The following is a 72,089-nucleotide window of genomic DNA, read 5'->3' as shown; positions in this document are numbered from 1 at the left end:
ATCAATCCCCAATCACCTTGCATGGTCGATGGAAAGTGCTCTAAACGATATCCACGGAAATTAACGGCGGAGACTGTCACTGGCAATGATGGTTATCCGCTGTATCGGCGTCGATCACCAGATGACAACGGTCGAACTGTCACAACGAAAGTGAAAAGAATGGATTTCGTTGTCGACAACAGTTCCATATTCGCCACTTATTTCTAAATCGTTCAAGACACATTGCAACGTTGAATACTGCAATTCAGTTAAGTCCATAAAATATATTTGCAAATATGTCACGAAAGGCAGTGATATGGCGGTTTTTGGATTGCAATCCTCGAATACCAACGATGAAATTTCACGCTATCAAGTTGGTCGTTATGTGAACTGTAATGAAGCGATTTGGCGTATATTCGCATTTCCCATTCACGAACGTCATCCTACTGTTACGCATTTGGCGGTGCATCTGGAGAATGGTCAACGAGTATATTTTACGGCTTCGAATGCTACGCAACGTGCTGAAACACCTCCAGCAACTACATTGACCAGTTTTTTTTCAATCTGCCAAAGCGATCAGTTTGCACGAACTTTGCTTTACTCGAAGATGCCACGTTATTATACTTGGAATGCTTCATCGAAGAATTTTCAAAGATGGAAGCAAGGCGATGCGGTTCCTGGGTATCCAGATGTGCGTTCTACTGATGCTCTTGGTCGTATGTATACAGTTCATCCAAAGAATAATGAATGTTTCTATTTGCGGTTGTTGCTGGTAAATGTGCGTGGGCCAACGTCATTTGAGTCACTACGAACTGTTAATGGTGTAATATTCCCAACATATCGTGCTGCATGTGAAGAATTGAAGTTATTAGAAAACGATAGTCATTGGGATACGACAATCGCTGAAGCCATTATCTCTGCATCTCTAAGTCAGATACGCACATTATTCGCCATCATAATTTCGACATGTTTTCCATCAAACCCATGTAACCTGTGGCATAAATACAAGGATAATATGTCAGAAGATATTTTACATCAAATTCGTGTCAGTTCCAGAAATCACGATATTGAGATGAATGAGGAGATACATAATCGTGCTTTACTCTTGATCGAAGATATGTGTTACCTCATGTGCGGTAATTTATTAATCAGGTTAGGAATGCCAGCACCATATCGTGAAATGAATGACGCATTTAATCGAGAATTGGAAAGGGAACGTGAATATGATCACCAGGAATTAGATTTAGTAGTTCAAATGAATGTACCCCTGTTGAATTACCAACAAAAGGAAGTTTATGATACTTTAATGAAGGCAATCGATGATGAAAATTGTGGTTTATATTTCCTAGATGCCCCTGGTGGAACTGGCAAGACATTCCTCATGTCATTAGTTTTAGCAACTGTTCGGGCGAGATTTAACATAGCGGTTGCAGTTGCTTCTTCTGGAATAGCAGCCACATTGTTAGAAGGATGCCGTACGGCTCATTCAGCATTCAAATTACCGTTAAATCTTCAAACTATTGAAGAACCAACGTGTAATATTGCAAAACACTCAGCAATGGCCAAAGTTTTAGCGGTATCGAAAATCATCATCTGGTACGAATGCACAATGGCGCATAAACGTGCATTAGAAGCACTTAACCGAACATTAAAAGATTTACGCAATGACTCGAGATGTTTTGGAGGAGCAATGATTTTACTTTCTGGCGATTTCCGCCAAATACTGCCAGTAATTCCAAGATCTACGGCTGCCGACGAAATAAACGCTTGCCTCAAATCGTCAAATCTATGGCGCCATGTGAAGAAACTGCAACTGACAACAAACATGAGAGTTACATTGCTTAATGATACATCTGCTGAAGATTTCTCGGAGCAATTGCTGACTATCGGTAATGGTCAAGTACCTGTCGATGAATCGAGCGGATTAATATCATTTCCAAATAATTTCTGTAATTTTGTCTCATCAAAAGACGAACTTATCAACAATGTATTTCCAGAAATTATTTCTAAATACAAAAATTATGAATGGATGAGTGAGCGAGCAATTTTAGCGGCTAAGAATAAATATGTAGATGACCTAAACTACATAATTCAAAATAAGATCATTGGAACAATGCATTCATTCAAATCTATGGACTGCGTCACAAATGAAGATGAAGCCACCAACTATCCAATTGAATTTTTAAACTCTTTGGACGTGCCTGGCTTACCACCGCACAATTTACGCCTAAAGGTTGGCTCCGTAGTAGTCATGCTTCGAAACATAAACCAACCAAAACTGTGCAACGGTACGCGTTTGGTGGTTAGAAAATTGATGAACAATGTAATTTACGCTACGATAATGATAGGAAAATTCAAAGGTGAGGAAGTTCTCATTCCGAGGATACCGATGATCCCAACCGATATGCCGTTTGAATTTAAAAGACTTCAATTTCCGATACGTCTTGCATTTGCCATGACCATCAACAAATCACAAGGCCAATCCTTAAAAGTTTGTGGTTTAAATCTAGAACATTCATGGTTTTCCCATGGTCAATTATACGTGGCATGTTCACGGGTCGGAAGACCATCTGCGTTGTTTGTTTTTGCGCCTGATAATAAAACAAAAAATGTCGTGTATCACAAGGTACTTAAATGAAGAGCAACCTATGTACTAAAATACAGAAATAATTATGAATGATTGATGTAGAAATTTAATTTTTTTTGTATTTTTTCCAATAAAAAAAAAATCTGCTTATTTATTGACATTAAGGCGGAACAAAGTCCGCCGGAACAGCTATATATATATAAAAAGGAATTGCTGTTCCTTAGTCTCGCTAAAGCTCTAGAACGGCTGGACCGATTTGAATAATTTTGGTTTTGAATTATTTGTGGAAGTTCAGAGTAGGTTTAAAAGGTAGATAAATATGAAAATGCTCGAAATTCAATAAAAATAGAAATTTTGTTTTTCCTTTCATTTGTCCCCCGTCGGACGGATTCCTTTTGTTTGTTTTAAGTTTATTTTATACAAAAGTTTAGGTCTTTTATTTATCGATTAAGGCACAACGAAGTCTGCCGGGTCAGCTAGTTATTTATATCTACAAGTATTTAAAAATATTTTCTTTATGGTCGCACTACAAAAATAATCAAGGAATTAAGAAGAAGAATTTGAATTTATGACTTTAAATTAGCCACTCTACCCATTTCGACAATTACTTCAATGTACCTCTATTTTTCCAACAGGTAACTACATTTGTTTTATCATCAGCACTGAATGAGCACAAAGGTAAATTTGACATGGTTCACATCCAGAACTCCACCCTGGCTGGTGGAGTGGCTGTGGGCTCCGTGTGTAACATGCAGATCGGAGCTGGTGGAGCAGTGGCTATTGGAATCGGCGCGGGGATCTTGAGCGTTCTAGGATATCGTTACCTGACAGTACGTTTAGCGTCCTTTTAATATGTTAAGGATTTTTTATTGCATAGATATGTGAACGGGGCTATGGCACACGAGGCGTTAATTAGTTGACGAAACTCATAAACATCACTATATCAACCACCATAATCCAACCTTATTCATAAGGTCGAATTTTATTTCCTTAACAATAGTTACAGTACAATAGTAACAGTAGTTTACTGATGGTAGGACCTCTTGTGAGTCCGCACGGGTAGGTACCACCACCGCGTCTATTTCTGCCGTGAAGCTGTAATGCGTTTCGGCTTGAAGGGTGGGGCAACCGTTGTAACTATACTGAGACCTTAGAACTTATATCTCAAGGTGGGTGGCGTATTTACGTTGTAGATGTCTATGAGCTCCATTAACCACTTAACATCAGGTCGGCTGTGAGCTCGTCCTACCATCTAAGCAATAAAATATCTCCCTGCAGTATTTAAGCGCAGCCTTAGTCGTATCGTTGAGTATAAGTACTTCAGCGTCTTATCCTACAATGACACAAAAGATTTGTCAAATTGTAATATTTTTAGCATAGTTTTTAGCGTGTGACTGAAGTGGAGTAGCTTTCAAAGTCATAGTATTACGAGTATAATGAATTAATAAAAAGTACCAAAGTAAAGATATGTATTTATAATGAAATTAACACGAGAGCTTATTACCATCGAACAAAGACTTACTTAAGAGATATACCTATTATATTAAAATCCATTAAAAAGTGAACGTTTTTGACCGATTTTATGTGAAAATGATTAGTTTTAACTTCTCAATATATGTGTAACCAACAGCCCAAACTCACAAAGATTGGCATCCTGGACACTTGCGGTGTGAACAACCTTCACGGTATGCCTGGAATCTACTCCGGTGTTCTCTCCGTCCTGTTCGCCGGTCTAGCCACCAGCGACGCTTATGGCGCTGAACTTGGCACTGTTTTTAGTGGCATTGGCCAGGTATATTAATTGTGACATTTTAACTCTATTCATTATCTAACTAGGTGGCGTCAGTATGTGTGTTTTATTATTCGTTAGCTTACGGTATCATACCAGCCACGTGTGTGAATTCCTCCTTCTATAAAGAATAACTAACTTGGCATTGTCGCATAGGGATAGGAATTTCGGGAATATTTAGTTATTATATATAAAACTAAGGTACATGTTATTACTACGGATGAATAGGGAATTGGTAATATACTAGTACCTTCTAATGAGGTATAACCTAGCCATTTGTCTCTGTAAGAAAATAATTTTATAAGATATTATTACTTACTCAGTATTCAGTTAACTTTCGTCTCCTCAACTTTTAAGCTTTTAAGTTGTATGTACCATATCTGCCGTAATTGAACAATAACGTACTTTGTTAAAAATTATGTCCAGTTGCTCTTTACTGATAGACACGCTCATATCTGATTCGGTTCAGACCAGCTATTGGGCGTATAAGCACAGTAACGTTTTAAGTTGAAATTATGATTCCATGGAATTAGCTACCTTCTATTTCAAATCCATAATTTATTTTAAGTTCATCCATACTACCTGGAGCCACTGCGGTCATCCACAGTGCGTTTCCAGAGGTATTTTTTGCCACGTACCATCCGGCTATGGAATGAGCTCCCCTCCACGGTGTTTCCCGAGCGCTATGACATGTCCTTCTTCAAACGAGGCTTGTGGAGAGTATTAAACGGTAGGCAGCGGCTTGGCTCTACCCCTGGCATTGCTAAAGTCCATGGACGACGGTAACCATTCACCATCAGGAGGGCGGTATGCTCAAGTCTGCCGACAAGGGCAATAAAAAAATAAAATAAAAAAAATATAATAAAATATAGAGGTGTATTAGATTAAAAACACGTTACACTATTCTTGTATTATAGAATGGCAGAACTATTGGACAACAAGCTTTGAACCAGTTCCTAGCTCTTGTGGTGACTCTGTTATTATCACTGGTATCTGGATTTCTAACAGGTAAGAAACAATTCGTATCAACGAGCGAGGTGCCAAAGAGGTTGTGAGGTAAATTGCTTCCTATTTTGAGTTAACGCCAGATGAGCTTAAGTGAAAGAAAAGTGAGACCTTACAACTCATGTCTCAAGCTAGGTGGCGGGACTTACGCTGTAAATGTCTATGGGCTCCTTAACACCAGGTGGACCGTGAGCTCGTCCATCCATCTTAGCAATAAATAAAAATAAAAAAGCTGTAATTCCATCTACCTAAAGATCTAAAGCTCTTTTTAAAACAGCGACCTCAGTTCTAATCTTCTGGCTAAATAGCTCATCTAACACATTCATTCTTTTCTTCGAACATTTTATTGTAAATATTAAATATATTCCAAAAAAGCTGTATTCAATATACCTTAAACGCAATTATCAAAAACATATCCAACCAAAAGCAGAGAACAAACAGACGCAGAACAAACCAACAATATGAAAATTGAAATAATAAAATGAGAGGAGCATTTAACGAAAAAAAAATCTCTTCTACTAACTCGCGAATTGAGTATGTTATGCAGTAAAGATCCAGTGAACAATTTTTCATTACTGTTGGTTTGGTAGTGATTAGAAATTGAAACTTATGACGGAATAACAATACCAAATGAAATCTATAGGCCAGTACTACATAGTTTTAGTATGTGGTGGTAGCGCGTATTGTAAGCCCGCACAGGTAGGCACTGCCCTACTTATTCTACCGCGATGTGCCTTTTGGATTTGAAAGATTGGGACATCTGATATATATAACTCATTTATCAAGGGTGGTTTCCCGGCATCTACATATCTGGACATTTCTTATATTCATGGATATTCTATGGTTCCGGTAACAAGTAACCAGCAACAACACACGAGCTCTCCCTCTCTCGTTCCATCAAGGAGACCCTTGAAGGCCGACCTGGAGTGGGATGCTCGACTTCTGCGAGTTCATCATCTCGCGAAAGTCTTCTATCTCCACCGTAGCCACAACGATCGGAAGCGATATATCCGATTCTATAAAGACACGGCGCTGCCCGAGCTACATGGGGCAGTTCCCAAGCATGTGCTTAGCCATGTCCTCGTCGCAGCCACAGTGGTGGAACTCAATCGTTGGTTCCCTTCGAGCGATGATAGCGTCGCATAGCAGGTACCCACCGAACGCTCATGGCCAGTGAGCACATGGGTCAACCGGGAGGTAACACGGTCGCGGCTAACCCAGTCTGTGAGAATAGGACGCACCGCCTCGACGCGACAACGGTCCGAAGACCAGCCGACGGATTCGTCAGACGGCGAGACCACGCCTCCTGCACGGACCGCCGAGATTAGAACCTAAAGACGCCTGACTAATGGAGTCGTCGGCGAAAATAATTGTACGTCGGTCGTTACCGTAAATGTTGAAGTCGTCGTGGCCTAAAGGATAAGACGTCCGGTGCATTCGTATCGAGCGATGCACCGGTGTTCGAATCCCGCTGGCGGGTACCAATTTGTCTAATGAAATACGTACTCAACAAATGTTCACGATTGACTTCCACGGTGAAGGAATAACATCGTGCAATAAAAATCAAACCCGCAAAATTATAATTTGCGTAATTACTGTTGGTAGGACCTCTTGTGAGTCCGCACGGGTAGGTACCACCGCCCCGCCTATTTCTGCCGTGAAGCAGTAATGCGTTTCGGTTTGAAGGGTGGGGCAGCCGTTGCGACTATACTGAGACCTTAGAGCTATATCTCAAGATGTGTGGCGCATTTACGTTGTAGATGTCTATGGGCTCCAGTAACCACTTAACATCAGGTGGGCTGTGAGCTCGTCCACACATCTAAGCAATAAAAAAAAAATGTTGACAAATATGACCTTGTCGAATATGGTTCTGTGGTTTAATGAATATGCAACGTCTATGTCATTCGAATGCAACTCAATGCAAAAAAGAATTTGGTTGCATATTTCTAGGAGCGCCATTGTATCTATAAGTACATTTACTAGATAAACAATGTTGATTGTCCAATCAAAAAGTACTTATGCACAATACATCTAGTTTCATCAAGGTGTGCTTTTATATTTTTATAGATCTTGGGTCTTTTTTGCATAAAACACTTGAATTAAATATAACTTCGCAGCCTACGAAGTGGCATTTAATTATTAAAAAGCCGTACTGTTGCGTCTGTTGGAAATTTCCTTTATAAAATGTGGAAATTCGGTTGTTTTTAAAGATTGGTCTAGTTTAGTGGTCTACAGCGGGTTCGCGATTATTTTGCAGTCGTTAAAGACGTTTGAATTTAGAGCCGCCTAATGAGCATCGAAAATGCTAAGGGCAAAGTCACCGCCTATATGTGAATTATACTTCTACCACTATTTCCAGGTTGTGGGGCGCTTTTGTATTATATTGTCATCGTTAGATAACAACTTCCTGCTTGTTACTATCGCAAACAGCAGTCTGTTCCCATTTCAAAGTTGGTGCGGTCGTTACGATACCTAAACAATGTGCTGGAACAACATAGTTAAAGTTTAGGGCTAACAGTAAACATATCGCATTATATAGAAATGCATTATGTAAAGTATTGTTACGCGGGTAAGAGTAACACCATCTATCGCCGAATAGTCGAACAAATATCGAAGGATCTAGTAGCATCTAGAACGCTCGAGAAGTATAACGCCATCTATTGTCGGATAGCGGAAAACAATACTAGAGATGTGTGGAATATTCTCGATAATTCTAAGGATGTGGTATCGGCTATAAAAGCGTTGTAGGGATGGCACGCAGTCAGTCAGTAATCGGAACTACTCGAAGCGAAACAGCGAACGGATCACCTGAAGCGAAGCGGAACAAGCGAATTGAGAATTTTAAAGTGTTTAAGTGCTAATACAGTGTTAGCTTGTAATTCGGTAGAATTTTTATTTATCCCGAACCCCAGCGCGTAACAGTATAAATAGTTCCAGTGATAATGGTCGAATAACAAAAACGGGGAAATTCCATTGAATGAATAAATCTCGTTATTATGAAATCCTCAATGAAAGGTAACCAGGCGACTGGAGATAATTGAAAAAGGCAACATAAAACGGGAAAACGTAACATTTTCATGTAAATTATCAATACATTACAGAGTGGATGTACTTAACAGACGGTCCGTTAATGAAATAGAACGCCAGGAAAACGTTTATTTATTAAAGGATATTTTTGATCTCATTCACTTTTATTTTTATCTAATTAAGTCATACATTTGTTTTTTTTAAATATTATTTCACCATACACATAAAGATATATAAATCAATACGCATCGATAAATTACTATAGTCCCGTTAACCAGTCAAAGTAATTTTGATTAGCGTAGATGAAAAAAACATCTTTTATTTAGTGCCGTATAAATATGTATTATTGCTTAGATGCGTGGAAGAACTCACAGCCCACCCGGTGGTAAGTGGTTACTGGAGCCCATAGACATCCACAACGTAGATGCGCCACCCACCTTGAGATATAAGTTCTAAGGTCTCAAGTATAATTACAACGGCTGCCTCACCCTTCAAACCGAAACGCATTACTGCTTCACGGCAGAAATAGGCAGGGTGGTGGTACCCACCCGCGCGGACTCACAAGAGGTCCTACCACCAGTAATTACGAAAATTATAATTTTGCGGGTTTCATTTTTATTACACGATGTTATTCCTTCACCGTGGAAATCAATCGTAAACATTTGTTGAGTACGTATTTCATTAGAAAAATTGGTACCCGCCTGAGATTCGAACACTGGTGCATCGCTCAACACGAATGCACCGGACGTCTTATCCGTTAGGCCACGACGACTTCAAATGATTGTTCCTCAAATGACTTCAAATTGGTACCTAAGCTAGGCTCTTCAAGAATTAAATTCTTCCTCAACAGCTGTAGTATTTCATGCTGACATCAAAATCTTATCATTTCTGATACAATCGAGTTTTTTTTTTTTTTAATTTCAATTCAACTGTTTCCAGGTCTCCTCTCAAAGATTCCAGCACTGGAGCCCCTGAAGCAGAAACAATGGTACAACGACGAAATCAACTGGGAATTACCTTAATCGACCCTTTGTTTAGCGACCCCGTTGTGCTTACAAAAGATTTTTATCCTCTCCGTTGTGGATTCACAACGAAAATGTAGGTTTTACAAGGAAAACAATAATTCCCAAAAGCTTGTAGATCGACACGAGCTGTATTATTTTATTCGGATAAAAAGTATTGACTTATTAATGAGCTGAGTGAATCTGACATCAGTGGATAGATGAGCGTACTGACCTCACGCTTTTAACGAATTACGGCCTATTGAAAACGTGAATGTAGCCACCTAATTTACGTTATCATAATAGAACCTCTTGTGAGTTTACTGGTGGTAGGACCTCTTGTGAGTCCACACGGGTAGGTACCACCACCACGCCTATTTCTGCCGTGAAGCAGTAATGCGTTTCGGTTTGAAGGGCGGGGCAGCCGTTGTAACTATAATGAGACTTTAGAACTCATATCTCAAGGCGGGTGGCGGCATTTATGTTGTAGATGTCTATGGGCTCTAGTAATCACTTAACACCAGGTGGGCTGTGAGCTCGTCCACCGGAACTATGCAATAAAAATAAACTTAAAAAATCATCAGTGAGGTACGCATCATTGGGTCTCGACAGAAGTAAGACCATGTTTCCAAAGCTTACAGGAACAAGCCTTGGGTAGTTAAATGATTTTGTATCCTTAGCATTGATTCTGAGTATAACAGCTAAATATTTAATGCTGAGGTTATCAGCAAATACATAATTGCTTTAAAGGGACCAAACTCCGCGAAGCTGAATTTACTTTTTTTTTAATTCTTTTGTATTTTTCACTTTATTTTTTCTTAGTATCAAGTTATTTTAAATGTATAATTTATTATCAAAAACATTAAAACCTTTTTAGATATATGTAATTAGGAATATATCTGTTGAATTTACGTTTTATTATTGAAAATTGTTTAGAAAAGTATTTTGGTTAAGTAAATAGTTATATAATATTATTATCAATAAGTTTTGTTTTATGTAGCTCTCTGATTAAGATACTAATAAAGATGACATTTTAATTAACATGAATACTCGTATCTTTTGAACTAACACATACAAGCTTTTTCAGTTAGAAAGGGATTTTAAAAATTATTGCAAGTTTTTTTTCAACATTTCGCTCGCTTCGCAGACTTAGTGATTAGTGACTGAGTAACACACTACCGAGCTTAATGCCCGGTTAGAGCCAATATGAATATATCAAAGTATTACGTAACCATCTACCATGTATTTCCATTTATATATTGAATCTATATACCTATAGTATTCAAAAGATTAACAAGTTTTCAGCTGATGAGCTACAATACAATAATTCGTTATGAAGAGTAGATTGTACAGATTGTAAGCCTTTGAAATATTCATAGCGTAGACAATTTTAAAATAAACAAGACCAATGCCTTAATATGTTAGTTTTTAATCAATTCGTAGCGTCTGAATCCGGACTGCCCTTCGCATCAATGTGTCAATACTAAAGGAGCTTAATGTCAAAACTAGACTCTCCACAATATACATACGTAGAGTATAGGAGTTCTCCGGACACATTGCTTGAAAAGAGGGTCACAATCTTGATCAGCTGAGGGTGACATGCAAGACAGAGGGCAAACGTCCCAGAGGACGCAGTCCCACAAGATGGTGGAACCAAATTCGGTCTTGTCTGGACATCATGCTCCACGATGCCCTCCACAAGGCCAGGGTTTGTAGCAGATGGAGAACAATCGTACAAGAGAGATTGATGCAGCGAAGGAGTCACGACCCTTAGTAATGAGGAGAAGCTTCTGAATGAACATCTACCCGAAGCCTCAACCAAGAAGGCATACAAAAGCGAAACATTATTTTTCGAAATTCGAAACCGAATTATTGATGTAATTCAAAAATATCCTTCCAAAAGGTCCGAACACGAAGGGAACACGGCTTACATTGCAAAACTTGTCTTAAATGCTAATAAAAGATCGCGAGCCGCTCGCTACACCCCGCGATGAATATTTCATGATGAGCATACTGATAACCAATCCCGCTGACCTTCCTCGCCTCCTTGGACACCACTAAAATGCATTAAAACCTAAGTCATAGTACGTCCATCGAGAGGTCAGATAAGATGGCGAAGCTCCAAGGGTATCGGCACAGATGCGGTGCGTTTATTTTCTCATTAATTTTTCATCTCGCTTCGGTTCGAGCCCTGATGTTTATTTGGAGTTTATTGTACGGCAGTTTACACTTCGGTGTTTTTTAAATCGTTCGTACAAATTTTAGGAAAACGGATGAATAAAGAGGGATTCTGTTCAAGTATAAGTTTCTTGAGTCTCTATATCGGGCAAGGATTAATAAGACACGTGTTCAGTTAAGTGAGTAAAGTATATTGAGATTACAACCTAACGTGTTATCGACAGCCCGACAATCCCGAGCATCACTGCAATATAATTATCGCTAACACATACATATATTTGCTATGGGGACATTTGTGGTCCCTACAAGTTTATTTCGGAAAGCTTTACAAAAATTGTCTTCTTTCTGTCAAAAAAATTTAAAACTATCAATAGGTAGTCGTCATCGTCCGCCATCTTCGTCGGTCTACCACATCACCGAGATGGAGAAGTCACAGAAGGAGGCGAAGAACGAGAGAGGGAGACCCGTTGAGGATAACTACGATCTACAATAAATCTGTATTTGTTTTCTTTCTATTCATTTTATTATTCCCAAACATTTTTAGACTTCCGTTTACATTTAGTGACCGCGAAGTTTTGTCTCGCTAATCTCATGATGTCATGTACATTCTGTTTGTGGATACATCACTGACACTCGTCTGATCTGGTCCTCCTGGGCTTATTTTATTGGAACGAAGTTCCTTATGGGACGATTCGGAGGGGTACCCTAACCGGAAAAAAAACGTCCGTAACGTAAGATTTTTATTAGTAATGCACACAGTGTACGACTTAACTTTGTAATAACGTACAAATTAGTAATGAACACAGTTTATCATTCTATGACCACGATCTCAGAGCGTTCGTTCTTTTTTATTCTTTTATTGCTTAGATGGGTGGACGAGCTCACAGCCCACCTGATGTTAAGTGGTTACTGGAGCCCATAGACATCTAGAACGAAAATGCACCACCCACCTTGAGATATAAGTTCTAAGGTCTCAGTATAGTTACAACGGCTGCCCCAACCTTCAAACCGAAACGCATTACTGCTTCACGGCAGAAATAGGCAAGGCGGTGGTACCTACCGGTCCGGACTCACAAGAGGTTCTACCACCAGTATAAATATCGTTTGCACAATACACTAACTCCAATGCAAACAACCGTGAATGAAGTGTACCACTATAAGTTCGCACGTTACCGAATGACCGTGGGTTGTTGCGAAATCTCCAGTTTTATTTTCTTTATACCTCGAATAGAACTTAAAATTCATATTTTTATAATAAGGAACTTCGTTCCTATCCGGTGTCCCACGAAACCACACATTTTTGTGTTATTTTTTGATCGTTTGTTTTCGCGAACAAATATATGTATAAATAATGTACATTTATTTAAGAAAAACATCTTGTCTGTATATAAAGTACAAAAATAAATATAATATATATGTGGTTGTTGGACACAAGAAATAGTAAAGTATTAATGACGCTGTTCCGTTGGCACAAGTCGATTCAAAATTCACTCTAACGAGACTGCATATTTTGATAGCGAGTTGAATGTAAATTAGGCGGGGGCTTCGAAATGGAACATTGATAATTATTATTCCGGGTACACCTTGCCACGCTCTAGTCCGTTTTGTGGATAAATAATAGATACTTTGATAACGAGCGCGGTTTTGTGGGATCATCAGGAACTCTTGGGCAATGTACTCTTCAATTATTCCACTTTTATAATTTAACTTCATTTCAACCATACATAGCTTAGTATTTTAAAATATAACCTTTCTATCATTTTTTTTTATATGTTTTATTGCATGAATGGGTGGACGAGCTTACAGCCCACCTGGTGTTAAGTGGTTACCGAAGCCCATAGACATCTACAACCTAAATGCCGCCACCCACCTTGAAATATAGGTTCCAAGGTCTCAGTATAGTTAGAACGGCTGCCCCACCCTTCAAACCGAAAAGCATTACTGTTTGACGGCAGAAATAGGCAGAGTCGTGGTAGCTACCCGTGCGGACTTACGAAGGCTGCACTAAAAGTAACGGGAATGGAATATTTCCACTGTTCCTGTCATATTAAAATCTTTTTAATTGAAAACTCCTTGGTTTTAAAAATCGAATACCATTTATTTATTTAAAAAAATATTCTCGGTCTTGTCACGAGGTTTTGTCAAACTTGTTTAGTCGTTGAGAAAATGGAATTGACTCGAGAAAATTCAAGAGCGATGATTTATTATGACTTTCGAAGTGGTTTAACACAAAAACAGTGTGTTGACCGGATGATTTCTGGATTTGGTGATGAAGCCCCATCCAAAACCACAATTTATCGCTGGTTTTCTGAGTTTCAACGTGGACGTGTCAAGCTCAGTGATGATCCCCGTCAAGGTCGTCCAAAAACTGCAGTCACCCAAGAAAACGTTGATGCTGTGCGTAAGCTGATTGAGGAAGATCGACATGAGACATACCGCGAAATTCAGGCAACTTTAGACATTAGCATGAGTCAAATACAAATAATCTTGCATGAACAATTAGGTGTAAAAAAGTTGTTTTCCCGTAGGATACCGCATTCGCTCTGTAAAGAGCAAAAAGCGGCTCGCGTTACTTGGTGCGTCAGAACTCTCGAAAGATTCCACGCAGGATCCTCAAATGCTGTATACAACATTATATCAGGTGACGAATCCTGGAAATACGCGTACGAACTCGAAACAAAAAACCAGTGACGAGTTTGGGTGTTCGAAAATGAGTTAAAGCCAACAAAAATTGTTCGTTCACGGAGTGTTGCAAAAAAAATGGTGGCCACGTTTGTCTCCAAAACCGGCCATGTTACGACTATTCCTCTTGAGGGACAAAGGACGGTTAATGCAGAATGGTATGCTAGCATTTGTTTGCCACAGGTCGTTTCTGAACTCCGTAAAGAGAACTGCAACCGCCGCATCATCCTCCATCACGACAATGCGAGTTCTCACACCGCGCACAGAACAAAAGAGTTTTTAGAGCAAGAAAACATAAAATTATTAGACCATCCGCCGTACAGCCCCGACCTAAGCCCTAATGATTTCTATACTTTCCCTAAAATAAAGAATAAATTGCGTGGACAGAGATTTTCATCACCTGAAGAAGCTGTGGACGCCTACAAAACGGCCATTTTGGAGACCCCAACTTCCGAATGGAATGGTTGCTTCAATGATTGGTTCCATCGTATGGAAAAATGTGTCAAATTTCGCGGAGAATACTTCGAAAAGCAATAAATCCATTTTTAAATAGTAATGTTGTGTCACTTCGTTAATTCCCGATATTTTCAGTGCCGCTTAGTACAAGAGGTCCTACCACTAGTAATCTTACCAATAAAATTAAAGTACATAAATAAAATGGATTGATAGGGTTCTTTTTTTATTCCTCTAGAATCTACATAGCTGGACTACAGAAGTGGACGATAAGGTGGTACCTGCCCTTGCAGGTTTATAATACGACTTACCACCATACAAAAGTAACGGTTGTAGTTACTGTACGCGTTAATTCAATTCTGCTGTGAAGCAATGATGTGCTCCGGTCTTAATAATGAGACAGTCGTTATAAAATTGAATGGGAAGGGCTGGTGGATTCCACACGTGATGTCTATGGTGCCGCTTAATCATTAACCCATGCACCAAGTAAAATAATAACAATAAAAAAAAAGCGTGTGGCACTCGGGGGCTGTCGCGATAAAGCTATTGAATAGCATTTTTTATCAACTGATGCAATTATAATTAGACAATAATAATTTAACATTCAAACAATAATATAATAAGACCACGCTATATTTATAAACATTAACAAAAGCAAAACATTAACGGTCCCTTCACACTCATAAGCTAGAGCGCGCGAGAGAAAGATGGGCAGACTTTTCATGATGCACATGCGTGTGACGTCACGCCGCGCGCTTATTCACAAACACTACACAAGCGCAACGTGTGAATGTGTTGGACACGAACTACATGGTAGGCGGAGTGAGTGGTGTTAGGTTTTATGTTCGTTACGGAATTTCTTGATTCGGTCGCCGCGCTCAAAGCCCGCGATAAAAGCTATGCAATAGCTTAAAAACGAAATGTAAAACTTTATAACTCTAACAGCTTATAACTATTACAAATGTTTATTACGCGACGCTATTCCTACATAGTGGAAATAGTTCGTGAACACGTGCTACGTACGTTTTTATCGGCGTGCTCTCCGACAGGCTCTTCGCTCGAGCACTTTGAACGTCTCATGCATTAAGCGACGAACATTCTAAACTTCTCAACTGTAAGACAACTAATCATGAGCACGACACGACGAAATTTTAACGATAATCAACCAATATTAAATTATGTCCTACCGCGAATAGCCCATAATAAAGAAATCGTTGGCTTTGTTATTGGTTCGAACACTTTTACCGAAGCCGTTCCAAATGGGATATCGGATGACGAAACAAACAGGGTCCCGTCAATTAAAGTGTTGGTGTATACGACGCTCTAAAGGCCTTTCCCGCTGAGTTTCTCGCTGGATTTTCTCAGTCTGTCGCGATTCCGATCTGTCAGTAGATTTGCTAACGAAGCAACTGCACTTGAGCTGTTAGGTCTCCTTTGGAGGCGCCCGGGCAGTTGTTAGCAAATCCCACCCCTCCCGGCTGAACCTCTGCTCGCTCACCTGTACTGGTGAAACCGGAAAAGCTCCGGGCCAATTCCAAATTCATAAAAAAAAGTTATATATGTATATAGGTATTTTTTTGGAATGAAGGGTTACTGGCAGCGAGCAAAGGCTCAGCCATTATGGAAAGGATTTGCTAACAGCTGCCCGAGCGCCTCCAGAGCAGATCTAGCAATCTAAAGGCAGCTGCTTTGCGAATGAACCTACTACCGAATCTACTGTATAGACCTTCGTGTATTAGTGTCTTTTGTAGAATAAGGAAATAGAACCATGTGGTTGAAGCTTTCTAATACTGATATTACAGTAAGGTTTTACATTTTAATAGACGAAATAATCTGATCACAAACTATTCACTTAAAGCTGTTTTGATTGGATGATGACAATGTCATTGAAAACATTTAGTACATAGGAATGCCGAAATAAGTTTCCCGAATTTTCCTATAATCCTTTCCATAAACCACGCAACAAGGAAAACAAACTTGTAATTCAATCGTAACGGGGGGTTGGTTCGTTAAATCCCTTTCGTTGGGCGCATCTATAAAGATCATTGCCTCTTTGTACCTGGCCGGTCGTCCGTTATTTGAGCAAATGTCTTCCTTATGATGTCTGGAGCTATGAAACCAACGTTTTTAATTATTTATTTACTCAATTTGTGAAAACCTCTCTCCCAGAAAACCGTCATATGGATAGCAATTACACCAATGGCAAGGTGACTTGTCATCCCGCAAGGGTTATTCCCCCCGCTCTGTTTATTTCTTCCACAAAGCATCTTCATCCATCTTCATAATAATATACAAAAAACAAAAATGGTGCACATCCAAAATGGTGCACGTGAAAGAAGTCAAACTTCTTTTGCAGTGCGTAGTATTGTGGTTTTCTTCATTTTTCATCCTTAAATAAAATTTATTTTATGATGTGCTTAAGTGAAACGACCTAGCTAGCTTTGTCCTTTCCCGCACTTCGCGGTCGAGTGGTTCGCGAGACGCTCTGTCTATTTTCTCACTCTCATTCTTCCTAAATTGTATATTTTCCATCTATAGCCTTAACGAATTTGTCACGTGTTAAATTTCACTGTCAACGCACCTAAAGAAGTTTCACTTCAAAAAAGAAAATTATAGATCACCGTGTTTTTAGTGGCCAAAACATAGTCAACTGAAGCTTTATGACGGGCGATGTAATCCGTATAGTTCACTATAACTGCACGGTCCCTTACTGCTTTACACCTAACTACGGTACACTTCATTAATTGGCTGATGAATGACGTGTGCGTGAGAGGTTGCGTGACGTCGAATTACTTTAATTACAATATGATGCTCCTAAAAAGACCGTGTGTTAAGGATATGTGGCTGTAGTGCCTTCAAACACGGACTAAGACGCACCAAGAACAATCCATACGGGTGATAAGATAGTACTTTGAGAAACACGGGTAGGTATTACCACCACAAGTCTGCCGAGAACCAGCTATGCGTTCCACTGTAAAGAGGTGAATAGCCGTGATAAAAAAACATGTGTGCAATCCCCACGTGGTAGAAGTGAAACCTTCAAAAATTTTGGCTTCAAGATAGATGCGACGAATGTAAAATTTCGGGAAGAGGATAATTGTAGGTTTTAATAATGATAATAGTGATACAAAGTTTGATAATTATTTTACATTTTATTCGTATATATGCAAAATGTATTAGGTAAGAAACAGAGCACAAAGAGAACCACGAATATAAAAAACACTGTATAATACTACCTATCTCATTTTCTCCCACGTTAAACCTAGTGATTTATGTGTCTGTCTCTTTTTACTGTCGCTTTTTGGTTTCAACGACTTTCGAATCACAGCGATGCTAAAGAAGTTTTCGCTTAAAAAAAAATTGAGACTTCGAACTCGTATCTCCAGATGAGTGGCAAGATTCATTTTGCAATGTCTATGGCCTATGGTATCCACTTAACACCACTGAGCCGTGAACCTATCCACAGAGCTATTTGCCGACATTAAGGAAACTAAGGAAGGCTTTATATTTCCTACAAGAGTTGTAGTCAGGTGCAGCACTGGTCACCGTCCTCGTCGAACCCGTCACTTGCGACGAAGGGCTCGACGAGCGAACTAACCCATAGACACAGCCCACTGAGTTTCTCGCCGGATCTTCTCAGTGAATCGCGTTTCCGATCCGGTGGTAGATTCTGCGAAGCACTGCTCTTGCTAGGGTCAGTGTTAGCAACTCTCCGGTTTGAGCCCCGTGAGCTCACCTACAAACGTTAGGGCGAAGCTGAAATAGCCTCTCAAGGCCATCAGCATAGGTAGGGAAAAAAAAAAAAAAAATTGCTGATGAAAAAATTAGTATTGCAGCGTGGACTATACATACGGCTTGTCTTCTGATCAGACGTTGTTGTAACTTAAACCTCATGTGTCATTGTGTTTACTGTGATATCTCTTTCTATGATATTCTAGCAATGCACTCTAAAGCATCCTGAGCTATCGATTTTATATAATAACAAAACAAATAAATCAGTTATAAAGAATAAAAAGTCAAAAATGTCAGATAACACTCACAAGTTATTATTACATTTGGAGGATTAAGCTAAAGCCGTTCTTAGATACAAACATAATTTGAAACTCGAAAAACTTTCTTTAATAAAATGCTCTTATGAACTCTTACTTTGGATACTTATGTTTCTTGATGCAGAAATAATACAAGAAAGTAAGTTAAAAAGTATAATTGAAATATTTCTTTAACGAAGTTGGTAAAGAAACAAAAGTTTTCAAATCTTTTTGCCTTTTTTCGTTGAGTTAAAATACTTTACGAATGATTCCGTACATTTTGCGACTGTGAAATGAGATTATTCATCGAATTACATTTTAAAATATTTTAGAAGCGATTCAATGATTTGAATGAAACAGCAATTTGATTGATAAAGTTTGCAAGTTTTTATGTTGATAAATTTGATTGTCGCGGTCCTTAATTCCGGGGGGCATGTGGCCTGGTGCACTAATATCGAGCTGTGGAGGCTCAGACAGATATGTTCAGAAGAATATCTGCCACTATACAGGCCAGTATGCAGCCTCCATTTAACTACTAAATATTTACTAAACCGGGATGGTTATTTTTTTCTGGTGGTAGAACCTCTTATGAGTCCGCGCGGGTAGGTACCACCACCCTGCCTATTTCTGCCGTGAAGCAGTAATGCGTTTCGGTTTGAAGGGCGGGGTAGCCGTTATAACTATACTGAGACCTTAGAACTGATATCTCGAGATGGGTGGCGCATTTACATCGTAGATGTCTATGGGCTCCAGTAACCACTTAACACCAGGTGGGCTGTCAGCTCGTCCACCAATAAAAGCAATAAAAAAAAAGACATAAACAAAACCGTTTACGGAAATGAACAACATTCTCCCGAAAAATTCTAAAGTTCAGAAATCCATTTTTAGTTATATTAGAAAAGTTCCACGTTCGGGTCACGTCCGAAAGTTTTCGGTTGAGTTCGACGAATAACTGATATGTTTCTGGATATTTTAAGCAAGATTCATACCCTATAAGCAGTGGACATAGGACTTTACATACGTGGGCTCTACAAAACTTTCTATGGTCAGTACGAGTTTTTTAACGTTCTCGATAGCGTAAAAGTTAACTCCAATTAGTATGCAGTTGGAACAGCGCCCCTAGCGGCAAACGTTAAAAAACTCGCACTAAACACACTGTATTATGTACAACTAGGCATTACCGTTCTGCCTGTTTGGTATTTGAAACAATGTGAATGTGTCGTACCTATAACGAACTGGCAAGGTCGTCACCTGAGTTAGATATTTATACTTGTAGGTTGGTTACGTTTAGAAAAATGTTCAAGGGCATCCTCCACGTTATTAATAGGTAGGTTAATGTAATTGTTTAATGTATTATATTGTGAATAATTTTTTTCCCTTACATTATTCGTTAGATTAGTTTTTGTTATTGTGTTGTTTTGTCATAATTGTAAGGAACATTGTTATACAAATTCAGCACTATATGTCTTGTTTTGTCGTGCGCACATAACTTATGTTGCAAGCCAGATTTTGTTTCTTTTTATTTGTGTTTTTTATGTATCTTTAGCTTGTGATGTGTATTGTGAGCCTAATAAAATAAATAAAATAAAATAAAAATGCATTCCGGTTTGAAGGGTGAGACAGTCCTTGCAACACAATCGAAGCATTGACCTCCTATCTGAAGCTATAAGGCAGATTTAATGACGCACATTTGCACCTAGCCAATACTTCTTCTTCTCCATCGCTCCCTCATTACTGAGGATCGTGACTCCGTTTCAGCTTGTCGACTGCCAGCCTCCATCGGTTCCGGTCAGTTGCTTAGTGTAGTGCAGCGTTAAGTGGTCCGCTGGTTTTCTCGGAGATCTGGTCGGACCAACGTTTGGGGCTCCGGCCTCTACGACGTTTTCCTTCGAGTTTTCCAGTGACCATCAGACGTTCCAAGTTATCTACACCTCTGCGGGCAACGTGGCCAAAGTAGTGCATTATGCGTTAGAGACAGGTGGTAAACAGGCATTGAGCGTTCTCCATTTTAAGCTGTTATAGGACCGAAATGTTACTAGCCAATACTGAACAATGAAAAAAAAAAGCCCCAACGGTCCGGCGTCCCGAGGGGGAGGGTGATGGGAGAGATGTGCTCCGCACTAAACGCTTCACTTTCCCCCCTTTGCCTCTTCATGAGTTCTGTCTCATGCGAGGTTTGGACGTTGGTTGTTGAGCGACAGGAGGTTTTAGTCAGTTCGACTCTGACATGCTCCGCCCTCTATCCCCAGTGGAGGGCGGAAGTCCGGCAATTTCCTCCTGACCAAAAAAAAAAAAAACAGACACTATGAATTTTAATAGACGTCCGCATTCGAAATCGCGCGATTCGCCTGAACCGCCTCGCCACCCGTAAACAAAATTCACACCTGAAAAATCCCTCGGAAAAATGTAATTTAACATCTTCAGCGGCTCCGGGCCTCGAGGGGCGTATTAAAAAAACTTCGCGCTCGACCCCGGGACATTAATTAAACCAAACGAGCCTAATTTCGGGTTACGCCTTTCATGCTAATTGAAATAAATGAAAAGTTTAAATCAGTTTACTGCAGAGGACGAATGTCTTTGGTCTGCTATTTAAAACCGTAAAACGCACAAGTGTTTTCTTGGATTTTCTCGAGACGCAGACGTGATGAAACTTCTCTTTTAAATTTAATTACGCATTTGTTCTTCTATTTACGTTTAAATACGTCTCGATGGTTGAGTTGGTGACTACTCTTCCACGCGCCGAGTTTCATTCTCCGCCAGAGTCAATACTTGTATATTGATGAAAAATATACGGTTTTTGTAACGAAGTTCCCTATGGGACGATGCGGAGGGGTACCCTAACCGGAAAAAAACGTCCGTAACGTAAGATTTTTATTAGTAATGCACACAGTGTACGACTTAACTTTGTAATAACGTACAAAAATAATATTTTTATTATTATATATTTCTTATAAATCATTGTAAATAAAATAAAGTTTATAACTTTGTAAAGTAGTTTTTTATTTTATTTTTATCAATAAAAAAATCTGCGAGTCTAGTTGTAGTGTTGACCGCAGGAACCCTCCTCGGGCTCGGACTCCGCGCAGAGATCAGACGTCGGGTGAGAAAGTGCAAGGGGCGTTGTTTAGTGAGTAGGAACCTAAAAACATCCTTGGGACCGCGATCTCCTCCCAACATCTGCGAACCGTAAAGTCCAACATACCCCGCGCGCCCCCTAGGTTATTTCATATGAGGTTCGCCCCCCTGCCCGAAAAGAAACAGTAGGTAAATGTACCGCGTGTCTCTTATTCAGGTGGTCCACAGACTTAAGATAGAATAGATTTTTATTTAATTGAGACTTTGATCTTAAATCTAAACGTAGGAGATGGAATTCACTTTTGTAGTGTCGCTGTGGTCCGATAACCTAATAAGTATATAACTTTGTTCTTTAAGAATGCAGCAGAAACTTCAAATCTAAAACTAAAAGAAAACTAAAAGTATCGGCGCGTGTTCAATCTCGAACCTGAGACATCCTAAGATAAAAGCCACAAAAAAATACTGAGCCACAGACGCAATTATACCCAGAATGTTCCAGACACTTAATCAAGTTAACAGTGTTTAGTGCTTCAAGTTATCGTAAGTATTTAATTAACATTCTATGGAGACATTAATGAACGCCCTAGACATTCTAGAAGTTTCCATTGTATCTGTAACGTTTAGCGGACGTATAGTGAAGCTTATTCTTTATCAAAATACCAAGATTCCTAGATAGCTTGATAAAGTTTGTCATGCGCTTGAAACTATTTTCATTTAAAACTTTAGAAGCACCGTTAGAAGTGTTAATTGTTGTTATAGGTTCTGTTTCTGATCTCAATCGTAGATCAACAAAAGTGCTGAGAGTCAAAATGGTAATTCGTGTCACATATCGTATGGCTTTAAGCATAATTCTAGTAGATGCTTATCTAAAAGGAAAATTTCAAACCTAGTCTTTATCGTTCTGTACATTTGCATGCATTATCATCTAATTCGTATCAAATAATAGTTTAAAAAAACTAATAAAATACGCTTTTATAGAAACTCCAACTAAAAATGCATTGTATCTTGGGTGCACGCTGGGTGTATCAGTAATCTATACTAATCTATACTAATATTATAAAGAGGAAAGATTTGTTTGTTTGTTTGTTTCGAATAGGCTCCGAAACTACTGGACCGATTTGAAAAATTCTTTTTCCATTAGAAGCTGACATTGTCCCTGATGAACATAGGCTACTTTTTTTTAAATTTTTTTTATTTTTTTTTTTGGTTTCATGTGTGTTTTAATGTTTCCGAAGCGAAGCGAGGGCGGGTCGCTAGTTATAAATATTTTATGAACAGATATGAGTAGAAGGGTTATTATATTCATATTATCCTGAAAAGCACCCCACGCTTTTTTACAATAAAATCATTTTTTCTTACACTATTTTTAATTAAAAGCTATTAAAATTTATTTTCTATTTTTTAGTTGAATTTTCTAAAAAAGCGATTTTGGTAAGCGTTTTTTTAATCTATTATTTATTTTTAATTTTTTAGTTGAATTTCTATTTTTTCAACATTTTTTCAATATTGAATTGTCATCGGTCCTTAATAAGTATACCAAATTTCGAGTTAATCCGACGTTTTGAAGGGGGTCAAAATCATGTTCAAAGATTCCGTTACAAACATACATACATACGTCTGAAGCTAATAAAATCGTATTAATGAATATCATAATGACACTTGTGTAAGAATGTGAGTTACTATGTAAGTGTAGTAAAGTGGGTGCGACTTCACTACGCCCGCAACTTGAAATCGACAGTCAAACGATTCAGCGGACATTGCCTCTTTATGGCACATTAGCGACAAAAGAAGGACTATTATGCCGCCTGGATCCGCTTAACGACTGCCATAGTTCACGCGGAATCTTTGGATTAGGCCGCTATTTGTAACAGTCAAGAACTGTCGCTCTTACCCTATTTACCAGGGCGGACTAAAGAATCGGCATGTTAACATTTTCATTCATATTCATTAAGTTTGTTCAACTGTGTTCATTACGAGGAAACAAAGCTTTACCCTAATACCAAATGCAAGACATCCTTATGCGATGACGGGAATAGAAAAGAAGGTGAATTTAGAACTGCATGAAGTACGTATTTTGTACATTGGATTAAATGAGTTGTAAATATAAATCCACCTGCTGTTTAGCGATTACTGTAGCCCATAGACATCAACAAAAAATCTTGGAACACACCATGAGAAATTAAATGGAAGTCCCTATAGTAATAGCAGAAAACGAATATTAAGATCAATGTTTCTTGATAAATAACCGGACCCGGAATTATCCTATGGGCTGAAAATAGTGGGAATATGAATAATAGATATAGTTTTGAATAGCCGTACATTTTGCTAAGAGGCTACCTGTATATTAAGGTGACATCTGCTCAGGTGATGTGATGTGTACGGACCAATCTAAACTTCCCAAAAAAGTAATTTAATTTTAAGCGTTAATATTAATGTAATTTAAATCTTTATTTTAAATAATATATTAAGCAATACTATACAGTTTTATAAATTCCAATTTACATCGTTACACCCCAATTTACCTCACACGGGTGCAACTAAAAATTCACGTAAGTGGTTTTCAATGTAGCTATTTTCGTCTTAAGATAGAATCCCGATATTTCCGACCGCATGCTCACCTCAAACGTTCTCGAGAGACGTGGTCGAGCATTACTAGTTAAAACCAATCAATAGATTGCCCAATTCATTCAATTTGCCTAATTATTACTCGTAAGACGTATAGTAAATGAGCAGATGCATCATTCTGTTTATTTCCACCGCGATGCAGTCTTCCGTGCTTAAAGATTCTATTAAAATTAAAATGAAAAAATATTTATTGCTTCAACTTATAAATTAAACATACAGGGTTTGGAATCTCCAAATCTCCTATCTCCTATTTATTATACATTACAAATCACACTTCGATTTCATGTCTTAGAATTAATTGATTTCAACGGTCGTGTTGTGTAGTCTATGGGCTCCACTAACTGCTAAACATCAATTGAGCATCTCTGCCCGTATAGTGCAATAAAGAGTCACATTTTAACGGTAGGACCAGCTTGGCCGTGCCCCTGACGTTGCTAGCGTTTATGAGCGACGGTGACCATCCACCATCAGATAGGCCGTACGCTCGTCTACAATATCATCATTCTGTAGTAATGTCTCAAATATAATATAATATCTTCAAAGCTTTTAGAGTAAAACTTTATTGATGTGATTACCATACTGCTAGACGATGTTACTGGAATATATATATTAGGTGGGTAATTCTTTAAAAAATTACTTAAAAAAATTACTTAGTATCTTTGCCTAGATTATTTTTTTATCTCATTATCAGCATAGTTGATTATTATTGATGGGGCATATTACAATCCCTCACGTGTGAGTTGTAGCATGATTACTTCATTTTTCTTCATTTACTTCATTTTTTGACACAAAATAATGGCAAACATGTGAATTTTGAAACACATACATATGTATTTTTTTTATTGCTTAGATGGGTCAATTAGCTCACAGCCCACCTGATGTTAAGTGGTTACCGGAGCCCATATACATCTACAACGTAAATGCCGCCACCCACCTTGAGCCATGAGTTCTAAGGTCTCAGTATAGTTACAACGTCTGCCCCACCCTTCAAACCGAAACGCATTACTGTTTCACGGCAGAAATAGGCAGGGTGGTGGTACCTACCCTTGCAGACTCCCAAGACGTCCTGCCACCAGTAAATCTATAACGTATTTATGTTATGTTTAATCAATACCATTACGACGCCAAGTAAACTACATACAATGTAATCTACTCGCACGTTTCACTTCAACTATAAACTTGAATTGAAATAGCTAGCATAGAAGTATGTGTTAGAACTCAGTGCTCTGTTCAAAATTCTATTTAATTTATGAGGTAACACGATCAGCCTCGCTCAATGAACGAGCATGTTTGACCCACGTCAAATGCAGGCAGTTACGGAACAGTTATTGTACCCAACAAACATTTTCATTCGATATGCTTAGTTATTTAATCTATGCAATCATGAATAAGTGATCTAAAAGTGTTACTAGACGTATGACACATTGCGAGACTAAGGGATATGCAATTTGCATTCGCAAAGAAAATCAGTGATTCAAAATTTTCTATACTACTTGCAAGCTTTAAAAAAGAGTGGTAAATAAAATAAGCTGTTAGTGTTAATGTGTTAACCGCGAAATAATTACATTAATAAAATAATAGCCAGCGGGTCTATGATACATTCATCCTTTATACCTTAGAGCTGGTAGCATTTATGTTCTTTGTAAACACTTTGTAAACAACTTCTTTTTTTCTGGGCTGAACCTCCTACGAGGACCCCCACGATTAGGGTGCGTGTGGGACTGAACGGTCCACAACTGTTGGAAGCGGACCGTGGGCCCAAGGTATGAAAGGGCGAAGATCGGACGTCAAGGAGTCGTTTGGTGGGTAGAGCCCTAAAAATATATTTGGGCCCGCATTCTGGTCCCTACAGACCGTTAAGTCCCACATACCCGAGCATCTTCTAGACGCAAATACCTTGTAGGGACCACAAATGTTCACATAGCAACTAATAAAATGATATGCATGTGTTAGTGGTATTTTTTTTGCAATGATGCTACGCCAGTCTCGTGATTGTCGGGCTGTCGATAGCACGCTAGGTTGTAATCCCAATATACGTTAGTCACTTAACTGAACACGTGTCTTATTAATCCTTGTCCGATATAGAGACTCAACAACCTTGAATGAGGCCCAGGTCGCGGTCAGAAAAAAAAAGGGCACACGTTGAAAATAAAGCAGGAGAGACTATGCAATAATTACAGATTGATATCCTAGAAACAGTAAATACAGCAGAGGAAAATAACGAAGGAGATGGAAAGGCGATTTAAAACTCACAGTGAACCTTATTCTTAACCTGAAGTTATCTGTCTCATGATAGAGACCGAGGGACTAAGTTAAAGGGAATCTATACAACGGGTGATAATGAATATAGTATATTACTATATATACTATTAATGGAGCAGACTAAAAACCACTTCAGAATACAAAACCATTATATATTTTTATTATAGGAATTATTTCTACGAAAACTGTCGTAAAATATTTATTTGCCAATAAAATCTAGTGAGTCCAACAATACTGGTACTCGGAATCGCTTTGGGCATGTCGCACTATCACGATAGCTATTACGGGCTTCAATTGATTTTTATTTGATTTACAAAAATATGAAAAGAATTTTAGAAATGATTTACTATTAGAAGGAAACCAATCCAATGTCGAAACAGAATGTAATATTTGGAACAATTTGTTTAACAAAGAACGTTTTCAAAAAAAAATACCAATTTTCGATCAAACTGAGCAATAGTCTCGTACCACTAGGAGTAAAATGGCGTTCGTAATACGACTGCTTCTTCAAACACGGGTTGAAATACTTCTATTTCACTTCTAAATCATCATCTACATGCCGCTGAGAAAGACTGATGAGTGTTTGTGGCACAGAAACCATAAAAAATAGTATATATTTTATATATTATTAATAAAAAGCATTACAATTTTCAAAGTTTCATAAAATTTCAAATCAAATAGGAGAACTGTAATCTATCTATCATTAATTTTGATAATACATAAACACAACGAAACTCAGCAGAATCATTATACAAAATATTTAGATAATTCCGTTAACAACCACGTAATTATTATAATGTTCCGTCAATGATTACCAGAATTAAATGCCTCTCGTACAATATTAATATATGGTTCGTATGCACAAACGTTTTTAAATTTTATCTCAAATCTAATCTGTAGTATCTCAAAATAATATGGCCTAATCAGCAAACTTAATGATATATACGATTGCTTAGCATAAAGGGACGGGAAAAATAGTCTAGGAAATAGCCAACCGGAATCTTGCTTATTTCTGTCGGTACACAGCTGAAGCTGTTTGATATGCGGACACAGTCGGAGCGGACTAACGCTGCCGGCGGAGTCCCTGAAAAGCCTGAGAGGCTTTTAACGACATTCGTATAAAACTATTATTATTATTTTACTCCTGTACATTAGTTGATGACCATACGGCTCACCTGGTGTTAAGTTGTTATTATACCGGAACTTATAGGGTGTATAGCACCAGCTACTTTGAGATGTAAGGCTGAAGTCTCCAATCTTCTATCCTATGTTTGAAACGAGAATTAGCATCCATCAGTTGACATAAATAAGTACGCCATCTATTCCGACCGGAGTTAGGTTTAGATTAATTAAATGACAAGAAAAAACACGCAAGACGAAACTATGTGTGTCGTCAATGCATAAAAATATGTGTGTATCAATCAGCTGACATCACGTGAATCATTTTTAGATCGGAGTATCCACATGATTAGGCCGGCCGCAAAACTTCCGAAATCAATCCGAAGTGTTTGATTGGATGGGATAATTATATACAATAATTTTTACATTACTTAAATTTTTAACAATAAATTTTACTCTATCGTGGATTGAACTTCCTTTACGGACATACGTCTTTGTGATATAAAAGTAATTCAAGTTATCACTTAGTTAGTCAACCTAAAATATACTTATTGTACTGAAATTACTGTAAACACCCAATTCTTATGGCTCCGGTAACCACTTAATACCAACTGGGCTGTGAGATCAAACACACACCACAGCTAAAAAAAAAATTCTCATGTTTTTGGTACGAGGCCAGCCTTATTTTTTACTACGAATCATATTACTTACGGTACTTGTGTAAATTAAATGTAATTCAAGGGTTGGCAGAAAATTAGTTTTTCTCGTTATGTTCAAGTATTCTTTATCCCGAAACTGTTTACTTGGGAAATATTATTTTTTCGTCAAATCGATTATACTAATAGAAAACTATCTACAATTTTCAGCTTGATGAACTATTTGTGGGACACCCTGTATATTATCATAATAATATCAGTGTTAAATTCAATCTAGGCCTGAATAAAAGATTTAATTTACGACATATTAACTCACCGACGGAATGTTTGGATCAACTGTCACAGATTATGCATTTAAATTTAATTTTCTCACAAGTTCAGTAAATGAACTTTCATCATCATCATCATTATTTCTCATTACCCTCTGCTGGGCTGTAGGGCCCGAATCAAATTTTTCCATTTACATCGGTCTTGGGTGGTCTGTTACTCCCACGTCATGCCTAAGACCCTTAGCTCCTGCTCCACCGAGCGATGCCAAGTTGTTCAGGGGCGGCCTCTCTTCCTTTTGCTAGACACTTTCCAGGTCAGTGCTCTCTTTGATAGGTGGGTATCGGGCTTTCTCAAAATGTGACCAATCCAATGCCACTTACGCGTAATCCCACTTCTCCTTCTCCATTGGTGTATGCTTAGTGATCCTCCACAGCTCTTTGTTGGTGATCTTCTCAGGCCAAAAGATTTTCAAAATCTGACGCAGGCACTTATTCACAAACACTTGAAGTTTTTTTATCAAGTCCTTGAACTTTAATAAATTATTTCTCGTTATTTATAGCCTTTATCGGTGATCGTTTTTCTGATGATATTATACTTTAAGGCATCAACAACGAATAGTCCACTGATGCGATGCGCAGATAATGTAAGCCTTAATATAGGTTTCTTCCATCAGCCTCACTGTAATTTTCATAGAGTGATAATAAAATGTTGTCTTTGAAGTATCTATTATTACTAATGGTCCCCAGTAGTCGAAATTCGACTATAATTAATTGAAATTATAAGTTTGAACATTATTTGGGTTCTATTGTCAAAGGCTATATTATACTTCTATAATCGCAGATTTCGCCAAGACTACACTATAGACAAATATTATTAAAGATAAGCAATATTAACCTATTCTCCATTAGACAACAGACTTTAAGCAATAACAAAAGTTTGACAATAAACAATGAGTACGTAATATATTATGCGCGAGTGTATCAAATACATGGTGGTGTGTGTAATATTTTTTTATTATTGACTTATGGTATTATTAATTCATAATTTAAAAAAATATATTAGCATTCTGTACTCCTTCTCTATATTCTCTATAAGTGTGGGAAATTTCATATTCCTGCGTCCTCCGTAAAAAGGGGTACAAAGTTTTTGTTTCACGTACTAATATATAATATAGTAATAATTCTGTAGGAAGTAAACGTCGAAATGATGCCAAACAAATATGTGAGCGCAGTTTCCTGCTCTAAGTCGGCCATTTAAGCCTTTTTTTATCAGGCAGGGGTCAACCTCCCTACGTGGAGTCCGCATCTAGGGAGGTGCGGGGTATGTGGCGACCATTTAAACCTGACATGTGGTAATAACCGGAAACGACATAGATTAATTTATTGCGGTTTGTGTAACCATACGATTAAACGCTCATTGTCAACTGATACTGACTGACCGCCGAAACGTTATAGAAGGTGACCGACTCCCAGAAATAATGTATCGTCTCCTCTGTGCACTTTATTTTGTTTCAACCGCTTCTTTTGTGAGTACATAATTTCTATATCAAAAACATACAGTGAAACATTTTGCGAAAATCACTTTAGATAATTAATGTCTTAGTTAAAATATAATAAATATAAATAAATATAAAAATTTACTAACAATCACGCCACATTAACTGGTCCCGTACTAAGTTCGTAAAAAACTTGTATTACAGGTACCAGATAACCGAAATAAATGTAAGATTTTTATTATACACATACATATATTTAATAAACATCCATAACCCTGGAAAAGACATTTCTATATTTATCATACAAATATCTTCCCTTGGCGGGATTCGAACCCGCGACCCCCTTGTGTCCATGTCACTTACCACACCAGACGGCCGTTACGATTATTATCAAGTTAGTGCGTACTACAGACGTATGATACTGTAGGAATAACGACAGAGGCAAACTCTTCCATCAAGGGGATGATACTGCGTATGTTGTTTGGAACTTGAATATATACAAGCTTCTCTTGAATATGTCATAAGCGAGTTTTAGGCATTTGTCAAATATCTTGTGTAATATGATGGCTACCGCCACAATTACGTAATTACTGGTGGTAGGACCTCTTCTGAGTTCGCGCGGGTGGGTACCACCGCCCTACCTATTTCTGCCGTGAAGCAGTAATGCGTTTCGGTTCGAAGGGTGGGGCAGCCGTTGTAACTATACTTTAGACCTTAGTACTTATATCTCAAGGTGGGTGGCGCATTTACGTTGTGGATGTCTATAGGCTCTAGTAACCACATAACACCAGTAGGCTGGAAGCTCGTTCACCCATCTAAGCAATAAAAAAAAGAAACAATACAAAGACCGTATGTGGAATAGAAATTTACTTCAAACTACATACTTTATCCCGCCTGCTTTGACTTTAATTATAATAACAAATATACAGTAATTAAATTAAAAGGCTTTTTCGTTCAATTATTTTTCTTTCAGGCATTGGAAGTGATTCCGGAAAGACCAGAAATTATATACACTAATGAAAATTATGTCAAAAATGTGAAGGCTTCTGTGAGGAGACCATCTAGAAACTCAAAATACGTATTGAACATTGATTTGGTAACTTTACAACAGTGGAACAAAAATGTTACTGTAAGAACTTTAATTTGTCTTCTAACTTTTAATCTAGAAATAATGTGTTGAAAATTAACCATATCGGAAAAAAAAAAAGTAGGACAAAGTCAGAAAACAATTATTTAAAAATATATGTTTAGTTGTCAATCAGAAGGTACTGGCCATCAAATTCTTTGCTCAGCTGGCTTCATAAGCAGTAATGTTTGATACATAGTGGACTCTAAGGACTACGCAATGTTTTTTTTTAATTGCCTTTGTAGGCAGACGAGCATACGGCCCACCTGATGGTGAGTAGTTACCATCGCCCATGGACTTCAACAATGCCAGGGGCAAGCCGCTGCCTACCGCTTAATACTCTCCACAATCCTTGCACTTGCCTTGCCTGTGCACCATCACTTGACATCAGAGCCGTCAGCTTCAGAAATTTCGCTGTCAGCTCATAAATCACTAGCTCATAATCCTACAAATTCTAAAACCTAATTAATCCAGCGAAAATATACTGTTAAACAGCTAGAGATCAGTGTATTCCAGGAGCTTACTGATGAGTTCCGCAGATTCACAAAAACTACCAAGGGATAATTCTTTTTACAGTTTCACTTTAATATATACGAGAACTTGCACAACGAATACAAAATTAGCTTCGTAAATATCCCAGATATGAACTTCTGTGAGGTAATAAAATTTCAATTATTCCAAAAAACCTTAGAGAACACAATGGTGAAGTGTCCTCTGCCTGCGGTGAGTACACGATTATTCCTTACATATGTGTATAACTATAATAAAAAACTGTTAAGCTCTCACCGGTAGTGCTCGCCTCACAAAGCAAAAATTAAGAATCTTTGTCATAATTAAATGATGTAACAAAAACATACGCTTCAAGTTAAAGAAAAACTTTTTGATGTGAAACATCTATAGCCGCACGTAAAACCGATTTCTGGCGTGGCGACGGATGCCGTGGCGACGCGTCGCCATGCGCAATCGACTGTGCGATTCTCTCCCACTCGATCCGGCGCTAAGCCATCTCTCTCGCTACACTGAGCTCGGATACGTATAGTGTATTATACTCCGTAGTGTATACAGTGTTGTTTACTAACCTGTGTTTTACTTGAAAACAAATTATTTTTTCGTAATATTTTATTTTATCATTATGACATATTTCGTTCCTATCACAATATGTTCTTTTCTTCATATTACTTTGCAAAATAATGTCGATGTTTCACATCTGTAAGCCGTCCCATGACGGCTCACATTTTTATTTGATTGAAGTCGACGTATTGCTGGTAGGAGGTATGGTATACCCACACCGATGGATGTCACCGTCTTGTCTACTTCTGTTCTGTTCAGTTAGAACGGTGAGAGTGGCACAGCCGTTATACAATAGAATCTGGCTTCGACCTCGTTTCTCCAAGTAGGTCTCGGCGTACCCTATAAGCACATGTGTCTATGTGCCCACGTAATCATTAAGCCCAAATTAAACAGTGAAATAAAAATGTCTTTCCTATTCGTACCGGAAGACGTAGTGTAGGTAGGCCTCTCACAAGATGAACCGATAACCTATTGAGGTTCGCGGGGATCCGCTGAATACAGCCAGCACAGGATCGGTCGTTATAGCGTGGCTTGGGAGAGGCCTATGTCCAGGAGTGGACGTCTGTGGGCTGATAGAATAGAAAAAAAAATCACTTAAACTATGACCTCGTGGCCCATGATGGAAAACAAAAATAAAATAATTGAACTTACAGTTTCCACATTTTATAGTCCGAATGTAGGATAAGCAACTGTTTTCATAAATACACCCAGAATCCGAAAACGAAACAGCGAATAGATATTGATTTCGATCGGGAGTTGAAACCTGACGTCGTGGTTCACTAGCCAAAATTACTATCCACTGGATCAACTAGAGGTTCAATAAAGTATTTGCGTAGTGTCAAAAGATCTACAAAAACAAATTTGACCGTATTCTAACCGGCCCGACGATGAAAATAACAATACTCTCTTTTCATTCACAGGGACACATTCATGTACCAAATCTAACTCTAGCAATACCTGATTTCCCATACACGTGGCCATTTGAGAAATGCAAAGCTCGACTTACGGTTAAAGCACCTAAAGGTATCATTATGATCATTGGTGACCTGTACCATTCATTGAAGCAAACTACCAAAAAGAAGCCATAATGTAATACATAGAATCAAATAAGTATTACCAGCAAACCACTTACATACCGAACATTGAAAGTGCTTTATATCGCAAAACAAATGTATCTTGTTTGCACATAATACGAATTCGGACACTAATTTCTTTTATTTTTATGTTTCATTTTAAGTGCCCGTGGTCTCGAGCGATGCGACCAGTTCGGGGCTTGTCAATAGTTTTTAAACAAATTACGCTCCTGTAAAGTGTAGTAAACAAACGCCGCAACTTATCAATCCTTTATTTAAACACCATACAAGTATCTAAATTAATGCACCAAATTTAATGTAAAGTTGGAACAGTTTTATATGTTCCAGAAAACGCGATAAAAGCAGGGACGCTTCATGACAGGTGATTATTTGACAGTTGACGTGAAGCTCCATTTTGGCGCATTCATTATATATAAATAAATAAATAAAATAAAAATAAACAAGCCTTTTATTTCGTACAAGTGAATAAATAAGTGATATAAAAATAAATAAATAATATATTTGTTGAATAATATTAGGTATTATTTCCCACTTGCAAGAACCCTCCTCGGGTAAAGGCCTCCTCCAAGGATAGCCAATCTTTTGTGGATTGCGCAATTTTAACCCAGTTTGTAGGTGCTACTTTCTTTATCCTAACCCTTGCTCACAAAAAAATTGTACAATGACAGAATATCATTTGTGTCGGTTGTAAAAATCCGAAAGATCTGAATTCAAGCTTGGCTAGATGGGATGGGCATGTGGAAGAGCGAAGTTGGGTTGCTTAACAGCTTTTTTGTCCATAGCACATTCGGACTCTGTGCCAACACTGCCAACTTGCAGTGATGATCTACCAGTTCAACATTTCACCAAGAAAATAACTCATTCGGTATCATCTGTCACCAATTTAAACTAACAACTTTGATTATGATCATCTCTTAGACAATCTTATATCTTATTGCGTGAAAATATTCAACGGCCTACTCTGAAATACGATCAAAATTCAAAATTGCATTCCATACTACGAACGAATGAAAGATCATTAAATCGTATTGCCATAAACAGTTCTGGCCAGTCTCGCAGCCTCTCCATACATACCATCGACATGAATTCATGCGGAAACTAATTTCGGAATTTCATTCGCTTTAATGAGATCATTGTTCCAATAATGTTAGATTAGGCTTGATACAACCAGCGTGTTGTATCTAGTTTTACAAACTGGGGTTCCTGATATAATAATAAATAAGTTTTGACAAAATAGATGTATATTAATCGTGATCAAAGTTTTAAGGTCAAAAACTAGACTTATACGCTCAATAATAACAATATCTTACTAATATAATAATACATGCATATATCTCTACTACACCATCTTTGACATACTACTTCGTCTCGGATCGCTTTACGGTTCAAATCGTATAGTTACTTTGTTTCGATTGGTCGGGTGTTGTCCCACTACCTAAGGACAACGGAATCTGATTGAGCATACCCGAGACCTACCGAATCTACTCGGTTAGCCAAGAAAACATCTTAGTGAATTACAAAACAATGTAATATATTCACAATCGGAATAAATATATAAACCAAAAGAAAGCGCATTAATTCTCAAAAGACAATGAATTAATTAAATATCATTATTATATAATTATAGTTAACATAAATTTATTAACAACACAATAAACGACCAGAAATTTTGCATCAAGCGTACTATTAAGATTATACTTCAATATCAATCTCTAGAGTTGAACTTTCCCTGAGCTTTTCTGTTGTTCGAAAAAATTAAAGCCTCCGGGAAGCCTTTCTGGCTTCTACTAGGGTAGGTGGGCGTAGATGGGCTCAACAAAGATAACTGGGAAAACTCAACAATAGCCCGAAAATCTTCGAGGCTACTTCGCGAATGCATCTACTATATGATCAGAACCGGGACAAGCTGAGAAGATTTGGTAAGAAGCACAGTATGCTGATGTTTTATGCTATCTATCATGTGGAGCGCTTCGATGGGTATGGTACCTACACATACGGTAGATCAGGTTGGTCTATCAGGTGGCGAGTGGCGAGAAACTTAGTGGAAGTGTCTAGGGCGGAGACGACAACTACGCAGGTGCTACGTGAACCAGATCAGGAGAGTAATCAGTAACGGCCACAATAATTCAAAAAACATCGTAGCCTAAAGGTTAAGACGCCCGATAAATTAGTATCGAGTGATGCAACTATGCCGGTGTTCGAATCCCGCAGGCATATACCAAATTTTCTAAAGAAATACATATTGTTACGCCGGTAAGAGAAACGCCACGAGTAGTAGAAATGAATATCAAAAGAACTAGTAAAATCGAGAACTCTCAAAAAGTACAACGCCATCTATTATCAAATACCGGAAACACATATCGAAACTACTCGACTTGTCAAGAATGTTCTCTATAATTCTAGGGATGTCATATCGACTATAAAAGCGTTGCAGAGATGACACGAAATTTATCAGTAATCAGATCTACTCGAAGCGAAACAGCGAACGGATCACCTGAAGCGAAGCAGAAGAAGTGAATTATGAAGTTTATAGTGTTCTGTGAGTGTTCTATGCGTTAAATAGAGTTTTAATTTGTACTTTGGTGGAACTCTTATTTATCCCGAACCCCAGCGCGTAACAGTATTTAGCACATATCCACGAGTGACTTCCACGATGAAGGAATAACATCGTATAACCAAAATAAAAGGCGTAAAAATTATATTTTGCATAATTAAGGCACTTTGCTTATTTTTATTGCATAGCAGTAATGCTTTTTCGTTTTAAAGGTGAGGCCACCGTTGTACTGTTGTAACTGAGACTTAGAACTCATGTCTCAATCTGGGTGGGGGCATTTACGTTGTTAATGATTATAAGCTACGATAACTAATTTACATCAGGTCGGTCAGTATCAGTCTTGATAATTAAAAAGTGACGACGCTTGCAGCTGAAACTAAGTATTGTACTTTATGACGAAGCATGTTGCTGATAACTTTATTTCTGTAATCTGACGAAGCATGTTGCGGATAATAACATGTACTTTTAGGTTAGGAATATTGTGTTATTTTTTTTATAATAATTAAAAAGTGGTTCATCGTTCCGACGCTGACTTCATACACGGATCACCGTTGCCCCCGACCGTGCGCACTCACAACATATGCACATACATCAATCAAACGGAACACGCAACATTTCCAGAATGGAACGCAGTCATACTTACCGACCGCTCCTCGCTCTCTGCGAGCTTTTGGTTACCTCTCTATTCCGAGCATAAAATTGGAATGATGTACTATTTGTTAGTGCTGCTATTTGGCGATTATACATGTGAATCACTGGATAATTATCAGACATGTTGTAACTGCAAAATCATACGTCACTTAGCCAGCCAAGCGTTAGATCCCCAACTAAAAAGATTTCTCATAGGATAATTGTCAGTCGTGTAATTTCAATACAAGTGTAACATGCGTTGGGCGGGCGAGCAGAATGCAGTTGTGACTCTGTGCTTTGATTGCTAGATTCCACCAAACTTAAAATAATCCACCAACAGTTACTTTTACTTTAATTAAGAATTTATATATAACTTGCATTTTACACAGTATTTCAATAATAAAATTGAGCCTTGAGGTCAAGTGGCCACTTGTACTAGTCCACTTGTACTTGTTTACAGAAAATAAACTACGTAAAGACAAACAATACTATATTCCAAATTATACAAAATATTGAAATTCAGTCTCTCAAAATATTCAGAAATTAATTGTTGTTCAGGATCTACGCCTTTTGCCGTCACTTGTCAGTTCAGATCGAATAATTAGACAGTTGCTATTGAAACTTCAAAGAGTTTTCTAGGTTAATATCATTGATAAGCGACAAAGATTACTCTGTTATTTTCAAACAAAATAAGTATATTAGATTTTCGCGACAAACTTATCTAGCAACAAGATTCATTAGTTATATATGAAAACAACCATCGAAAACGAAGTGTAGTTCGATTTTTCTGAACTTTTGATCCATTATTTAAGATTTTCCGTTGTGTTTTGTTCTGAATGCGGCACCACAGAGACAGGTGTGGATAATGTCGTCACAAGCATTTCTTTATATGCGTACACAATCAACACATCGTGACAAAGGACAGCTGCAAAAAAGGAATAAAGTTTTTTATTTATCTTGAGGGTATATTCATTTTACCAGCCCTAAACGGACGTGCTACAAGTCCGTTTGGTTCATAAGAGATGCAAATTAATAATCTTTCACTGATGGCGTAGATAATATTTGCGCGATGCAGACAGAACACACCAGATGTCTGACCCCATACAACACGCGATGACTAAGCTTATATTTTAATTCGTGCACGATTATCATAGCAGTTGGAGAAATTAAAGAATCAACTTAGTTACAGGCTTCTTTGCTGTAGACCAGCTGGTCGAGACAGGGGTCGAATTCCCAAGGCTATTAATTATAATAAGTAAGAGGTCAATTAGCTATTTCAATTCTGTGATGCTTCTTCCAAGATAGGGCTGTAGTAATGTGTAGCCGAATCTTGGATCCAACCCGTCAAACCCCGATTAGTACCCCGTCTATGAGCTTTAGGGACAAAGGCTTATGTTTTGAATTCAGAATTTACATATTGTGTTAAGATGGTCTGCGTCGTCGATCTAAATACTCTCAATGAGAACGAAATTCTTAAGATTATTAACTATTATTATAATACTAACTGCATAGTGTATCGCAGACGATACTAACAATGAATGATATGCTTACAACGTGATCACTGGTCTAAAGTACATATTTATTGTACTCGTGTCGTTGTTTGAGTTTTAAATCTTTTTTTAACTTTTTTTTTCATTGCAAGGGTGGACGAGCTCACGGCCCACCTGATGTTAAGTTTAACCGGAGCCCATAAAAATCTACAACGCAAATGCCGCCACCCACAGGTATCAGTATAGTGCAACGGCTGCCCCGCCCTTCAAGCCGAAACACATTACTGCTTCACGGCAGAAATAGGCAGGGTGATGGTACCAACGCGTGCAAACTCACAAGACGTCCTACTACCAGTAATTACGCTAGTAAAAATTTTGCGGGTTTCATTTTTATGTTTACACCATGTTATTTCATCACCGTGGAAGTCAATCGTGAACAATTTATAAGTACGTATTTCATTAGGAAAATTGGTACCCGCCTACGGAATTCGACTATAAAATCTGTTTAGAACCCTTAATAGTAATCCTTAATCTGTTTAGATTGCAAATACTCACAAAACAGCGACATGGCCATCAAAGCGAAGATTAGAGCCAATAAGAAGTGCATCGTCAGATACCCTGTCCTTATGAAGTATATACCGCCCATGATCCCGAGTATCGTGTTGTATGAGCCTAATATTAGACAAAACCATAAGCCAATTTCTAACGCTAGGACACGCTCCTGGAACCAAACATTAAAATAACTTGATTTGATCTTACACTGCGAACAGGAACGCTGTTTACTTTGTGGCATAATTAAACAGGACGGTGGTACCCACCTGTGCGTGCTTGCAATAATCAATTGCTTGCAAATGATTGGGGGATAGAAATTGCAGAGTTAAGAAGTAAAATAGGCGAAAGGAAGTTGCAGCAGTCGCATCTGATTAATATTAGTGGAATTACAAATACATTTAAAATTTACACCATTTACTTAAATGTCAATAAAACACATCGAATGATTACTCGTGGTAGGACCTCTTGTGAGTCAGCACGGGTAGGTACCACTACCCTATTTCTGCGGTGAAGCAGTAATGCGTTTCGGTTTGGAATGTGGGGTAGCCGTTGTAACTATACTGAGACCTTAGAACTTATATCCCAAGGTGGGTGGTGCATTTACCAGTAACCACTTAACACCAGGTAGGCTGTGAGCTCGCCCGACCATCTAAACAATTTCTTTTTTTTTATTGCTTAAATAGGTGGACGAGCTCACAGCCCACCTGGTGTTAAGTGGTTACTGGAGCCCATAGACATAAAAAAGAATGTCAAAAAGCATGTTATATCTACCACCGAGTCTAACAAAAACCGCAGTCCTGAGTCTGAGTCCTTGCCAAACAACGCAGCGAGCCAGTACTTCTCATAGTAGTCACACTCACTTTGGGTTACTTTTTTCATAAAAACATATAATTCATATATAAGGAAGGAATACAAAAGGAAGTTCCAACAAAAAAACATAAACCGATCACTTCATTCCCACCAGTTGAACGGACTATTGCCGTTGAGAGAGACCTCAAACAGCAGAATGCAATTTCTCGCCTCAATCATACCGCCTTATCAACCGATATCAGATTGAAGATATTTTTTTCGACTAGTTTCCACATAAATCGAGAACAGTATATCTCCAAATGAAGTAATTCTTTCAATATCTAAGTCACAATATGTTTCCTATTATACCCACAACTTACCCATATACATAATATGATCTATTTGACCGGTTTAATTAAGTCTCTCCCATCAAGTGTCTGCCGGTCATTTGCATCAAGCTATTTGACCAGGTCAACATTGATCAACAGTCAACTACTGCCTCGTAATCCTCATTAAATACCTTTCTTAGTCATTACTTTTGTAGACCTTACTTTTTTAATAATCAGAAATTGGTCAATTTACATGTCACAACTTTTTATTTGTATTGGTATTCAGTAACAACGTCCCGGAGGCGGTTCGTCGACTCACAAAGGCTCTAGTTCCTCAATCGCAAGCCACAATTGCCCCGGGCTACTTCATCTTTAGTGTTATGACAATAAAATCTGAATCATGTGGGCCGCTCCTTTGCAGTTACAGAACACATAAAATGAAAAATGTCTTTGAAAGGCACGTATTTCTGAATTTACTATTTACATTGGTTGTAGAGAAGATACGAGTTTTCGATACGTAACCGGAAAACATCGACACTACAATTTGGATACTGATTTCATGAAAATAGAATAACGTTTATTTTACCCTCCAAAATAGCACTCATCATTGATTTGGTACAAATTGAAAACATTTTTTTTATGATTGATGGATTACTGGTGTCCTTAAGGCCTTTCCAGTTTCACCGGGACAGGTGAGCGAGCAAAGGCTTAGCCACAAGGGGTGGATTAGCTACCAGCTGCTCTAACGCCTCCAAAGGAGACCTAATAACTCGAGAGCAGCTGCTTCGCGGATGAATCAACAACCGGATCGGAATCGCGACAAGCTGAGAAAATCCGGCGAGAAACTCAGCGGGCTGATGTATGGGTTAGGTTGCACATCGAACTCTAAGTCGCCTGCTAGTGTTAGAGTTAAAGGCGTCTAATGCAAGGATTATTGAATCTCATGGATGCGTAAGAACGTGTCTAGGGCGTCGACAGTGAATGGCTTCTACATGATTAGGATTCGGGGAATTGTCAGCGGCGGCAACAATAAGGCGATTATCATGACGCATAGCCTTATCGCTTAGCCTTAGCCTTAACCTTATTACGCTGACTTCATATATTTTCGGATCCAGGTCGTCGTGTAACTCGACGTTCCTCAAGAACCACGGAGCTCCGACGGCTAACCTGCAAAAACGATATTGTAGGGATTGGAGGAATGGAAAACAGTAGAAGTGTCAGGGATGAATGTCACATGTCTTCTAAATATACTCTTAACATGGTAGAGCTTCGGTCTTTTAATTAACATAAGCGTGAGGGCTCGCTAGGCGCCTTGCTACCATGAATTATGCATATTTCAATTTTGCGTTTTTTACAACAAAAAAACATTGGCCCCTGTCGTATTTATCCTATATGCTACAACGATTTCAATATTAAGCGCTCGAGGAATATCCGTTCTGGATATGATTATTAGGGAACACCTGCTTCACAAAAGGAAGACAAACTTAAAATCTATCAGATTGTTGTGGATTGTTAAATGTTGCTGGTATTCTACTTATTTAAGGTAATCTTTAAATTGACATTTTTTATGGACACGAGACGTAAGATCGTATAATTTATTGTTAGTTTGAATACTTCTTTGTTCTTGAAATATTTTCCTCTCTTTAGGCCAAAGTCTGAAATCCTGTTATTTTACCATCGGTGCCGAGTGCTAGTACGTTGTTCTTATTTTCTGACCCTACCCACCCCTATTTACACATTTCGAGTGGTGGTTTTGTGCGTATTGTAAGCGCACACAAATTATAGATAATTCTATGAATTTCTGCCACGAACCAATCATGTGTTTCCTGTGAAAGGTAGAATAAATGATATTCCAATTCCAATACCGCCTCAATTTCATAACAGAAAACGGGTGTCAATAAGTCGCTTGAATGTGTCGCTTGGTTGTCGGTCGGCTGTTCTAAGCAAATAAAAACTATCTTACTTCAAGAGCTCCCAAGAAGAGGAGTATCCCGTGCACTATCTGCGGTGGTAATATCGCCAGGGTTAAACTCTGGAGGACATTGGACATACCACCTTCGCTATTGGCGCGGACCAGGTAATACAAAATCATGTAGCATATTATCGACACCTGTAAAAGATGTATCGATATATATATTTTTTTAAGCTATGCGCCCAATGCGTATTTTAATTTAACCTATGCGTTATTTGTTACTGGTGTAGAATACCTGACAGATATAGATTGAATGAGGATGACCACAAACCTAATCAATTTCAAGTACATAAAAACATTCAAAAATATATACCGCAGAATCGAACTACTCCATTTCTTGTCAAACGAGTAGGACTGGGCATTAAACCCAGCCCTAGTACAGCCTACGGGCTCGGGAATCTGCCGCGAAGTAGTCAGTTTTCCATGACATAGTAAATTTGCTGTCTAGTAGCCACTAACCACCAGAGATAAAGTAACCTCCTCTTCCCAGCTATGCAATTAAAAATCAGAGAGAGACAGTATTTAAAAACACCATTTAAAGAGCAGTTACAATCCAGTAATGAACATAAACAAATTAAAACAGTGACGATGCCTCGTGAATACATTTTAGCGCAGTCTGGAGTCTACGGCTTCGAACCTCAAGCACCTGTCACCGTCCTCGCCAAACCCGTCGCTTGCGACGAAGGGCTCGATGAGTAAATTAACTCATAGACACAGTCCACTGAGTTTCTCGCCGGATCTTCTCAGTGGATCGCGTTTCCGATCCGGTGGTAGCTTCTGTGAAGCATTACTCTTGCTAGGGCCAAAGCTAGCAACACTCCCGGTTTGAGCCCCGTGAGCTCACCTACTAGTTCGGTGAATCTAGAATAATCCCTAGGATATTATACCCGAGGATACTAGAAAAGGTAGAAAAAAATAAAAAAAAGGCTTCGAACGGAATTCACAATATTATAAGTTGCAGCTGTCTGTAGTATCAGCAGCTTCATAATAATAAGCCACGGAATCTATGTATTTAGAACCAGATAAGTATGTACTTACAATTTTCAACCAGCCGATGCATATTACAGCGTCTTTGAGAGCTTTCTTCCTTGCACCACGGTCTTGTTCCTCGGGTGGCCTCAGTTGAGCACAAATCAACATTATTTTATAAAAAACTTAAAACTAATACAATATTCTGAAGCATTTAATTTCATTTTGAGCTAAAACATGACTAATACGGTTAATAAATTCTTTGTTTTGAGTTTTCTGTCAATTATAACGAAAAACTTTTCATAGATTTATTTGACAAAATCGATCATATTTAATGTCTTACATGATTTTAAATAGTCTATTTCTAAAACAGAGACACTTACGTCTATCTATGTTTATTTGCTAAGAATTCCACTACCAAATGCTATATTGTTATGTACATATGTATTTTTTACTACTAGTCGGTGGTAACCTAAAGAAGATGTTCCAGTTACGCACGGTTTGAGTGATGAGCTCACGGGACTCAACCTGGGAGGGTTTATTACTCCTAGCCAGAAGTAGTACTTCGCTGAATTTATCACTGAGAAGATGCGGCGAAAAACTCAGTGGGCCGTTTCTATGGACCAGGTAACATGTCCAACTCTTTGTCGTATTTGACAACTTCGACGAGAACGGTGACCGGTGTATGCAGTGCCTAAAAGCGTTGTTTTTTAGAAGAAGCGTTCTGACACTTTCTTCTGATACTTACGTAACGGATCTAAATTCTTGTGAAGATCATACCTCACGTACCTCACGGTGCTTCAACGGCTCTATCCGGCAAAAACGGTACTGGATGACCTGGAGAGAGCTTATGTGCAATGTCTCACTGATACTGATTCGAAAAAGACGTTATTGAAATATTTAAAAAGAGAATCTAAGTTTGAAATTTGTCACCTTCCAACGGACTTAGAAAGTTGTCATAATTCAGCTCAAAAACTATACGTACATCATCTCCTCCTAACACAAACCCAGTCCGTATTTTCAGCAAAAAAAAAACCTTTACATTGCTTTATTAAAATCAGCAATTTGTAATGGAGGTAAATTAAAAAGGAACTGCATTTAGCTCGGTCCGCTTAATCGTTAACGTGTACTTTAAACTTGGCCGGGTGCTCGAGACTAATTAAACTTCGCGACCAACTATAAAATTTACTTTGATAGTCTTTGAGTATCAGCAGTTTCGAGTTCGCGTTTTATACGAAACTGTTTTATCGTCAAACATTGAGAATAGCTTCGTATTTAAAGAAAACTTCGTGAAGCCACAGTGCATTTACAAAAACTAGTGGTCGCCCGGTAGTCGAAATTCGACTATAATTAATTGAAATTATAAGTTTTTACACTATCACGATTCTATTTTTAAAGACTATGTATTATATGTACTTCTATAATCACAAATATCGCCAAGACTACACTATAGAAAAATATTAATAAAGACAAGCAATATTTAATCTATTCTCAATTTGACCACAGACGTCAAGAACAAAACTTTGACAATAAATAAATAGTATGCATGCGTGTATGCGTCAAATACATGGTAGTGTGTGTAATATTTTTTTGATGTGAAACATCTATAGCCGCACGTAAAACCGATTTCTGGCGTGGCAACGCATGCCGTGGCGACGCGTCGCCATGCGCAATCGACTGTGCGATTCTCTCCCACTCGATCCGGCGCTAAGCCATCTCTCTTGCTACACTGAGCTCGGATACCTATAGTTTATACTCCGTAGTGTGTACAGTATTGTTACTACAGTACACATAACCTGTCACATCTGTTCTTTTCTGCATATTACTTTTACAAAATAATGTCGATGTTTCACATCTGCCAGGCGTCCCGTGACGGCTCACATTTTTTATTGATTTAATGTATTTTATAGGCATAATTAAAAAAAATATATTAACACTCTGCACTCCTTCTCTATATACTCTGTAATTGTGGGAAATTTCATATTGCTCCGTCCGCGTAATTTTCGTAAAAAGGGATACAAAGTTTTTGCTTCTCGTATTAATATATTTTGAGGGAGCGTTAGTTAAACGAACTGCATATTCCTAAATGAGTCACGTACCGAAGGCACAAGAGACACCAGGCATTCGTTTGACTGATCTAAATCCAACGCCCTAACGTCGGGACGCAATTTTGGGGTAATTTTCATAAATTGAATAATTTTTATATTAGACCTTCGGGTTAAATCGTCTACGAGAAAATATGATGTAAACGTATTCAGTCTGCGGACGAAATTTATGTGTCTGCCGTTTTACGTAAATATGCCAAGTTTTTCTGGTGCGGCTTTTCGATGTTATTACCTTCAAAGTTTTTATGGGACGGTTCTCTTCGCACTATTCGTTAAATTATGTTATGAGATAAAGCTATCTGATGAAACTATGAAGCTGGCCAAGAATCCCTTAAATTATGCTATTATCTACCGGTGGTAGACCTCTTGTGAGTCCGCACGGGTAGGTACCTTGACTATTTCTGCCGTGAAGCAGTAATGCGTTTCAGTTTGAAGGGTGGGGCAGCCGTTGTAACTATACTTTTTTTTTTTGTGGACGACCTCACAGCCCAGCTGGTGTTAAGTGGTTACTGGAGCCCATAGACATCCACAACGTAAATGCGCCACCCACCTTGAGATATAAGTTCTAAGTTCTCAAGTACAGTTACAACGGCTGCCCCACCCTTCAGACCGAAACGCATTACTGCTTCACGGCAGAAATAAAAGGGGTGGTGGTACCTACCCGTGCGGACTCACAAGAGATCCTACCACCAGTAAGAGACCTTAGAACTTATATTTCAAGGTGGTTGGCGCATTTACGTTGTAGATGTCTATGGGCTCCAGTGACCATTTAGCACCAGGTAGCCTGTGAGCTCGTCCACCCATATAAGCAATGAAAAAAAACTACCTCTTCTGTTTGTTAAGCACAAGGGTATTCACAATAAAGATTATAACCTAAGCTCTATTGTTATCTCTCTCTCTCTCTCTCTCTCTCTGCATTAACCACGTAAATAAAAAAAACAGCTTTGGCGATTAACAAGTAAAACATCTCAAAATATAATATTCGCAAACATTTACTTATTCAGCGAGCAAGAACGTCTCAATTCGATAACTATTCACAGTAATCAGCATGTAGCCCCAATAAATCGAATAACAGATAGACATAAAGATACTAAGAATGACCCCAACGACACTTGACCCTTGAAAACAATGAAAATCAATAAAAATACAATAAAATATGACCCCTGCGTTCAATAGTAAATATGCGAACATTTGCACTAATAAAATCCATAAATAAGCGAAAATTATCTTTTCATTATCAGCACACACACCTATACACAAAATAGCACTTGCAATAAAAACAGCTGTTAAAATAACACCTAAAAATAGCAGGTAATACAACAGATCTAACTTATTTATGTAAGCATCCTTCCACGCTGCAAAGTTTATTGGGATTGATACGAAAAAGTACAGTCCGATGGAGCCATAAATTACGCCTAAAATTGCGGCGACCATAGCTCCCATCCTTAGCGGCACGCAGAGAAGGAATCTCTCCACTGACTCTAATTTGTTCCACATTTTCGTGTTTCATTTCTGAACTTTTCAATAACTGTTTTAATCGACGTAGCATTTGACAGCTGATATGAGTATTGACATAAAAATCATCTTGCATTTTCATTTGTATTTGTAGATAGCAAAATAGGTATTATTCGATATTAAAGTATTGAGAACCATCTTCAAAAATAAAATTGCTTAAATTACCGATAAAACACTTTTAACGTTTTTTTTATTATTGTAAACGAGCTCACGGCTTATTTAAAGTTACCGAAACCCATAGGTACCGTACATCCTCAATTGTACAATTAAGGTATAACATAATAATAATATAATATAATGTCCCAACCTTCAAGCCGGAATGCTATACTGTTCCGCGAAATATACAGCTCAGAAGAACATAACCCTACGACTAGAACTTACACAAATAAATATGCGGGTTTTAACATACAATATTATATCTTCAGTGTAGACGTTACGTACGTAATTCCTACGTGTGAAAACGTGTGAATTACGTATTTCATTAGAAAAGTTAGTACCTGCCCGCAAGATTTGAACACCGGTATAGTTCCGTGCTCGATAGTGGACATCTTGTGCTTGAAGCTACGACGACTTCTAATTCGTGTCGCGAAGCAATCATATATACTGGCGTGAGGATAAGACAACATCAGTCGGGCTGTCTCTCAATTCTTTAGTTGATATTTAATTGAATGTAATGCTGTTTATCTCGCTTTTTATTGCTATGAATCTTAGCAATCTTTACTTCCACACAACCTCCATGACGACCTGGACTTAGAGTCCATCAGTAAGTATCTGTAGTCGGCGTCGATGCGCCACTTCGATAAAGCGGCACGACACGAGAACCCTCTCATCGTGGTCGTCGGTAACTACATTCCCGATCCTGCGGAAAGAATGGAAAGCAGTCGACGTCGCCCCAAACGCGTCATTTCGGATCCTCCCGATCCACTAACGGTGCTTTTAGGTACCTCAAGCACCGGTTATCGTTCTCGTCGAACCCGTCGCCTGCGACGAAGGGCTCGACGAGTAAATTAACCCTCAGACACAGATACTAGTTAAGGCGTCGCTGATACAGCCTCTCAAGACTATCTACTATAGCTTAGGTAGGAAAAAAAAATAAAAATAAAAAAACTTCGACACAAATTATAAATACGAGGGTAAACGTGTCGGTCTATTACGTTTCCACACGTGAACTAATTAACGGATTTTGACGTAATTCAAAATAATGGTTATGTATAATGTCTATGTCCTATGTCCAGCAGTGGACGACTGTGGGCTGTTGATGATGATGATGATGTATAATGACTGTGCAAGAAAGGCTATGTGAGAGAAGGGTGTGAGTGCAGAAATGGCGCATGATAGGCCTAGATGGAAAACAAGGACATACCGCGCAGAACCCGTATAGTGGTATCAGAGCAAGAAGAAAAAAAAGAAGTAAGAATGTAGATGTACCTTATGATACCTTTCATTTCATTGCTAAGCACGAGGCTTCGTCCTCGCGATATTAAGGCTGGTACCCCTGGTATCTGTTATGACACTATGATGTTACCGTCTTATTAGACGGTAACATCATTATGAATGATTACAATAAAATAACTGAACTGACCGACGGGTGATCCCTTCATAAGAATAGTTTTCATTATACGAATTATTTCCAATCAACAATTTAACCGGAGATCGATACTCCGCACGACCTCCGCACGACGATCGATGACCAGTCACTATCTCTAATAAAGACATTTGGACTAAATGTGACCAAAGCCCCATCGCGCAAGACATTGCCCATCGGAAATGGCGTTGGATAGGACACACTCTACGGCGCAGCGGAGTCAACGCAGCATCAATCGCGTTTGAGTGGCAAACGCTTGGCAGGAGAAGACCTGGTCGCCCTGTACAAACTTAGCGACGCACCGTGGAGAGTGAAATGAGGACTGCGGACGTGACCTGGAGTGATCCGCAAGACAGGGTCAAGCGGGGACAACTTGTGACGGCCCCATATACCAGCGGGGTACACTAGGACTACAACAAAAACAACAACAATATAACCGTAACAGTCCTTTGTATATAGCTACGCAATTTAGGGACTACGTAGAAGGCTTTTCGGAGCATTACAAGTTCATAACAAATAAAGGTTACTTTGGAAATAGGGATGGTTAGAGGACTACGGAAAGTACAAAGTTTATATTATTATATTATTATGTATTTACAATACAATTTACCATTTGTAATATGCATAACAAGATTAAATATAAAGGTATATTAGAATAATACAGGAATAACGGTATTGATGTAAATATTTAAAAATAACCACAGCGTTGAATAAAAGATAATATCCAATTTAATAGTATATAGGCAACATTAGATAGTATTTTCTTAAAATATATTATAATAAATAAATAATTATAATAATATTACTTAAATTTCTTAGAAGTTAGTTACTGAACTCACAGAAACTCATATTGTAGCCTATAATTGTGTTTTATTGATACAGTTTCAGCTTTCTGCTTTATAGTGATAATAGGCAAGAGCGGAGCTAACATTACCCGTTACAACAAACACGTTTATTACTCTAAGTACTGTAGAGACAAACATCACAGGAGGTCCGAGAAAAACTTGAAGCGCGATAGAAAAAAAACTTCTGCAAAGACTTTTGCAAAAAAACACCTTCCATGTAGAATGTAGATATGTAGAAATTCCATATAAAACATTCGGTCTACCCAGCAATGACACCCGCTTGGCCGGTGGAAGATTTTCTTTATAGCCGTTACCTTACTGTTAATAAAACCTTATAACCTGATTACAAAACAAAACAATTCCGTGATAATGAATAGTTTGAACTTATACTTAATCGTAATTTTCTTTGATTATTTCACTAAAACAAGCAACCCTAGTCTGCTCTTAACTAAAGAGGGCTTACAAAATTCAGCTGAAGTAATTCTGTACAATTTAAATTGTTTATGTATTTTAATGTACACGGTTTATATAAAGCTTAAGTTTTATTTTATATTTATTAGGGTAGCCGCACAATAGCGCTTATGAATCGTCGCGTGATCTTCAGCCCAGCTTTTCCCACCAGAGCTACGAGTGTATAGGGTCTCAGACCAAAGCACGGCGTAATGGAAGCGGTCGCACCACTCACCGCCTATCTAATAATCTCTATATATAAAAATGAATTGCTGTTCGTTAGTCTCGCTAAAACTCGAGAACGACTGAACCGATTTGGCTAATTCTGGTCTTGAATTATTTGTGGAAGTTCAGGGAAGGTTTAAAAGGTAGATAAATATGAAAATTCTCGGAATTAAATAAGGCTTAGGTATTTTATTTACCGATTGAGGCACTACGAAGTCTGCCGGGTCAGCTAGTTATTGGATAAAACTTATTTACTGATTTCCCTCATCAGTTTGACACTATTGGAATCAAGCGCTATGAGAAACAAATGAACAAGACGAATTCTATGGTACATCTAACTGCAGAAAAGGCCCTTTTGTACCCAAAAACTACGCAACCCTGCAGAACTAATGCTTTTCATATTGTATTTTTGTAGGTGGATGAGCTCACGGCCCACTTGGTATTTCTGCCGTGAAGCAGTAATGCGTTTCGGTTTCAAGAGTGGGGCAGCCGTTGTAACTATACTGAGACCTTAGAACTTATATATCAAGGTGGGTAGCCCATTTACGTTGTAGATGTCTATGGGCTCCAATAACCACTTAACACCTGGTGGGCTGTGAGCTCATCCACCCATCTAAGCAATAAAAAAAAAACTAAAAAAAGGTTAAAACCCGTAGACATCTGACATCAATGCGAACGCCGCCACTCACCTTAAGACACAAGGTCAAAATCTCTATTATATAGCGGCTCTCCAACTTTTCAGAATGCATTACTGCTTGGCGCTGAAATAAGCGGAATGTTAATACCTCACTTGTGCGTCCGTACAAACGCAAAACATTAACAAATACGAACACTTAATCATTTCAAATATAATTACAAACATAGTTCATACATGTTACCTTTGTCGGACCAGTTGGAGGAACAAAAGCAAATAAAAAAAGATGTGTGATGTCGTGGGACACCGGATAGGCCGAAGTTCCTTATTATAAAAATATTAATTATAAGTTCTATTCGAGGTATAAAGAAAATAATTATTCGGGTATACATTTTTTATTATGATTTTTTTATTAATAAAAAAAAAAAAAAAAAATAATATACAAATAAACAGCTATGTATATGAATAATAATAATAACCGTCATCACGTAGACTATACATTAAACACTGTAGAGCTATCATACTAAGACTATATGTACATAAATAATAAAAATCTTACGTTACGGACGTTTTTTCCCGGTTAGGGTACCCCTCCGCATCGACCCATAAGAAACTTCGTTCCAAAACTTGTCCACTTATTTGGAACAAACTACTAACTACAAGTACTACCGACAGTACTTAATGTAAGAATCAGATGAAGAAAAATGTGATGGGCATCTTTGCGCGAGCTGACAATGCCGCAGCTCACTGAAGTTGTAATCACGAGAACTCTGTACCGTGGCTGGATATAATCCTTCTCCTAATTCATTCTCACCAGGATAACGTCGCGCTCTTGTCCCCTACCCTCGGTGATATCCAACACATTATACAAATGTCCAGCGGGAAGTGATTCGGTAGGACCCAAGTATCTAACTGGAATCTCCTAATCATTTCACAGAATATTTTTGTGTTATATCCGTGTAGATATTCTGCATAATATAATATTTTTTTATTTTGAAATATAATATTTTTATTGAAATATAATATTGTTTTATAGATAACTAGCTTACCCGGCAGACTTCATAGTGCCTCAATCGATAAATAAAAGACACATCAAGGGGACACATCAAAGGAAAAACAAAATTGTTTGTTTTAATATAATTCCGAGCTTTTTTATATTTTCTCACCTTTTAAACCTTCTCTGGACTTCCACGAATAATTCAAGACTAAAATTAGTCAAATCGGTCCAGCCGTTCTCGAATTTTAGCGAGGCTAACGAACAGCAATTCATTTTTATCTATATATAGATAATGTAGGGCTTTCGAAAAGTTTAATTCCACAAAAATTATTATCACCCCGTATTGTGTTCTAAATGTGTAGTATAAATTTACAAAATTTGGATTCAGGAAACGGAATAATAAAACACATATTGTTATAAAAAGATACTAAAAATACTTGTAATCATTGATGACAATTTGATTTGTTTAACAGCCCTCAAAAGATGGCACGTTTGGTGCGAGCTTATCGCGGTATTTCCAGCGCTTGCTAAAGTTTCGAACTTTCCAGAATAAATTGGTCCAAAAGGTAATCGTTTTGGTTCAGAATTCAGATACGAGAACTCGGCAACCACATAATTGTAATTAAACTTTACTGCTTAGGCATACTCGAAATTTCTAGTAATTTTTGGGAATTCCAGTGAAACTCGGAATATTGTTTTACACCAAAATAATAGGTTTAATTTATAGATAGATATATTTTAGATTTGGTTAAAATTAATTAGTTTGGTTAAAATTAAGTAGTAAATTAGTTTTGGTTAAAATTAAAACCTAAGTACAAGACATAGTTACGAAATAAACTAATTTCGAGTATCATAGAGGTATATATAAGTATACAATGTGTATTATACTTAACTTAGAATATTAAACAGTTAAAACCAAAATACTATTTAGTGTAGGAGTCGTGACCCATAAACCTTAAACAGACTGAAAACTAGACGAACCATAGAGAACATAATATACGATGGGTCATAGATTAAAAAAGGGTGCGTGTACTTATGTACGCGCGTAAGAAGTTATACTTTATTTTTATTAAATTTATTTCTTTTTTTTTAAATATTAAATAATTAATAATAAATATTTAACGTTAATAATTTAATAACATTTAGTATGAATTATATTAAATAATAATTTTGTCATTTATATTACTAAAAAATGAATGCTAATGACACTTTTTTTATGAGTGTACATGCGCGAAAGTTCACCTGCGGCTATATTCAGACTCGCCAAGTAACGTCCGTCGTATTGTAATGAGCGATTTAGTGGACAACTTCATTCTGTTAATTTTGTGTCACGGTGCGCGTGCATCGTAAAATTACACTCTCATTAATTTTTCATAACGCGCCTAAAGAAGTATAACTTCAAAAACATAAGTTTCCCAAAAATATATTAGTACCTACTTAAGAAAACTCCGTTTAAAGGTACTAATACCAATTACTTTGTGAATAATCCTATCATAACATCACATAACTGTTGACATCCTAGTTTAATAGTCATTATAATTTATATTGTTTTAATTCATTATAATTATATGAAAAATTATCTGGTTAATTATAGTAAGTGCTACCGTGAAATAACCAGAAGATTACAGTTGCTTAACACAAAACTTGGTAAAGGCGTCTTCGCTTTGTTTACACTAACGCCTGTTGATTTTAAACGAGCAACGAGATTCTTGAGGACGACGCTGCTCCGTACACACGACAGGAACTTTTCTCATTACTTAGAGTGCAGGCTTGGGCCTAAATCTATAGATTTTTAGTTTGATTTTTAGTTGATTATTTGGCAACACCATTTTGCTTAAGGTTAGGTAAGGTGGGTAAGGTAAGGTAATAGTTAATGAGAATTGTTAATATTTTTAACAGTTCAGAAACATCTTAATTTTACACAGTATGATTTTATAGGATAGTCGAATCTTTTTTCTGCGAAGTTTTCTTTATAGAGTTTTCAGTCTTATAACTGGATTACCTCGTGCCATATAGGTATCATTATTGACGTGACAACGTCTTATAATTCGATGGAGCCGGCAGCACGCACGAAAAAACATGACTCATGCGGCGTTACCTCGCTCTGAGGCGTTCCATGTAAGCCTTGAAGTGCATAGCAACGATAATTGAAAAATGAAACCATTCCATCAGTATTTTCTTATGACGTTGTCACGTTCAAATATCGTCGGTAAACCGACTTTACAGACAACCGATTTTTTTTTATTAAAAAAATCTAACAAGCCCAGATTCATGTTGTGGTGAAGTTAAGCAATCATTTCAACAACCTACAAGTAAGGTTTCCTACATACTTCATTATTGTATGTGTATCATTACTTACATTACTTACATTTTAATTTATAAAATACAGGCCTATGTCCAGCAGTGGACGTCTGTGGGCTGATAGAATAGAAATAGAATTATAAAATATTGTATGTGTGACTGGAATTAGAGTAGCACCTATAGATAGTGTTCATCGGACTGACGTCGACTGACAGCTTCTACGAGAACGCATAAGAATTCACATCACTAACTTTACAGCACGATGCTTAAATTAAACAGAAGCTTCGAGAAAGTTTCGAGAAACCATTTTTGTTGAGACTTGTTGATCCATACACTGGAGACATCGCCCTTATCTCTCTAGATGTATGGTGATGACGGGTCACTATCCAAGTTCATAGTCATCATCATTTTAATTGCTTATATGAGTAGATGGTAGTACTGCTATATTGTCCTTTTATCTTGATACTTAACTGGTGATAGGACCTCTTGTGAGTACGCACGGGTAGGTGTCTATTTCTGCCGTGAAGCGGTAATGCGCTTCGGTTTGAAGGGTGCGGCAGTCGTTGTAACTATACTGAGACCTTAGAACTACGGCATTTACGTTGTAGATGTCTATGAGCTCCGGTAACCAGTTAACACCAGGTGGGCTGTGAGCTCGTGCACCCATCTATGCAATAAAATACTTGGGTTATAACCAGCCACTAGTAACCAGTGGCAGGCTGTTTCCTTCTGACCTTCGTTTTGCTGTAAACTTTTTAAGAATTGCATTCTACGAATATATTTTTGTCATAGTTCCGAAAGCAATTAAGACTATGACCTTTTCTTTCATTAATAAATAATAGTTTAAAAAAACTAACAAAATACGCTTTTATAGAAAATCTAACTAAAAAATACAAAATAAATTTTAATAAATTTGAATTAAAAATAGTGTCACCCTTTTTTACAATAAAATCATTTTTCAAACTTATTAAAATTTATTTTCCATTTTTTTAGTTGAATTTTTTATAAAAGCGTATTTTGTTAGTTTTTTTAAACTATTATTTATTTTTCATTTTTTAGTTGTATTTAAATTTTTAAACTTTTTTTCCATTTTTTTTATATATTGAATTGTCATCGGTCCTTAATAAGTATACCAAATTTGGAGTTAATCCGACGTTTTGAAGGTGGTCAAAATCATGTTCAAAGATTCCGTTACATACTAACATACATACGTCTGAAACTAATAAAAGCGTATTAATAAATAGTTACTGTCCTATGCTTAGAAGGCTCGCTCACTGCTTATAACCAGGCCATAATATACTTGATGATCTTAAAAAATCCTTTTAGATCAGTTATTCACGTCAAGAAGCCGTCACTGCACACTCTGCAATCACCCGTAAAATTAGCAATCGGAGTTTAGGTATAACAGATCGCTTATCTAAATCAAATTGCCTTTTAAAGGATTGACAGATTGACTTCGCCTCTGGCATTGCGATGTCCAAAAACCCTTGTTATTTAGATTGGCGTGTGACGCCATCTCGCTCAAGGGTTTTTCAAAGCAGCCTCTATGTTAGCAGAAACTAATGAGGAACTCGCGCTACTCATACTATAAAGAGGTCCTAAACTAACAACGTAGTTCATGCTTCGGGGCCACATTCTTCTTCTTCTTTGTCTCCACCTTATCCCACTAGATGGGGTCGACACAGCGAATTTTTCTATTCCATTCTCCTCTATCAGTAGTCATCTCAACACTCACTTCTCTTTCTCTTATATCGTCATTCACACATTCCATCCTTGTCTTCTTTGGTCGACCTCTTCCCCATTTTACCAATGTTATTCCCTATTGTTCACTAGAGAGCTTACTGCCGTTGCGTTAACTTTATCAGTGGTCAAACTTACCAAGCAAAGACTTCTTAGTGACATAAATAGTGTTATTCTTCATGTGGTAGAAGGACTGGCAGAGTAGTACCCATTGGATGACTAGGGCTGCCAACAGCCAGTTGAACCCAAGTGCGCTGTAGCTGTACTTTTTGAGGAATGTCATTAACCTCGCCTAGGCTTAGCTCACAGCCCACCTGGTGTTAAGCGGTTATTGGAGCCCATAGACATCTACGACGTAAATGCGCCACCCGCCTTGAGATATAAGTACCAAGGTCTCAGTATAGTTACAACGGCTGCCCCAAACCGAAACGCATTATTGCTTGACGGCAGAAATAAGCGGGCCGGTGGTACCTACCCGCGCGGACTCACAAGAGATCCTACCACCAGTAAAAATTATCTCACCTCTTTCTCTCTCATATCGTCATTCACACACTCCATCCTTGTCTTCACCGGGGCCACACTAAAAACTTGCAAAATAAACGTAACTATAAAACGTAGGGCGTCGAACCTATAACAGAGGATTAGAGTTTAGAACAGTTAGCCAAAGTCCGATCCGTCTGTTCGAACTTGTCGGATCGTTTCTTAGTTAAGTCCTCTGTAATGGCGAGTTTCGAGTTTGTTTCTTAAACCAATAATTAAAGCAAAATTCTTCGAATGGCCACTAACAATCTTAAGTTATTAACTTGGTTGTTGAGCAATATTCAGGGTCAAAAAGTTGACGCCAACAAACATGGTAGCCACGTCAGTTTCTAGGATTCTAAGTAACACGATATAAAACGCAGTAAGTACCTAATAGTGTAGCAATATTTTATCTGTGTGTAGCTACAAATTCAAATTCAAAATCATTTATTTCAACTTAAGATGCCAGTATGACACACTTGTTGAATGTCAAAATCTTCTTCTTTTTCTCCACCTTATCCCACTATGTGGGGTCGTCAAAATATAAATAACAATGTTAACTCTACCACCGGTTCCAAAAAAAGCCACAGTCCTGAGAAGAACCGGCGAAACAAACTCAGCGGGCTTTTTTTTGTTTTTTCTCAAATATTTTCTTTATATTTTAAATAAATAAGAATATTTACAATAAAGGAAAAAACAAGTCATAAAATACAATTAAAAAAAATTTAATAATAATGAAAAATGAAAAGGCCAGGAGCGAACGCCTCATTCCCACGTAGTGTCACGTACGGTCGTTCGATTTGTAGCTATTGGCATTAGATAATTTAAATAAAATTTAATAATCGTGTGTCCTGCTCTTCATTAAGATACGCAGGTAAACCGGCCTCGGGTTTCTTTTAGTTTTAAAATATTTTTTCCGTAATATTTGTTTTTTGGAGTTTACTCCTTTAGAATCGATTTACATATATAGGCCCGGGGTATGAAAATTATGGGGACCAAAATCGTACTAGCATGTCACACGAAATGCGTTATGCGCATGTCACACGAAATGCGCGCCGGGCTGCTGCGCCGGCAGTCCGCCACAAAGCCTCGTACTGATCGCGCGTTTCTCTCATTATTGTATTTTCATATATTTGTTAGTCGTTTGTTTTGTGTCTCGTTAATTTGTTAATAATCTGTAGTGTATCGTGTTGTCGTAATATAGAACTATTTCTCGTATTGTTTCGTTTAATTTTTTATATCCAGTAAACTCCAGTCGTGCGTCGGAGCGGACACACACACACATTTTTTTTTTTTCTATAAAGTTACCTATAAAAATATTGAATAACAATTATGATTCGAATGGAATATAATATTGTTCACTGAAAAAGACGTCAAGTTCCACTTCAGAAGAGGTCACAAACTTTTCTATTATTGATCTGTGATTGTGAATATTTTGCTTAAAACACCTTACTGAGTTATGACTTAGAAACATAGCTTCAGAAAAAACTGTTAACATAGCGGTGTATGCCAAGTCTCGAAACTGCAACGCATCACAGAACCATGAATGCCCTATCCAGGGTATAAGCGCGATAAATACGCCAAGACATTTGTTGAGTGAGCCCATTACGGCCCGATGTTTATTGAAACATATCCTCTAACCGTTCCTCGGAGATCCCATCATTAATCGTTCTCGCTTGATCGATGCTAACCGAGTTGTATCGAGTTACGATATATTGAACCGATACCGTAATATATCGCACGATGTTCGACTTAACACTCACTAACTTGACGCCGGAAGTCAAGTTTAAAGCCTCAAATAACACACTATTTTAGTGTCCTTTTTTTTATTGCTTAGATGGGTGGACGAGCTCACAGCCCACCTGGTATTAAGTGGTTACTGGATCCCATAGACTTCCACGACGTAAATGCGCTACCCACCTTGAAATATAAGTTCTAAGGTCTCAAGTATAGTTACAACGGCTGCCCTGCCCTTCAAACCGAAACACATTACTGCTTCACGGCAGAAATAGGCAAGGTGGTGGTACCCACCCGCGCGGACTCACAAGAGGTCCTACCACCAGGCAATTCTAATTTAACATTAATTCAATTAAATGAATTAACAACACTGTCAACTAATATTTTATTTAAATAAAAATCATAGCACAAGCTGTACTCGTGAGGACAATCGACTAAAACTGAGATATTTGTGCAAAGCTAATAATCAAGATTTGACTACAAGCTATTAACTACTCTTGTTCGCCATAAACGGTGTTCATCAATGAGAAATACGACCAAGTTGTGCTGATCACCTGTAGACAAAGTTAAATTTAAAGCTTTTCTGTTGACACTCGCAGTAGTCCGGCGCTAATGGTATAAACGTTGCACCGCTTTTATTTTATTGCTTTTTACTGGCAGACAAGCATATAGCCCACTTGGTGGTGAGTGGTTACCGTCGCCCATGGACCTCAGCAATGCCAGGGGCAGAGCCAAGCCGCTGCCTACCACTTAGTACTCTCCACAAGCCTCGTTTCAAGAAGGACATGTCATAGTGCTTGGGAAACACCGTGGAGGGGAACTCATTCCATCGCCAGGTGGTACGTGGCAAAAAAGACTTCTGGAAACGCACTGTGAATGACCTTAGTGGCTCCAGGTAGTATGCATGAACTCTACTACGGTGGCGGGCGATGCGATGGTAAAAACGAGATGATTGTATCATCTCAAACAATTCCTCAGAGCACTCCCCATGGAACATACCACCGAATTGGTGAGCTCTGTGTGCTGAGTGCGAGTTTTTTAAAGTAAAAGTTAACTCAAATTTGTATGCAGTTGGAACAGCACCCCTAGCGACAAACGTAGGCAAACATTCCAACCCCATACAGGTTCCAATTAACTTTTACGTTATCGATAACGTTAAAAAACTCGCACTAAACACACTGGTTGGTTTATCAAAACGAATAAGTGTGATTGACGACCTGCATGTTCTATTATAACAATATATACGTCACTAAGGACTAGATCTTCGAAACTATCATTCTGATAAACTTTAAATTTGCCATGGATTGTAATATGCGGGGACGATTCTGCCACGATTCCACAGATATCCTTTTATTTACTTATAAAAAGCCCACTGAGTTTCTCGCCGGATCTTCTCAGTGGGTCGCGTTTCCGATCCGGCGGTAGATTCTGCGAAGCACGGCTCTTGCTAGGGTTCGTGTTAGCAACGTCATCAGGTTTGAGCCCCGTGAGCTCACCTACTAGTTAAGGCGACGCTGATATAGCCTCTCAAGGCTATCAGCTAATGTAGGATAAAAAAAGGAAAAAAAAACTTATAAACACATTATGGTGTCTATGAGCTCTAGTAGACATTCAGCATCAGAGCATTCTGAAAGAAAACAAAAAATATCAAAATCAGAATTTAAAAATATATAAGGTACATTAGGTGCGTAAAATATTTTAAATTTCCAGTCTGGTGCCTCCAAATATATTATTCTCACCTTCGTGAACATAGTGAGAGTGACTGGTGCATATTTGAACGACGTAAGACAGCACGCGCGCTGCGACCTGTGAAATACGAATGGACATTCTGATGAATTCAAAACCTCTGTCGAATTTGAATCTAGAATCAACACACAGACATAGTTAGTTGTCGCAAAAAAAACTGTTACGCCGGTAAGAGTAACGCCACCTAACGTCGAATAGTCGAACGAATATCGAAGGATCTAGTAGCACTTAGAACGCTCGAAAAGTACAACGCCATCTATTGTCAGATAGCGGAAACATAATACTCGAAATGTGTGGAAAACTCTCGATAATTCTAGGGATGTGGTATCGGCTATAAAAGCGTTGCAGAGATGGCACAAAATCAGTCAGTAATTGGAACTATTCGAAGCGAAACAGCGAACGGATCACCTGAAGCGAAGCGGAAGAAGCGAATTGAGAATATTAAAGTGTTTGTAAAGTGTTTGTTGAGTGTTCTAAGTGCTAATACAGTGGTGACTTGTAATTCGGTAGAATTTTTATATATCCCGAACCCCAGCGCGTAACAAAACAATGAAAGCACTGTTTTTTTTTGTATAAAAAACTAGCTTTTCATTTGCGCACATGAGCTACACTTAAGATCACGTGGGCGTATATCCATGCCAAGCACTAGGATGAAAGGTTACCTTTATTCTTTCCAAGCGTTCAAAGTATTTTCATTTCATTTCAAGTTCCTTTGTGAATTTCGTTACAATCGCTTCAGTGGTTTGGACGTGAAAACATAACTAGCAGAATTACTTTCGTATTTACAATAATATTGTTTGATATGACAGTCAATTTACATGATACACAGGCGGATATATTATTATATAGATTTCTACTTGTATTGTAGTATAAATATTTAAAAACCGGGCCACAAGTTTAACAATAATATTCGTCACTCAAATGATTCCCTCAACTCTGGTCTCGGCAGCCACGCGCTAACTATTGCGCCATCCGGTCAATCAATTAAATTGATTTTACATTAGACAAGCTCTAATACCTTCTGATTATCAACAACATGGTTTTCTGGTAATGAGTTCCGCCCTCAAACCACAGATTTTGGTAAGCCGTATCTCCGATTCTTGCACTCTGGAAAATAAATGGAAAATAATCCTACATACGTTATTTTCACATTACCGAACCCTCACACATGAACATATTGAGACATTAGCTCGAAGTTGCTGTTGTATTGTATAACCTGTCCAACTCATGACTGCTTTGAGCCGAGTGGTGCCACCCACCCGTGCGAGCTTAGAATACATCCCTCCACTTGTTTCTGGTAAACATAACAGAACTCAAGATATTTGACAGGTGCCTGGATCTCCACCGAACGGGGGACTCTCAAGATGGGTGGCGGCATTTACATTGTTGATTGAGTCCGGTTCGCTTAGCGCCAGAGGGCTAGTAAGTGAGCTATGAGTTATTCCACTCATCTAAACAAAAAAAGTATTCTCTTTGACGTTACCCATAAACACCTCTAAGTAAATGCCACGAAGCATAGGTATGTTTTTTCGTTTCTGTTAACTTGCAGATCAGTCCATGACCCACAGGGCACCATATCGCACAGGACGCATAGCTTCTCGGCAAAAAAACACTAGAACATGCCTTAAAACTCCTGCATCTTTCATTACCGAAATAAACGCGTATTAAGTACGAGGTAGTCCCACAAAATTTGGTATTTGCAACAAAATCTGAATCTCTATACTGTCGCATCACTGGATACGAGAACACTCAGCATCTCAGTCATTAGACCGTGCCACTACGGCACTTCAAATGTAATGTAAACTCGTAAACATTTCATAGGTGAATTTATGGATGCCAAAACCTATCTGCATTAGTTGCAGACCAACAGATTGGTTCACCCACAAGCGCTTGAATCTGATCAGCTCAACATGTCAGAATACCTCATCGTTTATCATCTTGTTTGTCTGCCTAGATACGCTCACTCAATTACAAGCAGCTTTTTTAGCTCACTTTTTTTTATTATTGCTTAGATAGGTGGACGAGCTCACAGCCCACCTCCACCTGGTGTTAAGTGGTTACTGGAGCCCATAGACATCTACAACGTAAATGCGCCACCTTGAGATATAAGTTCTAAGATCTCAGTATAGTTACAACGGCTGCCCCACCCTTCAGACCGAAAGCATTACTGTTTCACGGCAGAAATAGGCAGGGCGGTGGTACCTACCCGCGCGGACTCACAAGAGGTCCTACCACCAGTAAAAACTTGCCTGCTAAGTTAGAGGCCCATAGACATCGCGAGGTGATTGCTAGCTGTAGACGTGAATTCAAAGCAGTTGTCATGGAGCAGCTGTCCCACTATTCAAACAAAAAAACATGATTGCTTCGAGGTAGGATGGTGATGTGCCTACTCCAATCGGAAATGTTATTGCGTTACATGAAATAGTTGATGCAGAGATAATAATCATAAATATTGGTGCTACTCCACAATGTGACTTCAAAGCAACGATAAACATAAAACAACAAGTCAAAGCTCAACTTTTACAAGAGAAAAAATGGTCATCAAAAGCTCGATGTTTTCCTAGAAATTTCATAGCGCTCTTTGATTTTACTGCCAATACGTGAAAGTTCGGGTTCGACGCTCAGCTTTTTGTTTAAGATCGATACATTTTCCAAATGACATGTCATAGAAAAGACTCAACTTTTAGTCTTTTTTATTACTCTAGATGGATAAATGACCCACTCGATGATCCCACTGATGGATCTCGACCCACTTGATATTAAGCGGAAGCCTACCTACAAACGTGCCACCCTCGCTATGGGATATGAGATCAAAACCCCAACATCATGGAATGGCATTGATGCTCCATCACGATACGGGGGCTACTGGTGCAATATAATAATAATACAGGGTGGCCCATAAGTCCTTTGAAAAGTAAAATTTGAATAAAACGAACAGGGCGCGCGTGAGCGGTGCAGGGGAAGCGGGGGGAGTAACTTCGGTTTCTGGGAATTTAGTCGCGATGGAGCGTTTTACCGGAGCGGACCGTGCGTTTTGTGTGCGCGAGTTTTATAAAAACGACAATTCGGCAACCGTTGCGCGGCGTAAATTTTGAGAACACAAAGGTTTACACAACTTTGACGACACTCCAACTCTTCAAACGATTAAGAACTGGGTTGCTAAGTTCGAGGAGACCGGTTCGACGTTAGATAAACCGCGGTTGGGTCGCCCAAGGACGTCACGTACGGAACAAAACATAGACACAGTGACACAGTCTATTCGCGAAAATCCGACACAGTCAACTCGTAAGCGCGCCAGAGCATTAAACGTATCCAGGACATCGTTACAACGGATTTTGAAGAAAGATTTACATATGCACCCTTACAAAATTCAGTTGGTTCAAGAATTAAAGGAAACTGACGGTATTCAAAGACAAAATTATGCGAATGAAATGTTGAATCGGTTTACTTCCTTCAATAACATAATGTTCTCTGACGAGGCTCATTTCCATCTTAACGGGCATGTTAGTAAACAAAATTGCCGCTATTGGAGCCCCATCAATCCAAAACTTAAGCATCAGAAGCCCTTACATAGTCCGAAAGTGACTGTTTGGGCCGCTATGTCAGCCCATGGTATCCTAGGGCCTTACTTCTTTGAGGATGGCAGAGGGCGCGCAGTTACTGTTACGTCGGAGCGATATGTGGCTATGATCGAAGAGTTTTTCATACCAGAATTGCAAAACTTTTCAGGCTTTAATGCCAGGACGTGGTTTCAACAGGATGGGGCCACTTCTCACACCTCTAACACTGCTATGCCCGTTATCCGTCAACTTTTTCCTGGCAAAGTTATCTCTAAGAGAGGAGACATTTCTTGGCCTCCACGTAGTCCAGATCTGACCCCGATGGATTTTTTTTTGTGGGGCTACCTTAAGGCTAAAGTATACGACACAAACCCGCGGTCAATTGAGGCCCTAAAAGAAAACATCCGCAGAGAAATGACAAGCATTTCAGCAGTGACGTGCCGCGCACACACTTTTAGATAGATAGACAATTTTAGACGTCGTTTGCAAGAGTGCCGTGATCGCAACGGATTACATTTAGGAGATGTTATTTTCAAAAAATAATTCCCGTTTTTTAAGCTTTTTATGTAAATAAAAATTTAATTCATAATGTAATTAGTTTTATTTTAATAATTTTTTTTTCATATCAAAGGACTTATGGGCCACCCTGTATATAGTATAATATACACGGTAAAATTTGCAAGGCGATTTTGTACCGAGAACACAGTGAAATATTTTTTTAATGAAAGGAATAAGCGCACTCGATGCTTTTATTTAAAAACGTACCGCTCCAGTCAGCAATTCGCCGAAATAACAAAGATAAAAAACGAACTGCAAAGATGAGAACACGGCTACGTAATTGTTCAACATGTACGTGGGGCCTCGGGAGAACTGCAACACAACACACAATAATAACACACGTATTGTAACTACAATAAATAGGTCGTTGATAATAATTTATTTTAAGACAAATAATTGATCGGTTTGAACGATTTACTGTCCAGATGGAATCATTGGTTGAGTCGAAATAGTATTGATTTATTACTTCCATCGATCAAGATCCAAGATCTCGCGGACGATCTCCAACACGATGGACCGACCTCATAAAATCTGTGACTCAGTCCAACATAAACGATTGCTCTCACTCTGCGAAACATCGTCCCACATGGCGTCGCATCGCGAGAGCATCGGTATCGCAGGATCCGCCAGATGCATGACCACGACCACTCTGTCTAGAATGTACGAATAGGAAGAATTACTTCCATAAACACATATATGTTGTACATGCAATAGGCAGCGGCTTGGCCCTGCCCCTGACGTTGCCAATGTCCATGAGCGAAGCAACCTCACATTGGATAGACAGTATGGTCGTCCGTATACAAGGACAATAAAAAACCTTACCAAATTACCACCAAACCTGTTAATTACCACTTAACCTTTTCAATAGTCCGTATTTCTTGAAGCAGTAATCCAATGCGAAGTAGTCTTATGGGTCAGATGTCCGATATGCCCCAATCGAGCGATGCGAGTTGCTAAGCGGGTGTTCAAATTTAGCAAACAGATACCATTATTCAATCTAAATATCTTCTTAATAGGAATGGCTGTCATGATGAAGTAACGTCGTTATAAAATTCTAATAGTGGGACGTATGGTGGGATCCCATAGGTGGTGGTGTGGCATCCCGCTGCCGTCAAAGAAGACCTTCTTTAAAGGAAGTTTGTAAGAAGTTCTAAGTGGAATACAGCGGCAGGGGCATATCTCGGGCTTTGTCGATGTGCACAAGCATTATCTAAGATAAAACGTAATTTAAAAACATCTAGACTACACGAGGTTGGTCAGTCTGTTTCATTGTAAATTCAACTGTCTATAATGTTCGTGTGGTTTTATTTCACTTATGCAGGTCGCCATACCTGTCCGGCGTATCTGAAGAAGCACGTTGTTATACCCACAAACAGCAGATTTACGAATATAATTCGATTGAACACACTATCCAACAATCGTGATAATCTGAAACATCAACAATAGGTGAGCGTACTCTGAAAAGAAAAAAATATATTTGACTATGCACCTGTATGACTGAAATGGGTATATGTTCATGTTACGTCGGTAAGAGTAACGCCATCTGTCATCAAATATCAGAAACGAATATTAAAAGAACTAGTAATATCGAGAACTTTCGAGAAGTGTAACACCATCTATTATCAAATAGCGGAAACACATATCGAAACGACTCGTCCTATCGGGAATGTTCTCGATAATTGTAGACTTGTCATGTCAACTATAAAAGCGTTGCAGAGATGACATGAAGGCAGTTAGGAATCGGTTCGAAGGGAAACAGCGAACGGATCACCTGAAGCGAAGTGGTAGAAGTGAATTGCGAAATGTAAAGTTTTCCATAAGTGTTTTAAGTGTTAAATAAATTTTAATTTGTACTTCGGTGAAAGTTTTATTTATTACGAGCCCCAGCGCGTAATATTCCTAATGATTTATTCATAGTAAAAACAATATTCATTTTCATAAAAGTGATCATTTAACCTTGTTCATGATTCGTTAATACGTAATCTAAAGCAAAGACTGCCGCTGTCACCGCGTCATGACTTAGTTTGGATCCTTATTGCATATTAAATTGCTTGATATTAAACAGCTTGGATATTAAAATTCATACCAATAAAAACTTGTGAATATACATATTACTTGTTAATTTTCGGAGCAGGCTTGTTTGACGCAATAAACGTACATACATATGTATGTAGAGATAAAGGATAAGTATTAACCACGGAAATAAACATTTATGGGTACATTTAGCTAATGGGCTTTAACACGAGTTTTTTTAATTTAAAAAAAAAACGTCAAATTATGAAAAGTCGTATTTGTAACCTTTTTGGTTTGCCCTTGTAGGCAGACAAGCATACAATCCACCTGTTGGTGAGTGGTTACTGTGGCTCATGGACGTCAATAATGCCAGGAGCACAGCCAAAAAAAAAATCCTTATGCACATAAAAATGTATGTAACTAGTCTGGCCATAAATACTGTTACATAAAAAAATCCATAAAAGTTACATAAAAAGTTCATGCTAATACATTGCGCGATATTCAAAAAACGTCCATAAACTTTAATTTTTTAAATTACTTTTTGGTTTAAAAGACCACCAGCTCCTAACTATTCCTATCTCGCCTGTCTTCGTATTCGCCTGTTCCGAGGATGATTCTAATACATTCGGTATATCTGTTGTAAAAAAAAATCTAATCTATATATGTCGGCGCAAATATGACTATTTACCTACTGATCATCAACTAATTACTCTGTGATAAGAAATTGATGTTAAACAGTTCCTTTTATTGTAATTTCAATACTTTAAAACGTGTTTGAAAAACGTGTAAACCCGCTCACGTGTTTGAAAAACGTGTAAACACGCTCACGTGTTTAAAACGTGTCAACACGCTCACGGGTACGAAGCCCCATAAATACGGCCGTGCTGTCTAGCACTGATGGCACGTCATCTCGGATCCTCCCGATCCACTAACGGTGCTTTTAGGTACTTCAAGCACCGGTCACCGTTCTCGTCGAACCCGTCGCTTGCGACGAAGGGCTCGACGAGTAAATTAACTCTCAGACACAGCCCACTGAGTTTCTCGCCGGATCTTCTCAGTGGGTCGCGTTTCCGATCCGGTGGTAGATTCTGCGAAGCACGACTCTTGCTAGGGTTCGTGTTAGCAACGTCATCAGGTTTGAGCCCCGTGAGCTCACCTACAAAAGTTAGGGTTACGCTGATATAGCCTCTCAAGGCTCTCAGCTTAGGTAGGAAAAAAAAAAAAAAAAAAAAAAGCACTGATGGATTCATGTCCGAGCCCTAGTACTGTACGGATATCTCTGTAACGTTGTTATGCTTCTCGTGCAATATACGAAGTTCTCGTGAAGTTCTCGTGAAGTTTTGTTTCGGAAACCCAAACATGAGTCATTCGTCAACCAATTAATAACCGTGACGTCAGCAATGGTGACGTCACACTTTTTACAAACATTACGTACGTCCCTACTCCGTCATATATAAGTATATAAAATGAATTGCTGTTCGTTAGTCTCGCTAAAACTCGAGAACGGCTGGACCGATTTTGCTAATTTTGGTCTTCAATTATTCGTGGAAGTCCAGAGAATGTTTAAAAGGTGAATAAATATGAAAATGCTCGGAATTATATAAAAACAAATAATTTAGTTTTTCCCTTGATGTGTCCTCCGTTGGACGGATTCGTTTTGTTTGTTTTAAGTTTATTTTATACAAAAGCTTAGGTCTTTTATTTATCGATTGAGGCACCACGAAGTCTGCCGGGTCAGCGAGTATGATAATAAAAATTCTTACTCAATCAACTGTTGATGTCTCATGACGAACTGTTTAATCGCCAATTCATCAGAATTAATGGCTGTTCCTCGTCTCTTGTTCGCTACCGGGTTTAGTTGAAGCAAATCTTCACGTAACAAAGTAAACTGCATGCCGAGGTTAGCGCAGAGGGTTATCATTATCAGTTCAGCACCAACGTAGACAAACACGCACAGGCATTCTAAGAACATACCAATAAGATCAGATTTTTAAGCTATTGCATAGCTTTTATTGCGGGCTTTGAGCACGGCGACCGAATAAAGAAATACCTTAACGAAAATAAAACCTAACACCCTCACTCTGCCTACCATGTAGATCGCCCTCTACACATTCACACGTTGCGCTTCTGTAGTGTTTGTGAATAAGCGCGCGGCGTGACGTCACACGCATGTGCATCATCAAAAGTCTGCCCGTCTCTCTCTCGCACGGTCTAGCTTATGAGTGTGAAGGGGACATTTAATGATTCGCTTTTGTTAATGTTTATAAATATAGCGAGGTCTTATTTTATTATTGTTTTATTATTAAATTATTATTGTCTAATTATAATTGCATAAGTTGATAAAAAATGCTATGCAATACCGCGGCAGTCCCCGCGGCAGTCCCTGAGTGCCACACTTTTTTTTGTTGAAGAATACTTAATTGAAGGGCAGACGATCTTGAAGTCCGTCTACTAAAGAAATCGCTATGGAAGCTTTTAGATACCAGATCTTACCACCTTGGAATATGGGATTGAAGTCCCAGTTGTATTAGTACAAGAAAAGTCCTAACTTTTATACTTGAGCGCCAACTGCTTCGTGATAGAAATAGGCAGGATGCTCTTTCTTACTTAATCGTGGAGATGAGGAAGGGCCTCTTGGTTGTCAAACATCTTCGCTCCTTCTCCAGCTTTTTACCCGAAGATGCAAAATGCTGCACTATTACTGCCACATCTACTTGCACTTAATGGTAAAATGAGGTCACAGTACTAAATGATTTCCAGAAACCGTAGATACTACAGTATTACAATTTGAATTCCACCAACCACCCCACGACTTCAGACCAAAGATTCAACTGTATTTCAGTAGTTGGGCTGTTCTGTTCTTAAAACCTAAGTGCATGTTTGCATCGTGGCTCTCGATATGCACTACTACCCCTGTAGTATACCCCCATCAAATTTCCTTTTTTGCCAATGTTGAATAGGTGTAACATAACAACTCTTCATCATAGGTCCACTACTAATTTCTACTCTGATTTTTTAATCAAAAGCCAACTGTGACCCCTTTGATCGTGATCCCCTTGGGATTGACGCACACCTGGTTCCGTATGACCTCTAAGACAAATGACACTAGGATATAAATTAAAACCTTACGATCTCTACTTAAAGGGTTCAAAGATAGAAGAAAACTGCAAATAAATCTTACCACTATAAAATAAAAATGCGTAAACAAAAATATACACCGCCCAATCATTAGATGGAGCTAACGGATAGCTACAAGTGATTGGCAGTAGCAACTCGCAGTCTTCCTTCATGACAAACCTTCGAACTAGGGTCTCCAGCAGAGGAGAGGTCATGTACTGAAGAGTTCCCACCATGCTAATCCAAAATATTACTGAAAATAATAAAAATATTTAGGCTAAATTCCGTTTGAGGCCTGTTCTTATGTATGGTAGCGAAACATGGGCGGCAACCAAAAGGAACGTGCATTCCAGCATACCGTTCAAGTTGCTGAAATGAAGATGCTGAGATGGATGTGCGGCGTGACTAGGCTCGATAAAATCCGCAACGAGTACGTGCGTGGAAGCCTCGGTGTATGGGACATCGCCAACAAGATGCAGGAGAGTAGGCTGAGGTGGTATGGTCACGTAAAAACGAAGGCACCTGACTACGTCGGAAATTTAGCACTACTGCTCGACTTCCCCGGTCGGGGACCTAGAGGTAGACCCAAGACAAGGTGGAAGGATGTAGTGCTGAAGGACAAAAAGGAATGCAATGTTGCTGACGAGGATGTCGAAGACAGAGCAAAGTGGAGGAAGAAAGTGAGGAAAGCTGACCCCACCACCAAGTCGGATAAATAGCTGGAAAGAGAGAGAGTATTTGAGGCAGTGTTACGTAAGACTTTCAGGACAACTAGTGAGTAGTGAGTGCCATTATGTGGCATTATTTGGTTTTTAAAGTTTTTTAATCAATTGCTAACTGTTACAAGAGCCCAAAATAAGCCTTTTTATAAGAGATTGATTTCAATAATCTATCATATTATCTCAACAGCGGACATTTTGTATCTCGTATACTATTTAGGACCAAATAAAATGTTCCTTGTCTCAATACGTTCAATAGAATACGCATCACAATAAACAGCATTAACTTTTTAAAATTTGTTCCTATAGAATTTCCTCGAGTACAGAACAGTAAAAATTTAACAAACTTTAGCTATTAAAAATATCTCGACCGACCGGAATTACAAAAGTTTACTTTCTTCAATATCGCAGCCCTGTCGTTGCTCTGTGTCACTGTCAGATTCGTTCTCGTCCACAAGTTCCCAAGTTCCCGCATTATGTGTGACACTTGTGAACTGTTCGGCACCAAAACGAACGCTTTCAGAATCGCTGTAAAGTAAAAAAATCACGGGATTTTGTAATCTCTACTGATATACCATCTTAGTGGTTACAGTTCTAAAAGCGGCCATTTCAATATGGTGGTTCGAATTATTTTCAACGGTACAAGGGTATATTATTACCGGTCTGAGACCTTTTTTTCAGACCGGGGCCAAACTCCTACGAGGTCTTCACGTCTAGTTGGCGCGCGGGGTGTCTGGGACTTGACGATCTGCAAATGTAGGGAGCAGACCGCTGGCCCAAGGATACCCGTCTTAGACTAAAGTAACTACAATAGAACTAAGAGTACTTACCTTGAGTCGCAACCAAAACGGGGGGCATAAGGTATGCAATTACAAATATCTCCTCCTCGTACAACAACTTGCATATATGCAGAATTGCTGTAACATACATCAAAACAACGCAAGGTGTTGTGATAATCAATCGCCAATATCGTTTGATGAATGTTTGATCCTCGGCGAAAAACTTTATGTTACTCCACGAGAAGAAGTCCAAACTGGCCTTGAAGGATCTCGCAAAATCAACAGGATAATCTTTTAAGGCTTCCATTGCTTGAGATGAAAATACCCGATGTACCTAAAATCTTTAAGCGTTAATTGTTACTACAGTCTACAAGTAACACTACCCGTGGAAATTAAGGACTAATTTGAAAGATAATGTTGACCGTTATCATGAGCCGGCAGATGACTATATAAGACAATGCCGGCTAAATACAGTCACAATCTTCAATGTCCATAGATAACTGTGTCTCTAAGCAGTAACGATTGAACCCAACGAGGGCCGTTAGTTTGTCTTGTTATATTAGAAGTCGAATTCAAGTTGGCAGGTGACAGACAGGTCACTTATTTATACAAAAAATATCTCAGTCCCGAAACTTCCAAAATCATTCCATTTTCTTTTCACAGCAATTTTTACACTTTATGGTTGAGGTTTTTAATAAAAACTCATATTTCAATTAGAGCTTCTTCTTAATACATGATATTTCTTATACAAGTACTATTCCACTCGCAATATGCCTTTACAAATTCTATTAAACGATTGCCAAAGCGACGATGCCAACAGTGCTTTATACTTGAAGCTCATACATACAAGTTCAGACTACGAGAACAAAATGCTATCAGGATATTGAAAAGAGTGTTTTCCGATATTCTTTTATAAGGCGATACGGGAAGATGAGCTTACTATCCTCCTGGTGTTAAGCGGTTATCGAAGCTCTTAGAAAACCGGTGGTACCGCTTATTAGTTTCAATTAAATTGATGTACTTAATTTTTAGTCGTGCTAGTGAGCTTAGTACACATTGGTATGCTGTCACCCCTAGTTTCTGGGAGTATTATTCTGGACATGTGGTCAACCCAAACGAAGCTGTACGAAAAATCCAGGTGATTTGATCTCAAAGCATGCATTTCGGTTTCGAGAGGCGTATTGCGTAGTCCTACTGTCGCTTCATTCGAAGAACTGTTGTAGTTGGTATCCGATTTTGCTTTTAGCGTTACAGTTAGCGTGGTATGGACATGTGATGCGTAGAGAGGAGATACATGTGACTAGGAGATTTATGGAAATGGTAGTGCAAGGTAGATGGGGAAGAGGTCGACTGAAGAAGACATGGATGGAGTGTGTGAATGACGATATGAAAGAGAGAGGAGTGAGTGTTAAAATGATGGCTGATAGAGAATGAAATAGAAAAATTCGCTGTGCCAACCCCACCTAGTGGGATAAGGTGGAGACAAAGAGACCCGATTTCGCTTTAAGCCAACCCTAAGTTGTCTGTCAAGGCAACAGGATCTACATCTTCATGTCCGAGATGAACGAATTAAAAATGAGTGTTTTTCATCACGACCACCGCACGTGAAAGCGTGAAACAATACAAGCAATTCATATCCCTGTAGTCTGAATCAAAAAAAGAAAACCAGTAGTTTATATAATTGCACCGAGGTGGCTATGTTTTGTTTGATTCACGCATTGATGATATACCATTATAGTACTGTGCGGTTTACGGAGGCATACATTTTGATGTATTGATTTATTTAATGTTAACTTTAGTGACTAAATTTTAATGAATAAAGTAAATGGAACAAGATTTCCTTTCACTTAAATATTGTCACCTGTATACGGACATAAAAAAAACAGGAATACGACGAATTCTAAGTACATTTCAAAAAGATACTGATTCCGACCCAGAATCACACTCAGCCTCCCTGGGCCGCAGTAGTCCGGGTTACTAACCACTAGACCCACGAGTAGTAGTAGTTGTAGTAGATCTTCTCAATGACAAGACTATTTTTATTTTTATCATGTTTTTATTGAAGTGCTTTTTAACGATGCGTACCTATTTGTCGCAGCATACAATTCTTGTTCATGTTAATTTAAACTTTTTAATT

General features: G+C 38.4%; 5 protein-coding genes across 6 annotated transcripts in view; 3 read left to right on the top strand and 2 right to left on the bottom strand.

Moving 5' to 3' along the window:
- LOC149501040 (uncharacterized) overlaps positions 1-3,191 on the top strand; it is a 173,526-nt gene extending 170,335 nt beyond the window's left edge. The window contains exon 2 of the mRNA XM_089734720.1: positions 1-3,191. This exon is cut by the window's left edge and continues 2,447 nt beyond it. Coding sequence (XP_089590846.1) covers positions 296-2,617 — 2,322 coding nt within the window. The 5' untranslated portion in view covers positions 1-295 and the 3' untranslated portion in view covers positions 2,618-3,191.
- The window catches only part of Rh50 (Rhesus blood group-associated glycoprotein Rh50), a 17,718-nt gene extending 7,310 nt beyond the window's left edge, over positions 1-10,408 (top strand). The window contains exons 5-8 of the mRNA XM_089734722.1: positions 3,202-3,396; positions 4,197-4,358; positions 5,273-5,363; positions 9,327-10,408. Of these exons, the coding sequence (XP_089590848.1) occupies positions 3,202-3,396; positions 4,197-4,358; positions 5,273-5,363; positions 9,327-9,409 (531 nt within the window). The 3' untranslated portion in view covers positions 9,410-10,408. The remainder of the gene's footprint in view (positions 1-3,201; positions 3,397-4,196; positions 4,359-5,272; positions 5,364-9,326) is intronic.
- A 13,419-nt stretch (positions 10,409-23,827) lies between these two features.
- On the top strand, positions 23,828-33,687 carry LOC114242073 (uncharacterized). Its single transcript, XM_089734963.1, has 4 exons — positions 23,828-23,869; positions 31,205-31,360; positions 31,934-32,080; positions 33,349-33,687. Exons 1-4 carry the CDS (start codon positions 23,828-23,830, stop codon positions 33,514-33,516), a joined length of 513 nt encoding a protein of 170 aa, XP_089591089.1. The 3' UTR covers positions 33,517-33,687.
- Positions 33,688-37,509: 3,822 nt separating this feature from the next.
- LOC114242065 (uncharacterized) lies at positions 37,510-42,978 on the bottom strand. Its single transcript, XM_089734723.1, has 4 exons — positions 42,877-42,978; positions 41,830-41,976; positions 38,752-38,917; positions 37,510-37,631 (listed from the first exon to the last, which is right to left on the bottom strand). The coding sequence occupies exons 1-4, from the start codon at positions 42,976-42,978 to the stop codon at positions 37,510-37,512; spliced, it is 537 nt and encodes a 178-aa protein (XP_089590849.1).
- Positions 42,979-57,831: 14,853 nt separating this feature from the next.
- LOC114242109 (odorant receptor 4) lies at positions 57,832-70,734 on the bottom strand. Of its 2 annotated transcripts, XM_028173138.2 has the most exons (9): positions 70,004-70,734; positions 69,549-69,701; positions 68,519-68,707; positions 67,101-67,299; positions 64,656-64,752; positions 63,532-63,636; positions 60,225-60,313; positions 59,200-59,266; positions 57,832-58,014 (listed from the first exon to the last, which is right to left on the bottom strand). In XM_028173138.2, the coding sequence occupies exons 1-9, from the start codon at positions 70,257-70,259 to the stop codon at positions 57,952-57,954; spliced, it is 1,218 nt and encodes a 405-aa protein (XP_028028939.2). In that variant the 5' UTR covers positions 70,260-70,734; the 3' UTR covers positions 57,832-57,951. The 2 variants fall into 2 exon arrangements, with proteins under 2 accessions (XP_028028939.2, XP_089590847.1); XM_089734721.1 differs by lacking the exon at positions 69,549-69,701.
- Positions 70,735-72,089: the final 1,355 nt, after the last annotated feature.

Source organism: Bombyx mandarina, chromosome 18 (genome assembly GCF_030267445.1).
Source record: "Bombyx mandarina strain Sakado chromosome 18, ASM3026744v2".
Classification (NCBI taxonomy): domain Eukaryota; kingdom Metazoa; phylum Arthropoda; class Insecta; order Lepidoptera; family Bombycidae; genus Bombyx; species Bombyx mandarina.
The sequence above is the reverse complement of the archived record's forward strand: the minus strand, read 5'-3'. Positions and strand labels throughout refer to the sequence as shown.

Coding starts and splice junctions, on each gene's coding strand:
- LOC114242109 (XM_028173138.2), bottom strand. CDS start 70,259: ATGGAAGCCTTAAAAGATTATCCTGTTGATTTTGCGAGATCCTTCAAG. Junction 64,753..67,100: donor AGACATCAACAGTTGATTGA/GTAAGAATTTTT, acceptor TTGATGTTTCAG/ATTATCACGATTGTTGGATA. Junction 59,267..60,224: donor ATGTTGTTGATAATCAGAAG/GTATTAGAGCTT, acceptor CGTATTTCACAG/GTCGCAGCGCGCGTGCTGTC.
- LOC114242073 (XM_089734963.1), top strand. CDS start 23,828: ATGACGGGAATAGAAAAGAAGGTGAATTTAGAACTGCATGAA. Junction 23,870..31,204: donor TGAATTTAGAACTGCATGAA/GTACGTATTTTG, acceptor TTTTTCTTTCAG/GCATTGGAAGTGATTCCGGA. Junction 31,361..31,933: donor AGTGGAACAAAAATGTTACT/GTAAGAACTTTA, acceptor TTCTTTTTACAG/TTTCACTTTAATATATACGA.
- LOC114242065 (XM_089734723.1), bottom strand. CDS start 42,978: ATGTTGATTTGTGCTCAACTGAGGCCACCCGAGGAACAAGACCGTGGT. Junction 38,918..41,829: donor TCTTCTTGGGAGCTCTTGAA/GTAAGATAGTTT, acceptor GTTTGGTTCCAG/GAGCGTGTCCTAGCGTTAGA. Junction 37,632..38,751: donor GATGGCCATGTCGCTGTTTT/GTGAGTATTTGC, acceptor CCTTTTTTGCAG/CTGTCCTTTGTCACGATGTG.